The sequence below is a fragment of the Lactuca serriola genome, chromosome 5 (genome assembly GCF_051521515.1).
Source record: "Lactuca serriola cultivar US96UC23 chromosome 5, Lser_US96UC23_V15, whole genome shotgun sequence".
Taxonomy (NCBI): domain Eukaryota; kingdom Viridiplantae; phylum Streptophyta; class Magnoliopsida; order Asterales; family Asteraceae; genus Lactuca; species Lactuca serriola.
The window spans coordinates 277235186-277307274 of record NC_136412.1 but is presented as its reverse complement, the minus strand read 5'-3'; the positions used below and the strand labels follow the sequence as shown (position 1 = coordinate 277307274).

The 72089-nt window shown below is 34.8% G+C and overlaps 3 protein-coding genes across 3 annotated transcripts; 1 reads left to right on the top strand and 2 right to left on the bottom strand.

Annotated features, from left to right (window-relative positions):
• Positions 1 to 7004: 7004 nt before the first annotated feature.
• Positions 7005 to 10036, bottom strand: BRCC36A (Mov34/MPN/PAD-1 family protein). Its single transcript, XM_079002565.1, has 10 exons — positions 9684 to 10036; positions 9000 to 9125; positions 8777 to 8864; positions 8568 to 8653; positions 8243 to 8446; positions 8023 to 8165; positions 7787 to 7945; positions 7624 to 7704; positions 7496 to 7550; positions 7005 to 7427 (listed from the first exon to the last, which is right to left on the bottom strand). Exons 1-10 carry the CDS (start codon positions 9792 to 9794, stop codon positions 7227 to 7229), a joined length of 1254 nt encoding a protein of 417 aa, XP_078858691.1. The 5' UTR covers positions 9795 to 10036; the 3' UTR covers positions 7005 to 7226.
• Positions 10037 to 37875: 27839 nt separating this feature from the next.
• LOC145054396 (uncharacterized) lies at positions 37876 to 40233 on the top strand. The gene is made up of 9 exons (XM_079002564.1): positions 37876 to 38059; positions 38250 to 38435; positions 38715 to 38794; positions 38880 to 38939; positions 39038 to 39322; positions 39415 to 39477; positions 39600 to 39668; positions 39836 to 39881; positions 39968 to 40233. Exons 1-9 carry the CDS (start codon positions 38050 to 38052, stop codon positions 40036 to 40038), a joined length of 870 nt encoding a protein of 289 aa, XP_078858690.1. The 5' UTR covers positions 37876 to 38049; the 3' UTR covers positions 40039 to 40233.
• A 7639-nt stretch (positions 40234 to 47872) lies between these two features.
• On the bottom strand, positions 47873 to 49513 carry LOC145051646 (uncharacterized). The gene is made up of 3 exons (XM_078999515.1): positions 49371 to 49513; positions 48407 to 48638; positions 47873 to 48312 (listed from the first exon to the last, which is right to left on the bottom strand). Exons 1-3 carry the CDS (start codon positions 49463 to 49465, stop codon positions 48031 to 48033), a joined length of 609 nt encoding a protein of 202 aa, XP_078855641.1. The 5' UTR covers positions 49466 to 49513; the 3' UTR covers positions 47873 to 48030.
• Positions 49514 to 72089: the final 22576 nt, after the last annotated feature.

The following is a 72089-nucleotide window of genomic DNA, read 5'->3' as shown; positions in this document are numbered from 1 at the left end:
TTTGGTAAAAATAACACTTTAGGCCCATTAAGACCGAAAGTTTACTTTTAAGGACTTATTTTGTATAAAACGACATTTTTAACCCACTTTTAGAAAAACATTTTTGGCCCAAAAGTTTATTGAAATGACATTTTCAGCCCATTTAACTGAGAATTTACATTTTTGGCTCATGTTTGTTTAAAATAACAATGTAATCCATAAAAAGTCAAATATTTCCTTTTTAGGCCCATGAAACCGTGAGTTTCTAAATAAGACCCATTTTTTGAAAATTGACAAATTTAGCCCATTAAAACCGTGAAGACCCAAAAAGAAGCCCATTTTGTGAAAATTAACACTTTTGGCCCCATTAAAACCATGAATTTCATAAAGATTCATTTTCATCTAAAATGACTCTTTTGGCCCTCTCCAAAGTTGTGTGTGTCATAAGGACCTCACTTTTTTATTTATTTGTCAAAAATGGCCCCTTATACGATTTTATTTAGTTTGCAAACATCCTTAGCATGTTTAATCCTTTTAACTTCATAGTAAGTCACATAAGGTGGTTTAGTTTACAACCATCACCAAGTTTAGTAGATATTTCGTGTTTGGTGAAGATTTAGCATGTTTTCATAACATAATCACAACATATAACATGAAAACACACATATACATGCATACATACATATATCTAACACAAAAGCAACTTGTATTCCTCCCCAAAAACATATTAAAACTAAAAACAAGGGGGTATGAACTCACTTTGGTTGATGGATCGGTTTTGGTGAGAAGATTGAAGGAGATTTCAGCCTAGCAAGTTCCTTTGAGAAGATCTTCGAAAACAAGATGTTTCTAGGAGCATAAACACGAGATCGATGATGTTTTGAGGGAAAATCTTAACATAAGATGGATTTAATCAGCTTAAGTGTGAAGTAACTTACCTAAAGAGATGAACTTTGGTGAGAACTTGTTGAAAATCCAAACCACCTCACGGTTTCTTGAAAAAGAATGGAGGAATTCTTGAAGATTCTAGAGAGGAATTTTTAGTATGGCATGAAGTTTGAATTTTTGGAGAGTGGAGAATGGAGAGAGGCTTGGTCGAGAATTAAGAAGAGAGGAGAGAGATGTGAGAAAAGATGTTGCCTAGAGGTATGAGAGTTTCTAGTTGCATGGTGGTTATAGTGCATGGATTACCAATAAATAATAATGAGGTGTCACCCCATAAATCTCCATCTTTTTTTTGTTTTAAAACCGAGAATGGATGGAGGATGAAAGAAGAGAGTGTATTGGGCTTGAGTTTAAAATGCAACCTAAAACACGTTGGCCCAATAAAGGTTTTTTGGCCCATAAAGGCCCATTAGGGGCTCTCGACCCAAAAGAGGTAAAATCAACGGGTTTTCGATCCATTGAAAACAAATGGGTGGTTTTTGGGCCCAATAAGGCCCATGAGAACGAAGTGAGAAAGTTTAGGCATGATAAGGCCCATGAAGAGTCTTATGGCCCAAAATGCTATAGTTTAATGAATGTGGGTCCAACTAGAGCCCAAATGGGGTTTCCCAAACCAAAATAATCAAGTTGAGGGTTTATAGGCCCATTAGGCCCAACAAGAGGATCATGGTCCAATAAGAATTTGAACCGGGAAATGAGGGTTACAAGCCCAAAGTCGAATGAGTGTGGTGCATGGAATTAGGTTTAGGGCTTCACGAGTGAGTTTTGATTTGAATAGTTGTTTTTGAAATGAATAACATACATAGCATCAATCTTAGAGTTACAAGATACATCAAGAGTTGATCATACATAGATAGAATTTCCTAGCCAAAAATGTTAGGTGTGATATTGAAGATCATTTTATTTATGGAACGAAGATGAAGACACATACACACATCAATTTTTTTCAAGAACACACATTGATTTCTTTTCAAGAACTCATACATGCGTACAAAATCGATATATGGGAAGAAGATATTCAAGAACACGCACATTGATTTTTGGGATGAAGATGTTCAAGAATACATACCAAAATCTTATGTGTGTGTGTTTGAAGAACAAACCCAAAAAAGATGAAGAACACGAATACACTCTCATAAAGTGTTTATGCGTGTTTGTTTTATGGATGAACACAATTTTTGGGTTCATCACAATTTCTGAATTCATCATGATTTCTAATAAAGATAACATGAAACGAGTTTTGTTTTCATCACAATTCTTTGTCTCAGATGCTCTAATAGATTTCAAAAATTCAAATTTGATGTATGTTTGTTCTTAATATGAAAATCAAAATATGAGTGTGATGTGTGTTCTAGATATGAAAATCGAAACCTTGCTTGTGTGTGTGTTGCAAACATTGTTGGCCAGAGAAGATGACCGGAGTCTCGCCAGAGAATATGATCGAAGCCTCGTCGGCGGTGTCAAATACATCGTAAACCGGCTAAACCTCCGATAACATGTCATAAGGATGTTTTTGAACAGTTCAATGAAAAAATATAGACAAAAAAAACTCAATAAATAAATGTATATAAATCAAAAAATTTGTTACACTTTTAAGTCATTATCCGTAAAAAAATAAATCGTTGTCCACTTCAAAACAACAAATACGATATATTTTATACCGGTCGGTAATTATTGTAATCATTTCTAAGGTGTTATATGATTTTAATAGATAAATAATTGCTTAAATAAAAAAAATATAATTATCAATGTTTTTTTACAAAAGAAATTATAATGACATTTAAAGTAGACTGCAAAAAATTATTAAGGGATTTTCATGCAAAAGCCTTTTCTTATTTAAAGTTATAAATTATAATAGACGTATATTTCTTCATTCTATTAATTTTTAATTTTTAATTAGATCACATCTTTGTTAACAGTTTTCAATAGTTTTTTTTAGAAAATTTATTAATTTATCTATATCTATCTAAAAGGTTTTATAAAGTATTCTTTATTTAATTAATCATTTTTTAAGCACACGTCATATTATCAATTTATGTTTTATAAATGAAATGTCGTTCATTATTTGATAAAATTAATATATATATATATATATATATATATATATATATATATATATATATATATATATATATATAATATTTAAAATGGTGACTGAACCGAGAAAAAATCCAAAGTGTAACATATGTGATTTTGAGGGTAGCACGTCATAAAATTTCCCAATATTTTACCCTATGCCGCGAAATTTAAGAGGTAGCATCGGTAATGGGGTATGGGCGTCAACCCACATAACACCAAGCCAACCAACAAACCCAGCCTGGCAGTATAGCCGCGAATACATGAATGGTATCGAGCACATAGGACAAGAATCACCTATCCCCATACACAGCCTATGAAGCATCTCCAGGAAACACAGAAAAGACAAGACTATTCTAATAAAAAAAGGTTTACCCTTACGACCTAAGGACTAACGCAAAACCCAGAAGGGGAAATCACGAACTGGTCCGAACCCCAGTTATAAAAACAGGTTTTCACCTAACTCGAAAGGTAAGGCATAAAAAACCCTCTGCAATTCTATCACACTTGATATCTAAGCCTTGAATATGAATTCTAACTTAGGCATTAGAGAGCAATATGGGGGGTCCGCCCTCGATATGGCTTTCTAACATATATTTGTCACACATCATACAACGTGTTACTTGGACTGCTCATTGGTAGAAGCCCTCAAGGTGGTATCCACTCAGCATCCGAAATATCACATAGCAACAACCGGCCACCCCTAAAGCCCCTTTGGTTATGCCCCTGATTTAAAACTAAAATATAAATCGAGGGGGTAATGAAATATGATTAAAATATGAGGGGTTAGATTTAGAAACATAAAAGTGTATTAATCATGCAATGTATATTGAATAATCAATAAATAAAATAAATAAGCTTTGAGGTTATCGTGGTTACGGCTTGATGGTGCCTTTGGTCATTGATGTTATCATGGTTACGGCTTGGTGGTGCCTTTGGTCATTGATGTTATCATGGTTACGGCTTGGTGGTGGCTTTGGTGTTTCAGAAACAAGTATGTCTTTGACAAAACCACTTCTAAATAGGATAAATTGTTTGATGATATTGTTTCATTTTCTTTTGTTTGATGATATTGTTTCATTTTCTTTTACTTGGATAACTCATAGAAAGCATAACTTTCATCATAACTGGTACAACCAACTTAGAAGTCATCTTTTATTCTTTGAATTTAATTGTTTTGTTTTTGCCTTAGCTCCTTGCTAGTGGCATCTTAATGCATTAAGACATTTTAAAAAACAAATAAGCTTTTGTGCCCTAATAATATTGAATGGTCAATAAAAAAAATTAATAGGAATAAGCTTTGAAAAAATTCTACATTAGAGATGCTTTAAGGGTGCGGTCAACACTTGCTATCAAATCAAATTTATTATTTTCTAATTTAAATACAAACTATTAAATAAAAATAAAAGCATAAGATTAATTAAAATTAAAAATATTTCATTATTTCATAAAAATAAAAATTACATGATACAAAGGGATAATGATTTAAAAGGGTGATATATTTTCTGATTTGTACACATTTAGTCACTGAATTTTTTTTCGTCCACATTTACCCGTTTAACTTGTTAAATTGTACACATTTAGTCCTTATGACTGGCTACTCCAGGTTAGCCGGTAAAAATGACTTAATAGAGTAATATATTTCTCACTGTGTATATATTTAGTCCTTAATATTTTTGTACACATTTAGTCCTTAATATTTTTGTACACATTTAGTCCTTAATATCTTTTTTGTTGCAAAATAAGTCATTTTTGTTTTTGTACTCATTTAACACTTATAAATGATTTCTTTAGGTTTTTCTCACAACATCTTAAGTGGGATAGTCATATGGTGGTGAGATAGGTTGAGGTGGTCCTGCTATATGTTGTAGGCCAATATACCTGGTGCGGATCGGCTGTAAGTTGTAGGTACGGAAGCTCGAGAAGAGCAGTTGGGTTAAGGCGACATGCCGATAAACCCTGGATATTGCAGTCCGATGACTGATTGGACCTGTTGTGTGTTGGAATTCCAGTCAGATGACTGATTGGGCCAATGTATTCCAATCTGATGAGTGTGGGTCCATTATGCATGATAATACGTTTATTGTATCGGGTATTTTGGGTGAAACTCACTAAACTTTATGCTTACCCAGTTATTTATATTTTCAGGTTCTATCGTTGATCGTGGGAAGGAGAAGACATCATTGTACACACCCATCAACAGTATTGAGGATTCCGCGTTTCATATATTACTCTGATTTTCGATAAATTTTGGAATAAACGTTTTTTCTTAATAATGGCTTTATAATTAGGGAGTTTTGCCTTATTTAAAAATGAATTTTTTTTTTTTTGTGAAAATGAGACGTTACACATAAACATCAACAGCCACACACACTTCATCACTGATTGTCTCATGTAAGATGTCGTGAAAAAACCTAAAGAAATCATTTATAAGTACTGAATGAGTACAAAAACAAAATTGACTTATTTTGAAACAAAAAAATATTAAGGACTAAATGTGTACAAAATGAGAAATATATTACCTTATTAAGTTATTTTCCCGGCTAACCTGGAGTAACCGGTCATAAGGACTGAATGTGTACAGTTTAACAAGTTGAAGGGGTAAATATAGACGAAAAAAAATCAGTGACTAAATGGGTACAAATCAAAAAAAAATATTACCCTTTTAAGATACAAATTACAAAATTTTATCTCTAATGGTATCGCTTGGAGGTTGTCGTCTTCCAAACCACACGTATTCATTTTAAGGATCTCTAAATATGTCTTTTGTTTTTGCACCTCACCATTTTCCTTTTATGAAGCATGTGTCCGTCCATTTTTAAGTAGCTACTGAAAAGTTATTGTTTGAAGAATTATTGAAAGAAGTCAATTTAACTCATTTCACCTTATCCCTTTTAATCGGGTCTAGAGGCATTATCGACTTCCAATTAAAGGTTGGCATCTTCGTCGTTAAGGTCGATATGACAACATGTGTCCAATGTTTGTGTGTAATCGTTAGACTCGGATGTATTTGAGATTTTAGAGCCTTCTGTTTCGGCCGAGGTAGAACCCTTGTCCACTTTGTGCAATTTCGTAGTATATACCAACCTTTGTGGTGGGTAAACGGATTCCCAAAACTTTCAATACGGTATTTCTTAAGTGCCATTTGCAAAAAATCCATGTTGTTGTCACATTTTTTTGAACCACTAAGTTGTAAATGTTCTTGAACTTGCTGATCTTTTGTTTCAAGTCATGGCACTTTGAAGATACTAGGTTGAGACTCTGATATTTCCGGCCCATTGATTTGTGGACTTGGGCCAAAATATGTTCCTAAAAAACTTGCGTACTGGTCATGCTATCCTCATAAATCTTACCCAAATACAACACAATGTCTCTTTCTCCTTTTGCATTACATATTTATGTTGTTTGTGATTTTAGTGCTCTTAACTCGTCATGATGATTTAGGTTGTGTTTTAGGTACCGATTTGGGTTGTGGACACCTATTCGAAATGGAAATAGTGTGTATGACGGGAGCTTTGAAAAGATTGCATTTGGACATGAAATTGGAAATAGTGTTAATGCATTTTGCCTCATTTTTTTATATTATTTCGTAAGTGCCGTAGGCTTGATTCTTTAGAGTTGGACTCATTATTCCTTAAGTCTCATACATGTGATACATATACAAAGGTTAGCACTAAAAGGCTGTTTCTTTTTTACTTAATGAGCTTTATAAGTTAAGCATTTAATCTAGATAGTTATACATGACTTAAAAGGCCAAGCCAAAAAACATAGCTTAATACATCAAGACACCAACCATTTACCAAATTGTTCTTATTTTTTCAGTCCAACTCCTTTCACGTTAAAATTAATGAATACTGATAAAATCAATGATATTGTGAAAATTGTTTGATGAAATGTAATAGTAAAATTATCATTTACTCTCACTATTTATTCAAACTTAGAAAAGAAAGAAACAGACCACAACATTTAACCCAAACAGATATCAGCTTCACCCATTCAGCCACTTAACCCAATCACAATCTAAAAGTTGATTTCATATTTTAAAACAAGATGTTTTAACTTCGAGGCCTAACCCTTGATCAAAAAAATATACATAGGTGGCTTGATTGCCATTTACAATCCAATCAACTACCTAACAAAACATGATTCCAATATCATACAATTCCATTCCATTAATGAACCAAAAGCTGAAACATGACATACCCAAAATAAAATTAAAAAAGCAACTAGGAACCTTTTCTACTACGACTACTGGAACCAGAAACAGATCTCACATTATTTGATTCAAAGGGATTGTACAAATCCTTCCCACTTCCTCTGTGTCCATGAGATGAAACATTTCTTGGTGAATTTGAACTTGAATCATTCACATTCACTCTTGTGCTTTCTTTTTCCAAAATTTTCGCTTCATTTGCAAGCATCCGAAGCTGATTCAAATTAAATATAATATTACGATGCTAATTAATATACACAAGACAGAAAATATTATTCATACCCTAATCTCATTTTCTGTCACTCGATCCTGAAGAGCAGTTATAGCAGGGCTTAAGCTGCAAATTAAATTTTATGTCATGAGCCAGAAATATATATATATAAAAAAAAAAGGGGGTTATAATTTCTCACCAATATTCCATTAATTTGCAGATGGAAGCTTGATAAGTGGAAGTATGATGGATGAAAGAAAGCGGATGGGCTTTTCCATCCCTACATCAAATAAATCACTCTATATTCAATAAAAGAACATGTTTATATAATAATAGTAATAATATATTATATTGATATGTACCTCATAATTTGTAATATTGCTTGATGATATGCTGTTCGCTCCTCTTCATATAACACAGATTGTAAATGACTAAATGATGTTAAAGGCGATTCAAGATTCAGAAGTGACAAAGTTGGCAAAACATGAAGAGGAACTTCTTTTCTCACATACTCTGCACCACTGCAACAATTAAATTTTTATTTTTAAATTCTGTTATCCACATGAAATAATAATAAGAAGACATTTTTGGATATTACCTCATTTCCATATTTGAACGATGCATTGCTTCTTGCATGCTTTCAGACATATCCATGGGGTCAATATCAACTATGCCACTTTCTGTGTTCACAGTATCTGCATTTGCAAAGAAACCCTTCAAAGCAGATGGTTTTGCTCCACCCTGTATACCTCAAATTTTGTAAAATTAGAGAAAGAATTCATTCCCTGATTCTATTAATAAGCAAATTAAATATATACCTTTAAAGCTTTTGAATCACCAGTGTCATACTCTAGAGATTCTACACGTGTTGAGCCAGAATGTGTGAGTGAATTCTCTGTGGAACTTAAGGAAGATTCTAGATCTATAATGGAACTTTTATTTATAGGACTGAAATGAGGTTTCAATACATGGTTTTGCTTTCCATCTAATGACTGGAATGCTGTAACTTGTATTCTTCCAACCTGAATCAACACACTTAATAAAATTTCAAAGGTTTGTTTTATCTAATTCCTATACACAGTTATTGTAAAAGAAATTACATTACATATGCAAAGTTGCAAACAGTTTAGTTAAGATTAGAACCTTGTATTGATCTTCATTGAAACACGAAAAAATCAATCCTATAAAACCAGAATCTAGAAGTTGATACATAGCTTGAGTCCGAACATCTGAAAAGGAAATTGACAAAATGATATGTCTTGATTTAGAGTTTTAGAGTAAGAAAAAGAAAGACATTAAACTTTAAAGTACCTTTTTTTAGACATCATATTTCAATGTATATGAAAACTTACCAACATGAGAAGGAAGGACTGTGATATGTGGATGTGAATGATACCAGCCAATCACTCTTGTTGTTCTTCCAGTTTCCAGAGTCATTTTGTGTTGTAGAGTTAATTGAACAAATACAAACATTTTTTAATCAATATGACCTTAAAATAGTTGTAGTGTAAAAAGATAATTATATGTTTATATGTAAAATTGTTATATTAATAGTTTAATACATATAAAGGATATCTCAGCCTGAACTGATGCAGCTGTCAGCTGCTCAGGATTTGTCTCAACGCGATCCTTCTGCCTATCACATCTTGGTTGTGGCAATGCTCCCCAAATTAGGGCAGTTACACTTCCATTTTTGGAGTGCTGAAATTGCAATTTTGTAAGATAAAGAAATTATTCAATCAAAATCTAATAGCTACAGACACCAAATTATAGGCATAACTTGCAACATCTTATTTCAAGAACAAAGACTCAATGAGCAAAAAGAGGTTAAACAGCACTGAACAACAAGCTTCTGCAACAGGTGAACTAGTTTTCATTTCTATATTAGGAAAAAAGATGGAATAGATTCATCTGTAGAATTAACAACTAAACACAGTGATAAATTACTCCGATTTGGTAAGGACATCAAATCAGGTAGATTGTAAGAAACAGAATTCATGTTCCTAATCATATACACACGGAGAAGAACAGTTAACAACGGGTTTAGCAAAGATGAAACTATGCCGCTTGCACATGAATAGTTTCGAAGAAATAGACGGAATTACACAGACGTTGTCGATCAGATTATGATTTTATTCACAGAAAGCAATGGCAAAACCTCTGGAGCGGACAAAATGTATTGATAAGCTAAAAAACCCTAAAAGCAGTTGTAAATAGCTAAAAGTTAAGAAAGAGAAAGACATGATGCAAAGGTATGACCTGAATATCGCCGAGAAGAAGCCCCATAATTTCTTCAGTCTCCGTGGACAATGCATGAGTGAGACATGTTAACCACACATCCTCCGACATCTTTACACTCGTTAGCGACATTCTCTCTCAGCTTTTCTGCGATGAATTCCTCCGTTCACCTCTTTCTCCGTCCGTCGGTATATATCCTGGTAGTCGGAAAAGGTTAGGTCCGATCGGAGCGAGGGCGGTGCTGAAGGGCAACGGTGGAGCTTTCGACGATGACTTTAGGGGAACTGGATTTTGTTGAAGTGATAATTATGCGGTGTAGGAGGTTGTAGATCGTTACTGTGTAGCCATTAATCGATGCCGTTTGTTTCAAAGTTTCCAAAACGCCCGGTCAACGATGATTTAATCCCTTCAACGGTGGATCAAAGCTATATGATACTTGACTACACGATATACCATACCCGGGCAAGCTTGGGGCTGATGTGGTGGGTTATGTGGTATGATTACACAATACACAGTACCACATCCGAGGGTTGAGGATTTAGATACGTGGATTGGATTGGATTAGTCCGTTTTTTGGACTCTCAAACGGGTTCTCGTTTCTAGAATTTGAGCAAAACTAGTTCGGTTTTTTTACCGGCCGGTTCCAGGTAAAAATCGGTTTTAGACCGGCTTATTTAAAAAAATATATATTTTTTGAAATTCTTTAAACAAGGATATCTTGTTCGTTTTAAATCGTATTGACATGCTATTTTTCTAATGTGCAATTTAGAGCTTGTAATGATTTTAGATTATAATTTATTGATTTTGGTGTTATATTCGATGAATTACAATCGATCAATGTTTGAGATATTAATGCTGAAATATTTCAGTTTTCAGCAGGAAATTTACATTTTTGTATTCTGTGAAAATTTTTAAACAAACATATCTCATTTGTTTTAAGTCGGATTGACATGTAGTTTTTTTTCCAACGTGTAATTTAAAGTTTACAGATGATTTTAGACTATAATTTTGTTGTTTTTTGTGGTATATTCTATGAGTTACAATCATTCAAATATGAGATATCAAAGTTGAAATATTTCAGTTTTCAGCAAGAAATTTAATTTTGTATTATGTGAAATTCTTTAAACAGACATATCCCATTTTCTTTAAATTAGATTGACATTTGATTTTTTCCAACATGTAATTTAGAGTTTGTAGATGAACTTAGACTATAATTTTGTTGTTTTTTTGTGTTATATTCAATGGGTTACAATCCTTCGAAGTTAGGATATTAAAGTTGAAATATTTCAGTTTATCAATTATTATTTTTTATTAAATACTAACAAAATTATCATTTTGTGTTTATGTAGAGATTGCATAAGCCTTAAACATGTTAGATTTAGATGACAATGATATGGGGAATAGGCAAACGAAAGATTAGATTATGACGTTTGTTAGTTGGATTTATTTTAAATTTTAAACTATGATTTTTGGTGTTATGGTAATTACTTTTGTATGCTTGTATTAAGATTGTTAACTTTTGTCGGTGGACTAGATTTATATGTTACGTGTTTTTATTTGAAAATTTAATTTTGCAAGTTATAATATTATAGATAAAGTTAGATTAGTTATGCATGAAATATGATAGTCATTAACTTATTTGATTCAAAGTTCAAACAAAATGGTATAAACAATCCAATTTTGACTGGTCCAATGGGTACAAGTGTCACACCCCCAAACCAGAACGGCGGAAACGTTCGGGGATGGTTGACGTCATGCGTAGTATCACAACAGTTGTATCATAGCAAGCATAGTAAACACAACCAAACATTGAATACATGTATGAATAAGGTTTACATTGTCTTAATACATAGTTTTATTCATGACAAAAGTAAAATCGAAATACGTGACCCTAACGCGCCGACTTCTCCAAAAGGCTGGAAGTACCTGTCTACTAAATCCCTAAGAATACAAGCAGTTTTGAAAGAATATCATGTTGGATTAGTGTCTAAGTCCATAACTATTTTGGTATGTATTTCACCCGATGGTGCATGGTCCTTTTGGGTTGCCTTCACCAAAGCAACTTGATTGGAGAGATAACTAGAGAGAGAGGTTATTATGATTTATTAATATGTTATAAGAATAATATATTAAAGGGGAAATAATATTTGTTTAATTAATATTGGTCAATAATTAATTAAGAATTAATTTTGTGATCAAATGTAATTAATTAAACTAGAGGGGCTGAATTGTAATTATGTGATAGTTGCAAAATAGGGCAATGGTTATCCTTGTTAAAGGATGGACGAATTCAAGGATAAGGATATCCTTAAAATCGTCCAAGGTCCAAGAGATAGGGATTTTCAAGGCTTATCTTATGGTTGCTTGATGGGCAAGTAACTAGATAAGGATAAGGACTGAAACCCTAATCTCAACCCTATATAAAGACCCCTAAGGCCTTAGGATTTCGTGCACTTGATCCCTAGAGCATCTAGGGACGAATTCTTATACCTCTCCTCTCTCTTTATACCTTCTCCATTTGCTCTTGGTGTTTGTAAGCCATTAGAGGAGTGACACTTGTGACTCTAAGCCTTCCAAAGTCAATACAAGGAGATTTGGGATTGTTATTGCTACATAACAATCAAGGTAATATTATAAACCTATTCTTATGTTAATATGATTACTTATATGCTAGAATTAGGGTTTCTTTATGTGTTCATATTGTTGTGTATCTAATAGTGAAAACATAGATCCAATTCTAGGGTTGCATGCACACATAGGATTGTTTGTACAAATCTCATCAGTGGTATCAGAGCCTTTGGTTAACTTGTTTTCAATTAGTATTATACAATTGTATGAACTTGACATATTAGGGTTTATAGCCAATAAACCCTAGGAGGCTAGAAATTTCGAGATTAGGGTTTCTATACCCTAATTTGCGAAAATTTGAAAGGGTTTCAAATCCTTTACTCAAGCCTCAAGATTTCGAAATCTAGGGTTTGAAAAACCCCATGATTTTCGAAATTAGCCTCCTCCCCAAGATAAGATCCTAAATTTTAGGGATTTGGATTATCCCATATCTTGTAATTATCCTCTAGTTGTTATATATGGTAATTATAGATTTTGCATTATCCTAACCATAATTTCAAAATCTAGAGAGATAATTAAGGGATTAGGATATCTTAAATGTATAAATGGTAATTATCCTCATGATTTAGATAATCCCTTATGATTTAATAATTAAATTAATAGTCTAATTCAAGATAATTATTAAATCAAGAGTTTTAATATTTAAAATATTAATTTATATGGCATAAATTCGAAAATTTTAAGAGAGATTAAAACTAAATTGTTTTGAAAAGTTTCAAAACTTGCCCTCAAGTTTTGGAATTTAAAAGTTTAATTAGGATGTTAAATTCTAAAACCTTAGTATTGTTTTGAAAAGGTTCAAATTACACCCTTATGGTTTTATTAATTAATTAAGGTGTATAATTAAAAGAAGTTTAATAAATCCATAAAAGTTTTGGTTTACAATTAAAAATATAATTGTTATATTTGACCAACTAGTATTTTAAAGTGTAAAACACACCCTATACTATATATAATATGAAAAGTCTAACATTATATATATGAATGAGTAAAAGTCAGTCTTACCGTTAGTAGGCCTCATTCACGAAGCTGGTCTATAAGGGGTGTTTAAGGAAATTGCCTATAAAATGGCGATTGAATGGGTATCCACTCTTACCCACCGCACTCTTGACTAGTGGAGGGTCGTTAGCCGAACGGGTAGGATAGGACGAAACCTTCCATTATAAGTATAATGAATTATTAAAGTAACTAAATGTTTTCATAAAATTCCCAATCTTAGTTACTTAGGTAAAAGTGAATTGATGCAATTCCATGAAATTACACTTTGTACCCTTGCGAAGACGTTAGTGGAGCGTGTGTGGTTTACCGGCACACTAAATGGTTCTAAGTGAAGGTAGCAAAGGGTGACTCAATGTTTGTCATAGTTCGGTGGAGCGTGTGTAGTTTACCGGCACATCGAATAGATGACTGTAACATGTGAGGGCACCATGTAAGTTTGCATGGTTATTCACACCCGCTTTGTGATCCTCGGCATCCCAGTCACAAACAAGAGGGGCATATCGAGATTTAAACATGCCATTGAAAGTTCAATGAATCTCAAAGGATCTATGAGTTTTCATAGATTTAAAACTTAAATTCTCTTTCGTTTTTCGTGGTGGAAATTAGTGAATCGCCATTCACTTACCTTCAAATATTCTGCAATTCGGGTTACGGCATCCCTCTCCCGAGTTGTAGAATATTGTGTTGGGTCCTAGCCTTAGTAACTCATTTGGGTGATTTACTAAGGACTCAATCAATCAACTAACTTGAATTCATTTTCTCCCGTTTTGTAGATGTCAAAGTTTGACAACTATGGTCTTCCCAAATCCCGTGGAACAAGCTTTCCACATGAAGATGATATTCCACGATTCGATCGAGGAACAAGAGATCATACTTCACTTCCTCCTCCTTCTCCGATTATTCTCCCTAACCCACAAGTTCGAAGGCTTGAAAAGTTCAAGATCACTCAAGCCCTTTTGGCAAGTAAACATAAAGAAGGAAAGTCGGTGTGTGCACACGTCATAGGGATGAAGTCACACATTGATAGGTTAAGAATGTTGGGATCCGTTGTCTGTGAGGAAATGGCTGTTGATTGGGTTCTTCAGTCACTTCCTAACTCGTATAATGAGTTCGTAAGAGAGTACTATATGATGAACCACGACGTGACCCTTATAGATCTCACCTATATGCTTATTGCTGCTGAATCAGCAATGGTTTGGCGCAATAGAAAAGCAAAGTTGATAGGTGAATCTGCCTTCATGGATATAGACAATGGCAACGAAAGACATGCTATGATCGAAAAGTCCGATCATAAGAGAAAGGCAATGTCTGAAGTAGTTCCATGTCATGTTCCAAAAGAGTCAGTTTGTTGTTATTGCCAAGAGAAAGGGCATTGGAGACGAAGCTGCCCCATTTACCTAAGAGATCTAAGAGATGGGAGAGTCAAAACGTATGGCTCTAATATTGGTAAAATCCATTGACTAACTCTTTTAAGCTTCATTCTAGATTCTTAATACATAATGTGATAAGATTACTATTGATGTTTTGTAGAATCGAAGAAAAGAAAGGGAGCTTAAAGGAAGAAGTGAGCAGAATCTAACCGTGAAGGAATGGATTTCGATCGCATTTCTCGAAGATTAGATTCTTGAGCTACTACTTAGAGTTAGAATTAGATTGCTAAGAAACATGTGTTAGCATAGTTTTTCAATGAATTGCATTGTAAGGACAAAAAAATTTCGCAATAAAATAAATTTTGATTTTATATTATTTATTTATCCTTGCAATGACGTATATGAAAAATTGATGTTTGAATGTTTCTATAATGGATTTGGTTCTTATTTATGGAAAGTCGAGAATTTACCAAATAGGGAGAGTTTCTCATCGCCCAAGTTTCAATTGGACAGAAATTTGGAATCACGCAACTTGGTTGCATGATGAATGAGAAATTTCATATTTGGAAATTAGACTAATTTGTTGACAAAGTGTCAAGTGATGGACTAGGAGATCGAGCACACAAAGTTGCGTGTTGATCAAGTCCACCATAAGAGTAACAATGATATTCGTCATGATTTACTAAAGCTTTAGTAAATATGATTATACTTATAAGATTAAGTGTAATTCTGAATTGATTGAAAATGTTTAAATCAATAGCATAACGAATAAGAAGAATCAAGTAGGCAGAAAGATAAAAGTTTCTCCATTCTAAGAAGAACGGAGAGTACCTTTTATGCTTTATGATGGGTCTTAATGATTAAGAACCATATCTCAATTGATCCTCTAAGTGAGTCTTAGTACAATTGTATGTCTAAGAAGAGGAATCAAGAATTGAAGAAATGGTTAAATCAAGAAGTCAATCATACTTCGTTCCAAAAACAAGTCTTAGAGTTAAGATTGTGAAATTGAGTGATAAGTATTAAGAAGGTTTATAACATTCATCAAATGTGGAAAGTTGTGATGTCTTGGATAAGACAAAGACCAACTAGGACCAATTTATGAAGTGTTTGATAAAAGCTACACTAACTCTTGAATATTTGTTTGTCACGAAATGGTTGTTGACAAGAGAATCTTATATGTCAAGGAGTCAGTGGGAGTCTTAATGGTCTTGAAAGGTTTCAAGAACAAATCAAATAAACATTATCGATCATCACTAGCACATGAGTTGAGGTTTACAACCTATCGTGTTGACATTATTTTGTTTCTGTGCCAATCCAATCGAGTTAATTATGCATGTGAATCCTATGAGTTCTCATTTGAATGCATAAAAGGCAAGGACCTTGATCAATGGAAAGTACATTGATAAGAAAAGGTGAGCTGCTTAACGACTTGGAAGACATGGTGGGCAGCTGTGCTACCATAAGACAAGAAATCGAGATTAAGAAAGTTCGATCCATATGAGTTTGAATTTGTCGTAAACTTTGGTTTTGACAAATTCACATGGATATGAACAAATACACCGTTTAAATCTAAGTGTCATAAGATTTCCTCCTTCATGAAAATGATTGTGAGGAAATGCTTTCACTAAGGAAGGTTTTAAGAAGATAGTGATTGTAAAATTGCATTCTCGAATTCGATTATGGTTACGGTATCCCTTTCCATAATTTGAATTGTGAGGTTTTGCAATTAGTCTTAAGTGTTTAGACACACATATGAACTATCGAATGCAAAGGTGTATAAGTTCAAGAAGCCTTGATAAAAGATTATCAAAGCACTAAGTATGAGAAACATGAACTTAAGAAATTCAATAAGCATTGTTTTTCTTAAAGTTAAGCTGTTTCTGAATACATGTCGAAGCTAGTGGGAGCATAAGTGTTATGTTTATAATAATCATCATGATAGTGGGAGCATAAAAGTTATGATTATATGATTATTAAGGCACCTATTGCAAGTTGGCAATATTAATTATAGAAAACAAGAGTTATACTTGGCAAAGTCGTAAGGGTTGTAATGTTGTTTTGCTATAATTAAGGGAGAGAATATTATGCTTCATTTCAAATCTAAAGGATTAGGTTGATAAATGTTAATAAATTTAGTCAAAGGTAAATAGTGTGTTATTAAATTTTCGATTATGATTACGGCATTCCTCTTCACAATTCGAATTTTGAGAACATAGCAAATAAAACATTATGCGTCGTGTCCCATACGCTTCGAGTATAGGATCGATTGCAAATGCTTTAATGTTTGACCATTCTTAAATTTTCCAAATGTCTAGCACATTTAGAGGGAAAAAGGACTAGAATCGGTTTAGACTAAAATAATTAAACAACTATCAAAGGACAATCCAAGTTCGACGAGGATTGGTTGCTTGTGAGTAGTTGGAAGTATAGTATTGGAAGATATGGAAATGTTTTCATATTGGATGGACCATATCGACATTATTAGGAATAGATAAGATTCTATTAAGAATAAGTTGTCATATGGAAAATATGGAAATGTATCCACATTGGGAATTGAATATTGATAATCTATGACTAGATTAGAAACTTTTATGCAAAAGGATGTTCAAAGGAATGTACTTTGAGTGAGAGACATCATATCTAAGGAATTTTCTTGTAACAATTTCCGATAAAAGACTTTGTAATATCATTGACAATAGTCTTTGTGACTTTTGTGCAGTGACATTACGAAAGTATAAGTTGCATAGAATGTTAGAATCTAGCATATTCTATAAGTAGCAAGAATTTGATATTCTTTCACTTATGAAAAGGATTTGGAGTTGTGAAATGAGAATGATTGGAAATGTGTTCAATGTGATCTATTTCACAAAGTAAGAACCATAGGTAAACATTGTGTGCATGCTAGGAGCATGGGACAAGTGTTGTAATTCAAGTAAGAAGTTGATTACCCGAAACGACAAATAATGAGTAATCAATATGGTGATAAATAAAAGGTGTTTTATTTATACTCAAAGGTTTGAGGCCATATGGGATTAGTATTATTCTTGTGTTTCACATTTGCATGTTTTGACTTCCAGAATAATTGAGTTTATTAAGAATAATCGAATTATTCGAACGAGCCACAGTCATTCATATGTTGGAAGTAGATATGAATGAAGACTGTCGTGAATTGGTGTGTGGATTGTCTAAAGAGCATTAGACATAAGCAAAAGTTTGCTGCAACGTTCATGAGTGCTTATGAATATGAATTTGAGCATTGGATTAAACCCACGCTCACTTGGATCACTCCATGAATTGTATCACGAGTGATTGGTGAGATGATAACATCTTATATTTTTGAAACGAGATGTGTGAGTTGTATCTTGCAAATCGGTTGCACATTGATAATATGTAAACGCACTAGTAACTTGGTGTTATAAAACATATTATTGTGTGTGATTTGGTGAGTGAGTGCAAGCGAGCATTGTATCAAAGTTTATCCGTTCCTTTTATCCAAAGAAGGATAAAAGCGATATCTTTGGGCCCCTCGATGATTTTGTGATGACAAACGTAAATGCTCGGCCGGGCTAGGGCTAATTTGATTTGTTCAATTAGTCAGTTGTCATAAATCGAAAATCGAGATATAGTACAAAGAGAATGATTTGAAATCATGTCTCATATGATATCTAGAATGGAGGAATATATGATCCCTTATCTAAGGACATGCGTATCTGATAGGATCAGAGTTGACAGCGGCTTTGGAAAGGTATGATTGCAGATCAGGATCTGAAGTCATACGCATAATAGTTATTAGACTTATCCAAGTGGGAGACTGTTAGATTAGTGTCTAAGTCCATAACTATTTTGGTATGTACTTGACCCGATGGTGCATGGTCCTTTTGGGTTGCCTTCACCAAAGCAACTTGATTGGAGAGATAACTAGAGAGAGAGGTTATTATGATTTATTAATATGTTATAAGAATAATATATTAAAGGAGAAATCATATTTGTTTAATTAATATTGGTCAATAATTAATTAAGAATTAATTTTATGATCAAATGTAATTAATTAAACTAGAGGGGCTGAATTGTAATTATGTGATAGTTGCAAAATAGGGCAATGGTTATCCTTGTTAATGGATGGACGAATTCAAGGATAAGGATATCCTGAAAATCGTCCAAGGTCCAAGAGATAGGGATTTTCAAGGCTTATCTTATGGTTGCTTGATGGGCAAGTAACTAGATAAGGATAAGGACTGAAACCCTAATCTCAACCCTATATAAAGACCCCTAAGGCCTTAGGATTTCGTGCACTTGATCCATAGAGCATCTAGGGACGAATTCTTATACCTCTCCTCTCTTTTTATACCTTCTCCATTTGCTCTTGGTGTTTGTAAGCCATTAGAGGAGCGACACTTGTGACTCTAAGCCTTCCAAAGTCAATACAAGGAGATTTGGGATTGTTATTGCTACATAACAATCAAGATAATATTATAAACCTATTCTTATGTTAATATGATTACTTATATGCTAGAATTAGGGTTTCTTTATGTGTTCATAATGTTGTGTATCTAATAGTGAAAACATAGATCCAATTCTAGGGTTGCATGCACACATAGGATTGTTTGTACAAATCCCATCATATCAGCATAAAGCCGGGGAGTTCATAAGCATTTAGTTTTGATGGAAAATGTTTCCTTGAATCCTTTTGAAAAGTGTTCCTCAAGAAAATCCTATATTTTCTTATGAAAAGCGTGTTTGAAAAACCATTCCTTCCATGACTTACGGATCTATACAAGGTATGTACAATCCAAGGAGTCGTGGAATGAATATGAATATCCGTTAGTTACATGTAAAAACAATCCTTTTATGAATAGCTGAGTTATCCCAGGAAAATCCTATATTTTTCCTAAAAGTTGATGGGTGGTTATCTGTTCTAAACTGAGGTGTACAAGTATCTACCATACTTATATCGGTAAACGTAGTTTTCTTTTAAAAACCCTGGTTACTCCCAGTGAGGTATATTAGCCCTGTTTTATAAATAAAACTAATAAAAGAAAACGTGTTAAACTAAATCCTGAAGGTACTATTAATACCCTCCAGTAATCAAATCGGTTATTACTTTGAGGTTAGTTCACTTGATTCATTATTACAAAAGTAAATTTTTGCTATCTAGGTTGTGAGTTTCATGACCATAACTGACTGGATATGGCCCGCAACTGCCAATATCCTTTATGACTTTGTCACTCGTAGACCTGTCGGTCTGACTGTAGCTAGCAGCAAGGTGCGGGATTATCAGTCCCGTATAGATCTATACACAACAGTCACGCTCTCCCTATAAGAGATTCTGGTCACAAGTGCTAGTCCTACACTCTGTTTCTTGTGGTGAGTGTTACCAAGGATGTGTCTCCAACTTAGACTAACAAATTTACAAGTAATAATATAGAAAATCCTTTTGTCATTAACATGAATCCTTTATAAAACGATACATTTTGCTACATGATTCATAAGTTCATTGCTCTAGTTTAGAAAATTGTTTCTACGAGTTGATTTGTTAATCGTTTGGTAAAACTTTTTTCCGTGTTAAAAGCATACTGAAAATATAATTATCTTAAAGAAAATAATATATTTTGAGCACAAGTTTCCTTGTACTTTTGCTTGTATTCCCCCCTGAAAACACGAAAACTCGGAAAAACGTAGGGGTATGAACTCACCTCGGGTGATTTGAATGAAGGATCCATACAAAATGCGGGATGTTCAAGTGAAACCTTTAACACGATTTGATCCTAATTAACATGTAATGACACATAAAGGAGTAAAATGAAGGTATTTCCCTACTAAATGTGATGGAGAACCACTCTAAGAACTTAGGACTACTTACACTAAGTGCTAGGACCTTAAAGGATTGTATGAGGGAGGTGTATGGCCACCTTAAAGGTGTGTGCGGCCCAATGGGTGTGCGGCCGTACACTCATGGTGGAAGGTGTTTTTGAGATGTTTTCAAGGTCTATACTTGCATCCATGAAGTGTTATAGGTCCATACTAAGTTGTAGTACAAGTTTAGGGTTTTAGAAATGAGTTTGTGGTTCTAGGGTGTGTGTATGGTTGCACACAGGAGTGTGCTGCCGCACAAGGGTGTGTACGGTCGTACACCCTACACGATGATGTCCAAAAAGCCAATTCTAAGGTGTAGCAAAGCTAGGTTTATGTCCAACTCGAATATGGAAGTCCAACTCTCACTTTGGAAGGTCTTTTAGGATTGTAAGGCCACCTTGTGTGGGTGTGCGGTCGCACTCCTTCAAAGAGATGAAGAACATGACGAGACTCAATGATTCTAGGCTTAGATTAAGTGGTTCTTCAAGCACAACAAGCTAGGGGATGGATTACTCACGTTTTTAAAGCCTTGGGAGGGTTTGCGGTTGAAGAGTCTTGAGAGAAAAGGTGTTGTGTGCTGCCAGGATGTTAAAGGAATGAAAGGAAAGGGGTCTACCCTTTATATAAGAGTGGGTGTGCTGCCAAGAGGTGGGTGTACGGCCGGACACCCATGTGTACAGTCGTACACTCCTCCCAAAGGAGGTTATGGCCCTTTTTGGCTACTATACGCCTTGCTGACTCATTCCTAACCTCAACCTTGACTGTACCCAAGCTTAGAACACTTAATTAAACCTTTAAACAGCGCTAGAAATTAACATAGCAAGTTTAACATTGATTGAATTGACTAGATGTACAATGAGAAAGTTCCCAGTTGTTACAACAAGAAACAGAAACGTATTCATTTTTACGAGTTGTATCGTATCAAACCCAAAAGGTATTCATTTTAACGAGTTGTAACATATCAAACCCAACAACATATTCATTTTAACGAGTTGTATCAAACCCAAAAATGCGTTTTAACTACTTGTAGTGTATGCATGTACCGGTCCAACCGTGTCTAATAACAGAAAAAATCGGATTTGGACCTGTACCCAGTAAATCTCATCCGATTCGGTCCACAGTCCACAATATTCTCCGAAACTAGTCTGATCCAAATGCTCACCCCTACCCGAGCAAGCTTTGGGTTGATGTGGAGCACAATGTTACTTAGCACACCACATCTTTGCAAGCTTGGACACCGAGCCAATGTTGCTTAAGTGGTAAGCCATGTCCCTTTCCTCATCTCTCTTGTTCTCTCTATGGTGTGGGTGAAGGGAACACCATACCCTTGAGGTTCATAGATAATGTAACTTGTAAGGTAATGAGGTGGGTATACTAATAAAGAAAAATTATATAATTTTTTTTTTATATTTTCTTCTTACTTATTATTCTATTTATATAAGTATGATATGTGGATACCATTAATTCTTTCTTTTAATCATCTATTTTGATTTTAACATTTATCTTGATCTAATTATTCTGAAGATAAATAGAAAGAAAAAATGAGAAAACATTTGATTTCTCTTAATAAAATACTAAAATATGTGTGGCTTGTATGTTTGATAGTCATACCATATAACAAACATTATTAAATACTTAGCACTTCATATTTTTTTATATATTTTCTATTTTTTTATATATTTAATACAACATTTAAAAAAACACACCATTTCCAAATCAAAATAAAGATTCCATTAACAAAGTTAAAAGAAACTAAGGTAAATTAAAAACTACATTGCTCTAAAAATAAAAATTACATTAATAAAACTAATATAAAATTATTAATCCTCCTATTGGACGTAAATTTTCCGTTCTAGTGGATCCCTATCAAAGTCATCATTGAGGTTAATTCTAAAACCCTCGTCTGACACTGAAGTTCTCGTCTGTGTTTAGGAGTCAATGGATTGCTAAAGAGCTTACAGATTAAGAACCCACTTTGGAGAGTCGCATAATTGGCCACAAATTTTTATGTCCAAATAATTTACCACCGTGGGTTTTCTTATATTGTTGAAGTGTGGTGGTTAAAACACTGAAGTTGTTGGACGTACTGTAACACCCATGATTTTGAAAATCGGACCAAACCGGCCAATTCAACCAGAAATCAGTCAGGTTACTGGTTTTTTAAGGCCCAAAAACCATTTAAAACGAACTGGTAAAAAGCATTGGTCCAACCAAAAATCAACATAGAACCGGTTTGGTTAAATCATAAAAATCGGACCTTTTAGTAAAAAAAAAACAAATCTTTTAGCCTAAATTGCAAAAATGGTCCCTGTGGTTGACAAATTTCTGCAGTTTTGGTCCAGAATGAAATGTTGGTGCACCATTGGTCCAATTTTAGATACCTTGTGTGGTTTTGGTCTCTATGGTTGTATTTTCTTGTGTTTTGGTCCACATCTCACCTAAAATGACTAATATGCCCCTCGAATAATTATATTTTAATTTCTCTTATTTATTTTCTTATTCTTATAATAAAATGAAAAACAAAAACAAAATAAACCCACTACTTACTCACTCACTCACTCTCTCTCTCTCTCTCTCTCACTCTCTATTCTCTTTCTTCTATGTGTCATGCTCCCAACCGGAACCTCCACCACCAAAACAAAATCAAACCCACAACACCACCACCATACCTTCTGCAATACTAGCTTCATCGGCATGACTTCATCAGACCACCCTTTTATGATGGAGGACATTTTCCGGTTCCTACATCTCTGAGACTTCCATCTCATATGCCTTCAAGATGGTGCTGCCCCAAACGAACTTAAATCCCCAAATCAAATCCAAAAACTGAAGTCCCCATTTCAAATTCTCCTCTAAAGTCGAATCTGAAAATCGTTTCCAATCTTGTTTTAGGAACCAAAATTAAAAGTTGGTAGTGGTGTAGAGAACGAGAGGAGAAAGAGGGAGGGGGTTCAGTGGATTTTAGAGGTCTTGAAGCTCGGTGGAGTTTGTTTGGTTGTGGCAGTCGGCTAGTGGTGGGTAAAGAAAAGGTCTTGATGTCTTTGTTGACCCAGTTCATCACTCCTTCCCCAATGTACGAATAGATCGGTGGTGTGTGAAGGTTTCTGGCGGTATCGATGTTGGCGAATGGTGGGGGTTGGTGTTTGCTCATCGTCACAGGGGTAAAGACGGGGTGACAACGGTGGTTCTTGGGAGGTTGATGCCACCTCTGGTGGGGCTATTGTTATTTGAGAAAAGAAAGCAAGGGAGAGAGGGTGGCCGTTTGTGGTGGTTGACGGCGATGGGGGGTCACCGGTGGGTGGCAGCCCTTGGCTATCCCTGTTTCTTTCTTCGTTTCTTTCACCGGTGTGTGTGCTTTTGAGGGGGAATAAATAAATAAAATATAAATTAAATTAATTAAAGTATTTCAACAATTAAAAAAATTAAAATATAAATTATAAGAGCATAATCGTCTTTTTAAGTGTGTAGGGACCAAAAATCATAAAAAGATCCAAAATTGGACCAATGGTGCACCAATGTATCGTTTTGAACCAAAACTGCAGAAATTTGCCAACCACAAGGACCATTTTTGCAATTTTGTCAATCTTTTAATAAAAGACTTCAGTGGGGACCACATTTTTAAATTGTCAGACTTAGCACATGAATTCTTCTTTCTTTTCCTCGTTACTACCTATTACTTTTTACCTTTTCTATTATGTTCTAACAAAATCTAAACAAACATAGGTGTATATATAAATAAATAGAAGTTAAAATACTTAATATTATGTGAATGTTTAGGAATATATATATATATATATATATATATATATATATATATATATATATATATATATAGGTTCAAATGAGAACCAAAAAAGATTAAGAACCATATGAACCACTTATTTTGCAAGAAAACTTTCCAAACTCTCTCAAACTCTCCCAACAACACTTTCATCTTTTATTATATTAGTTTTACACACTACACAAACTTTATCTTCTCTCTCATCTCAAACTTGAAGAGCATATAAACATTGCCACCAGTTGCCACCAGCCACCAACCCCTGCTGTCGCCGCCTCCGACCACCGACGAACCACCGCCATCAGATCCATAAGCTCCGGTTCTCTCCAGATCTACAATTTCAGCTTCAGATCTACAATTTTTAGCTTTAGATCTATAATTTTCATTTTCAGATCTACAACTTTCATCTTTAGATCTACAATTTTCATGTTCAAATGTACGACTTTCTTCTTCAAAACTACAATTTTTGTCTTCAGATCTTCCATTTTCTCCTCCAGATTTATGAGCTCTGGCGAACGCTGATAACCACCACCTTCTATGACAACCCAAAGTTTATTCCGTTATATTACCCCGTTTCCGTTGACGGAATATTCCATTTTATAAAAGTGCCGTTAATAAGACTCGTTTTATTTGACTGTCCGTTAACTTTTGGACTGATTAAATAAATTTGAGACTTTTATAATGACTTTATTAGGGTTGAAACAAATTAGAAACTCCCTCAATTTTTCCCTTGAAAAATTTTAGTTTCAACCAAGTCAAAATACGACCACTAAATCGGGTGCGACCAAAAGCCCCGTTTAACGGCAGTATCGGGTAGATTTCCACTGAGCCTCAACTCAAACCCCTATATAAGGGTGAGTGGAGTCCATTTGAGACTTTTTCACTCTCTCTCCTCTCTCTCTAACCTCTCTCCTCAATCCAAGATCTAGGTCCAAAAATCACATTTTTCAAGCTTCAAATCACTAAGGTAACTTCCCTAACTCATAGATTAGCATCTTAGACCTTCAAATTCGTGGTTAAACAATCATTTGGGACCATTTTCATGTGTTTACGGCCTTGGAACATGCTTGGTCCGTAAACACACATATAAGGGGTTTTTGAGCTGTTAAACCCTTCCAATCGATCTTTGGAGCTTAGATATGGCTATATGACTTAATGTACTGGACTTAGAACACCTTGAAACGAGTTTTTGGAGATTAAACATGAGTTTACTGCCCAAGAATATTCTTGGTCCGTAAACTCACCTTCATGAGGAGTAAACTCATATTTGAGTGTTTAAAAGCCACTTAAACACACCAATAGCCTTGGATTAAATTCTAGAATCAACCACCAACAAGTTAGGGACCTTAAAATCGATTAAAACAACTCCATAAGGATTTCACGGCCGTAAACCCCTCATGAATGGGTTCCTGGGCCGTAAACTCCTATAAAGGGGTTAAATGGTGCCCTAAACTCACCTATTGAATTGTAAAAATGAGTAGAACCATTTATGATTAACCTATGGCCTTCAAAACACATAATGAATGTGTGGATGAGAGTTTACGGCCGTAAACTCATAGTTTACTACCGTAAACTCATCAAATGGTCCAAATGTTTGAATTAGTCCCTTTCTAATGCCCTAGAACAAAACCTAGCATCATCCCTCAATTGGTAAAAGGCCATTTAGCACTCAAGAACCTCATCCATGAGTTTACGGCCGTAAACTAATGGGTATGAGGTGTTTAGGGCCGAAATATCTCCTAAGAGTTTACTCTTGAAGAGTAAACTCCTTAACCAAGCCATACACACCCTTAAATGTTACCCGGGACACCCCTAGCACTTAATCAAAGTGTTTTTCGCACTTTAGGATGCGTATACTTGTTTAATTAGTATTACATGTAATAATTGTATGTAAACATATGTTATCATATGTTAATAGGTCACTAAGTGTGTGCAAGTCTTTACTTGACACCGAGCACCCAACCGACACCTTCGTCGGATCCACTTACATCAGGTGAGTTCATACCCCTGAATTAACCTTTTTAAATGTTTTTACATGTTTTATGGGGGGGGGGGGGGGAATACAAGTTAAACATGCCAGTTATCATATCAATCACATGTGATTGATAACCCGCATGCACAAGGATTTATTACATTGTTAACTGTTTTACCGAGTTCGATACTGTAAATGGTTTTCTAAAATGTCTTTACTTGTCAAATCTTTACTTATATTGTTTTATCAAAGTTATGACCAAAACGTGTTTATGAAAGGTTTTAAAAAGACTTATAAAGGTTTTCAAACTGATTTTACAAAAGAATACCAAGTCATGATTTTCTTACGTATAAAGGTTATCCAAAGTTTTCATCAAAGTTTTCTTCCATGTTTTAATACTCCTCCTTGGTTAGATACTACTGCTTCGTTATACTTTTACTTAGTTAATGCTCCCACTTAGCTAAATGCTATTACTTTATTGACGCTTCTACTTCGAGATACGCTTATGCTTGTTTACGCTTTTACTTTGTGATACGCTTCTACTTCGTGATACGCTTATACTTGTTAAACACTTCTACTTCGGGAAATACAACTACTTCATAAACGCTTCTACTTTATTACCACTTCTACTTCACGAACTGCTTCTACTTTATTAATGCTACTACTTCGTAAACGCTTATACTTTATTGATATTCCTACTTCGAGAACGCTTCTACTTCGTGAAACACTTCTACTTTGTTAACACTTCTACTTCGTTAAATGCTTCCACGTCGTTAAAAACATGCCTATACTTGTATGGTTATATAAATAATGTTTAAAGGACTTAGGAAGGCTAGTCGCCCTATTTCCTTTTCCTCGTTGGGATGTGGTCTGGTGGGATCGGATATCCGTCCGAAGGTCGTTTAATCATTTATTATATATCATATATACATGTATAGACATGAAGGTTTACATCGGTCGGTTCAGTTATGAGTCTCTACTACTAGTCCAACACTTTCATCAGAATTCACTGTTTGGGATACATCTTCAGGACACGGCCTTCTCCGTTGTCTAGTTGGTAACCAAAGTCTCTTGTAGTGAGAGCGGACATTGTGTGTATAGATCTATACGGGATTGACACCCCCGCACCCTGACTGCTAGCTACAGTCCATGGCCTACCAAGCCAAGGGGTGACAAATGTCATATTTACACAGACGCTTGCAGGGCGTCAAGTACTCTAGTGTCGGTTAGTATGGTTACGAGTATCTCCATGTTACCTTATAATTCATGGTCTTAAGGTAACGATATTTAACACTATATGCTGGAAACACACTCTTAGAATTACACTGTTTTAGACCGTGCTAGCTGTATCTTTCATTTGATAATGTCTAGGGTCTGTATTCACTATTTTAGACCGTGCTAGCTGTATCTTTCAATTGATACTGTCTAGGGTCTGTATTCACTGTTTTAGACCGTGCTAGCTGTATCTTTCATTTGATACTGTGTAGGGTCTGTATTCACTGTTTTAGACCGTGCTAGCTGTATCTTTCATTTGATACTGTCTAAGGTCTGTATTCACTGTTTTAGACCTTACTAGCTGTATCTTTCATTTGATACTGTCTAGGGTCTGTATTCACTGTTTTAGACCTTACTAGCTGTATCTTTCATTTGATACCGTTTGGGGTCTGTGTCTCCTTTTGTTAGACTGAGCCAGGCGTGTCGTTCAGTCGATACTCTCCTGGAGTCTATGATTCCTTTTGCCTTAGTCAGCAGTCTTCACTGCTGAGGCATATGTTATTTTCCCTAATATTCTCCTACTTTCTTTAAAATCAAATCCCGTATTTTGATAATGATTGTGTTAAGGGAAAAATTACTTTTTACAACATAACTCTATCCAGTCTTGGTAGAAGACTGCTCTTAATTAGAAAATATAGGATTTTCTGGAAAGGACCCTAATACACTGTAGACTCTAAAACTACTACATTTATAAAGTTATTTGAATAAAAGGACACTAAATACTTATGAACTCACCAGCATTTGTAAAAATGCTGATACTCGCTTTTCAAATAACTTGTATTCTCAGGTCAGCAATAGACAGGTACATCCCCGGAGCTTTTGATGAAGACAGCTTAGTACCAAGCTGCACCTACATTATTACTTGTATTACTTTGATGATGTTTTGTAATGTAAACCATGTAAAACTATTACTATTAATGCAATGGTTGTTGTACTTTGATTACTATACTACATATGTTGTGATACTTGATATGACGTCATCCACCCAAGAACGTTTCCGCCGTTCTGGTTTTGGGGTGTGACACCTTCGTCAATCACTGTCTTCGCCAACGAAAACACGTATCTGACAAGATCTGATGAAAATACTTCCATATCCATCGTTGATCGCCATCTGGTCTAAGATCTGGAGTCATGAAATAGTTCAGCTTCACTTTCCCTCTCTAAAACCTAAAACATCTTAGTCCTGGTGCGATTTGGTCAAAGCTGATACCACCATCATCACTGTCAACTTTGTTTCCACCATCGCAACCACTACTGATGTCACACCACAACCTTCTACTGTCAACATCATGTTCAGATCTAGTCAGATCTGGTGTGTATGGTTCAATTTTTCTAGATCTGGTTTATTTTGTGCTATTTCATGCATATATCTGAAACTATAATAATGGTACCGGTAGCTGATGGTGGTTCCACCACCTTAGATACGTTCCAACACCGTTACCTTCTCCATCTCTTTTTCTCTGACCTCCAGTGAAACACATCAGGTATGTCGATTTTTATTTTTATTTTTTCCTTCTGTTAAACTATGAATTTAATGTTTTAGTATCTCATTTATTGTTTATTTATGTTAATCATAGTCTTTTATGTTGTTAAGTTGTGGATCTATCTTTTTTTTCTTATTTGTTATAACATAAGCATCAAATTTTTATTCATAGTTTATGTTTGATGGTTGTTATACTGTGAATTAAAACTTAAAACATGTATTATTATGTTAATGTTATCTCGAATAATGTGAATTTATTTTTCTAAGCTGTGAATTATGATTTTTAATGTTTCAACTACTGTTCAGTTATGTTAAAGTTCGTTTTAACTGTGAATGAGTGAATTGATATGGTTTTAAGTAGTGAATACCATGAAAGAAAGTCCTAAACTATTTTTTTGTTTGTTTTTTCTGTTAAAGTGTGAATTTGATGTATTAATCTCTCATTTGTCATATGATTTTGTTAATCTTAGTTTTAACTCTTATTAAGCTGTGAATGTATATTTTTTTTGAATTAAACTTTGAATTTATTATACTAGTTTGCGAATTTTGTATATTAAATTGTGTATTAATTGTAATAAGTGTTTTAAGTTGATAATATGGATGTGAATACTACTTTTTGTGTATTAAAATGTGAATTTAGTGTACTAAGTTGTGATTTTTGTGTTTTAAACTGTGAATTGATTGCATTAAGCTTTGAATTTTCTTTTTGAACTACGCATTGACTGCATTAAGCTGTGAATTTTCTGTTTGAAATATAAATTGACTAGATTAAGCTGTGAATTATGCGTATGAAAGTATGAAGTTATTTGTATTAAGCTATGAATTTTGTGTATAAACTTTGAATTGACTACATAAAGAGTGTTAAGTTGAAAATATGGTTGTGGATGAATACTTTTTTTGTATTAAACTTTGAACTTTGTGTACTAAACTGTGATTTTTGTGTTTTAAAGTATGAACTGACTGTATTAAACTGTGAATTTTCTTTTTATACTATGAATTGACTATATTAAACTGTAAATTTTGTGTATTAAATTATGAATTGATTGTATTAAGTTGTGAATGAGTTGACATTAAGCTGTAACTATTTTATAATTTTTTGGTTGCTTTTGAAATAATGTAAATTTTATTCACAACTTAATATATTAAATTCACAATTTAAAATATGAATGATGTATGTATAATTTTTTTTTTTGTTAATTTTCTTCTGAATATATATTTATTTTTTGTGTTGTATAAGTATTTAAGAATATATTAGTTTTAATAATAGTTTTGCATTAAATTAAAAATGAGTTAAATAAATAGTTTTATTAGATTGTGAATGTACCATTTAAGTTATTAATGCATGACTTTATTTACAGATCTGATTTAGAAGAAAATGATAGTTGTGATACTGGTACAGGTGGTTGGTGGTAGCGTATGGTGGTGGTATTAGTAGAGTTTGAATTTTTGATTTCTTTAAGTTTGTGAATTATTGTAAAATGATTTGTATTAAGTTGTGAATGTTGTGACTTAAACTATAAATGAACTGTATAAACTTGTAATTTATATAAGTTTTGTGTTCAAATATGAGAGCATATAAGAATGAAAATATTATACCACAAAATTACAATTTTGCCTTTTTTGTATCAAAAAGAGAAAAAAAAGATTTTCACATGTTTAATAAGAATATCATGTAAAATTTACTAACTAATGGGGGGTTCTTAGAGTTCTTAATCTTTTGTGGTTCTCATTTGAACCACTCCATATATATATATATATATATATATATATATATATATATATATATATATATATATATATATATATATATGATGTCATCTGGTTTTTCCGATTTTTGGGACCGGTCGGACCACTTGAACCATCGACCGGTAGGTCGGTCGGTTCAATGACCGGTTCGGTTTTCAAAACATTGGTAACACCCTATTTCGGGAGGTTTCTTAATTCAAGGTTTGTGAGCCGTAATTCGATCGAGTAAATGCTTTAGACTTTGAGGAAGTAAAGTTTATACCTTATTTATTGGTTATGAGACTTAAGCCCTTGATTTGTGTGTTGGAACCAAAGGGTAAAATGGGAAAAGTTATATGTCAGGCTTCTTGCATGGATTATGGTTTTAGTTTGACATGTGTTAAGCCAAAAGTAACTAGATAAGAATGCGGGGCTCGTCAATATCAACATCCTACACATAAGGACAAGTATTACAGTACAAAGTATAGTGATAAAACTCACATTGCAGTCTAGAAGATAATAGTAGTGATCACATATCTTATAACCAGCTCTACAGGTCACCTATACAACAAAAGATGATCAATCCTCAAACTACATCCCAAAACCCTAAGTTTGACCTAAAGTCAAACTTGGTCAAAAAGTCAACGGCCTGGTCAAAGTCATCACTCTAAAAGTCATCCAGTCGGTCGCCACGTCGTGACCACCCATTGATCATGTCGTGGCATAACGGAGACAAAATAATCGTGGATCAATCTCTCGTCACGTCGTGACGACCCAGAGTGTCACATTGTGACAACGCTCTGGACAGACTCAAGCCTTAAGTGCTTAATCCTTTCATCCATGCAACCAAACCTTCCAAAAGGCCTTCTCTATCACAAAATACCATAAAAATCTTAGCTTTTAGGACATGCATGTCCAATGCATGTGTAAAATCCAAAAATCATAGGTAAAAATTTCATTTTTAATTTAACCCAAACCAACAAATATTCATGTCCAGACATCCAAAAACATAGCATAGTAAAATAGTCATAAGATGTCAGGCCCTTCCATTTTGAACTAGAAGTACCTGAAACCATTAGGGGTGTTCGTTTGGATGGATCAGTTCGATCTGATCCAATTAAGTAAATCCAAATTGATTTCGGTTTTCAAAATATGGATCCGAATTGTCCAAACTAAATTTAAATCTGATCCGATCCAATCCAATTACAATTTGGTTGGATCGATTTTTATAATTCGGTTTTCAAAAGGCATAATATTTTAAAACGATATATAATTATAATATTATCCAATTTTTAGAGAAGAAGCAAAAACAAATTATTTAGGTGTAATTTATATTTGTAAACAACTACTAAGAACTGCTAAGATCATATATTATGATTTAATATTTAATAGATAAAACACTTTTGAGAGAAAATGCATATTAATTTTTTTTATTAGGTGAAACCTTTTGAACTTTTTGAAAAAAAAAATAATTTATAAAATTAATAAATAATTATATATATATATATATATATATATATTAAAAATAAATAAATAATAAATTGTTATTTAGTTATTTTGGACTCTTCGGTTCTTATTTTATAAACAAAAACTAATCCGAAATCCAAAAAAATAATTGGGTTTTGGTGAAATCTAATCCAAAAATCCGAATATTTGAACCAAATAGTCCAATTGGATAATTCGGTTTTATCCAAATAGTGAATAGCCCTAGGAACCATTAACATAAAACTGTAAGCACAAAGCTTAGTGAGATTCTCCAAAATACCCCATACCATAAATACATAACAGTCAAAACATAGTTGGGTCTATTTCACCCCCCTTTGGTTTCCTTCAACCGGTATTGGGTCTATTTCACCCTTACAGCTAAGCATATAATCATATCAGCAATAGTCACAAAGACAGCAAGCACATACAGGCATAACAGTAAGTGTCACAAAGACAATCATCTTACACACATAATCCAGTGGGTCGGCATTGGTGCCTTCAACCCACAAGTACCGTGAAGAGACTGACCTCGATCTGCTGATAAACAAATAACACTTGGGTTGTTAAACCGGAAAGTCCTCGCACTAAATCACAAATAATAAAGTCCTCACACTAGTTTTCATCCAATTCTCTCAAACCAAGACTCTAATACTAACTTGTAACATCCCAAAAATCAAATCAATTTCAAATTTTCAAAAAAAAAAAAACCATTAACCATAAAGTGTTTACAAAAACATTGTTTCAAAAGTATAATCAACATCAGAGTATCCCAAGATATATTGTCATAAAAACAGGAAGATGTGCATGATCATGCCTTTACTTTCCCATGATCCTCTGAAGTACCTGAAACAATAAACTGAAAATCGTAAGCCAAATCTTAATGAGTTCCCCCAAAGTACCACCACACAACATAACAACAATAGCATGAAAAAAATGAACCTTCAGCCCGACTGGATCGCCTCGTAAGGCCTACCACTTATCTGGACCTCTCTACGAGCCTTTGGCCTGACTGGATCGCCTCACAGGGCCTACAACCTATCTAGACCACCCCCGATATCTTGGCCTTCAGCACAAAGCAGGACCGCCTCAACCAAACCACAATATGTTGACATATGCAACAAATAACATAAGCACATATCCAACAAATACATGTAATCATACAAATCTACTAACATATCATATAACTAGCATAACATCATCCTAAATACCAGGATACATAACCTAGTGGGTCGGAATTAGTACATTTGACCCACCAATACAATGAGGAAAACTCACATCTCAGTTCGAACAATAGCTGAATAAATCTATGCTCTGAATATCTGCTCTACCTATCACCTATTAATTAAATCATTGTCAAACTTAACATATAATCAAAATACCCATAGGTCAAGATTGGCCAAACCCTGGTCAAAGTCAAAAGTCAAAAAGTCTACCGAGTCAACTCAACCGAATACGTTGGGCATACTCAGCCAGTTCGCAGGGCGTACTTGGGCATTGACCAAAAGTAGGGGTTTGATTGCATACGTGTAACGTACCACTTGGTACTCCTAGCATACACGTCTATCTCATTTTCCAACTCAATAAGAGCTTAATGGTTAAGTTCTTGTGTCCAAACTACATATCTAGGTCCCAAAAGTTGTCCTTAACCTTGAAGTTTCCAACTTTAGAGTCTTGCGTGACCATTAAGTGCTAAATACCAAAAACCCTAACCTCTCAACCCATTAAGACATCTAAACCCATGCATGGAAGGGAAATAATGACTAAGACCACATTTTATGCTTCTAAACACTTTAAAACATTTGAAAGGACAACTTCAATGGGTTGAAGTAAATCATACTCAAAATACCAAACTAATGGGACCAAAAGAACCCAAACTTCATGACTAAACAAGATCTAATCAACACTTAACCAAGTTCATAGCCTTTTACCTCCAAATGATGCCAAATGCTGATGTAATTTTGTATCCGAAGTGTCCCACTCCTCTAAGATGATCTTCTTTTCTTCCTTCCTCCTTCAAGGACACCAAAAATACACTCAAATGCTCTCAAATGGTTTAGGGCTTGCAAAAGGGTCAAAATGAGGTTGGAGGCTGATGGAAGGGACGAGACTTAGGACTTAAGGATGTTTAAATAGGGTCCAAACCCTAAAATTAAGGTTTGAGGTTCTGGCACGTACGCCCAATGTACGTGAGCCCCGCCCAAAGTTTACAAAAATGCCACTATGGGTCATTTTGCAATACTTCTCATACATAAGGGCTAAAATGCAAATAATATTCGTACTTAGGGTTAAAATTAGAAATACCTCATCATCAGGATGTTACATATTGGTTTCTAAGTCATGTTTAAGCATCTAATATATCCTCGATAGTTTTCTTTATATATGAGTTATATATATATATATATATATATATATATATATATATATATATATAACTAAAAATGTTTGTATTCACAAAGTTTATACAAATCAGGTTTGTTAGATCTACTTAACAATGCTCCTTCATCAGCTAAAGCATGAAAGTCAAGTTGGTGAAATAGGGGCTTGTTGATATAAGTAGATGTATTTGATTGAAATTTAGTATTTGGATATTGGAACAATAAAAACAACATATATTGTAATAAGTTGAGATATTTGATACAAGTCTTTCTTTAAATAGTTGTTTATATTAACATGTTTAATCTTTGAATAACTAGGTTATTCTAAATGTCCATAGTCGTTCATAGTTGTGGGAGCATCTATGATGTAGTACTAATATCATTCTCATGGAGATGAGAATAGGAAGAGTTGCTACCAACTTCGTAGGTACTTGATTTGAAGAATAAGTATTAGATCTGACTCACATCAAAATCACTTTATGGATCTTAGTCATGAGTGATGTTTTGATTAAGGTTGTATCTTTGTATTCTCAGACTTGAGATACATATTTGGGACTTGAAGTGTAGGAATTGTTGTGCTTTGACATGGTTTAATGGTGTTACGTCAAAGGCAGTCATAAGTGCCATTGTTAGGTGTGACATGAACTACATTGATGTGCGTATGTAGTCAAGATGGGATTTGTTCATCTTATTCGTTGAGAGTTAGACATCCAAGGCCTTACTAAAAATTGAACAGTGAATGAGATTGATGGCGATCCATATCTCATGTTCGACATGATGTCCAATACAAAGGAATAATTGATACCACACCTTTAGTAACAATTGTAGCTTAGAGGTCCTGGAATTGGCTATTGATGAGATGACACCTTTCATATGTTGTTAGGGGCAGTAGCCCGTTGCTAAACGTCAGCTACTATTTATGTCATTCAGTAATGAATATTGTGCAAGTGGGAGATTGTTGAATCTATATGCCCAAAAATCATTATTGAGTGACATTGCTAATAATATATGATCCTATAGAGTTACACCTTTATCAAGTTGACACATTTTGTATGTTTATTATTAATATGATCATTAATAAATAATATAAATTCTTGTAATTTAATTAGGGAATAATTATTGTTTTGTGAAAATAATAATTATAAGAGAGTATAACTAATTATTATTTCATATGGTATGAATTAATAAGTCATGCACAACCTTTTGGACTAGTTGAATTTTTTTGTCTTTTACCTAAAGACAAAGTTAATATTTTATAAACTTTGAGTTTATAAAAGTTAAGGAATTCTTCCTCTTTTGAGAGGTATGGCCGAGATCATAAAGAAAACATGGATGTTGCTTGTCAACCTCCATGCTTTGTCTCCCGATGCTTCTAAAGGCTTTAAATATGTTAGCATTATTCACCTTACCTTAGATACGGAAAGCATATCAGACTGTAGAATGGGCTTCCTACAATCGGGGGCGAGTCACCTTCATGCGGGGCTAGAGTATTTTAATGTAAAGTCCTTACCTTGCATGACATATAAAAGGAGACTCTTTGCATGAAAAACTAGCTAAATTTTTGGTCTCTTTTCTTATACTCTTTCTCTCCAAAACTATGGGTTTTATGGCTCAATAACACTCTCCCTTTTGAAGCTTGTTGTTGGTGTTTAAAGCCTTACTTTGTGTATTCATTTAGTGTTTAATTGCTCAAGCACTTAAGGCTTAAAGAACAAAGTATTACAAGAAGGAACTAACATTCCAAGTGCCTTATTCTTGATGGTGGATACACATAGAGAAATAATTTTATTTGATTTTTGCTATCTTTATCAATACCCCAAAACCAAGTGGGTTCAAAGACTTCAAAGGTTGTCATTCTAGAAACTTTTAGTTGTTTTTATTTCATTCTAACCTCTATAAATGGATTATTGATGGTTTGCTTTTGTTATAAACTAAAAATAAACTTGTTATTTTTAACGTTTCCGTTGACCGTTTTTTTTATGAAAAACTAACATATATTTTGTATCAAAACCCATCACAAAAAATGGAGATTAGGGTTTTTGGAAGGTGAAGGGGGCTGAGGGTGGGCAAATCATAGCCCTCACTTCCCTTAAATATAAGACAGCCCCCGAAATTAGGTTTTTGGCTTGCAAGGCTATCACGTTGTGGCTCACATGTGGTCACGTCATGACAACCCAGATAGGATGCGCGTTCATCGGGCACGGTCACGACATGACACACAAGTGCTCACGTTGTGACCAAGGCTAAATCCTTAAAAGTTAATTGATAACTTCAACAAAAATGTTTACCTGAAAATGAGTGTTACAAATAAATCATGCACTATTATCAACAAGAGTCTGTTGCCTAACAACAAGGCGATCCATGTTATTTTCCATTGTGGAGCATACCGAACCACTTAATCTCAAAGGCCGCAAGACATGCATACAATTTTAGAAAACGACAAAAGAATGATATGCAAATTTTATGGTTTTATGTTCTACATAAAGAGGTTTGATGATAATGGTAGGTGGGGTATTAGATGTATCACTAAGAGAATCTGAAAACGCACATAAAACATTTATTTATTTAAAATACGAGTATTCCGTAATCAAAGTGTCTGAATTCGTAGTCAAAATGTCTGAATTCGTGATCAAATATGTCAATCCATGATAATGGTGATATTTAGAGAATTTAAAAATTGAATTTTTTTTCCTACTTTGTTGCTACACAAACATGACTTCTCGACCTTCAAATTCAGAGTGTGATTTGTTTATGAATAATATTGTTACATAAAACACAACGAAAAAAATTCACCTAAAACGAACTTCGTATGAAAGAGTTATGAAGACTCAAAGTTAATATTTTTCACCGATGAACCTACTTTGGATCTAAAAAAAATGATTTTCTAAACAATGAAAAAATCAGCATAAACAATTTTTATACGAAAAAATTATGAAGGTTCAAAGTTTGAAAAAAAAAAAACTAAGTTTTCACAACGCGGCTTACGAATATCTATGTAGATTTTTGCGAATGATATAGATTTATGCATATGTGATTTACCAAAATTATATGACTATTTTAAACATTTTCTATTTTTGGCTATTTTAAGAACAACTTAAAAAAACTATCAATAATCATTTTCTCAAAAAATAATTTCCAGTAATATCCATTCCCATATTAATCATTTTAGATTTTAGATGAACAACTTTTAAAAGTAGGGTATTGGTCAAAAGTCAAAACAACACCATTATAGTATTGTACGGTTGTCACCAGCCCAAAACCAGATGGTTGGGCCTCGAACGTAACGGAAGAAGATTACAGATTACTGCACATACAGTCCAACCACTTCCACCTGTTATAATCTCGTCTTCTTCCTCCCTTCTTCTTTCAACTTCATCTTCACAACCCCACTTTGAATTCGATCACAACTGCACTGCAGCTCCCATAACCTCACCGGCTTCCATGGCTGCCTGTAAGTCCCCCTCTTTATGCTATGGCGTTCACGTTTCAACCCTAAATCGATTGTGCATTTTCACACAAAGTCATGTGTTGGCATTTTGAGTTATTTTCTATGGTTCTATGTTCATAATTGGATTGATTATAAGGCGTGCATTCTGATGTAGCTCGAGATTTTGATCGTGCATTTGAATTTTTGTCACCAGGTAGCTTTGGGGCTTCAAGTTTGAGAATTTATAAGGGTCCTGCTATTATCGAATCAACTAATTCACAAAAGAATTCACATGTTGTAAGGCTCTCAAATTCGCCCAAGTTTGATGGTTTAGTGTTATCACAACGTTCAACCAAGGCATCCAATCGGTGCCTATGTTTGCCTACCAAGAACGCCCAATGTAAGAAATTTCGCTTGTATCGTTTCTTTATATATAATTGCTCTAAAGTTACAAATTCCCTAGGGTTTAATTGATTTAAATCATACAAAAACTGATATTTTCACCAAATTGTACATTAATAAGATCGATCTTTGACATTCATGATCCACAAAGCTTCTCAAAACATGCACACTTTAGAATACCATAATAGATAGTCAATTATATACAATAAGATAAGTTCATTGATAGAATTCTGTTTCAAACTCAAAATCCATATTCAAAAATCATAAAATATTACAGCTGATACAGACTTGGAAGCTTGTTCAAAGGTGGAAAAATCATCCGAATCAACAAGTCAACTCACTCCAAATGCTTCACATGTAAGTAATTCATAAATACATATATGCAACCTTTTAACATGTACACAATTCATTCATCCATTTATCTTTTACACAATATTTACAGGTGGAGTCTCTTCTAACACAAATCTGTGATACAACCTCAATTGCAGAGTTTGAACTGAAAGTAAGTAGTAACAAATTTTGTAACAATAAACAACCCTTTTTATCTATGTATCAACTTGAAATTCTTATATTCTTTTTGTTGTTGATGACTATTATCAGCTTGGTGGATTCCGGTTATATGTACTGAGGGATTTGACCGGAAAAAGTTTGATTCCTCCACCACCACCTCCGGTCAACGGTGTAACTGTGGAGTCAACTGAACAAAATGGGTCAGCATCATCATCATCATCATCAAAATCATCATCATCATCATCATCATCATCATCATCATCATCATCATCAACCTCTCTAGCCATTACTAAAGCTGCACCTAGTTCTGGTGGGATTCAGAGCTTTCTTGATACAGCTGCAGATGATGGATTGGTTATAATTCAGTCTCCCAGGGTGAGTAAAACAATATATATTTTTATAATTTATAACGGGTAAGTCTTTTTTTTTTTTTATAAAATTTGAAACTTGATTAAAAAAAAAAATAGGTTGGGTACTTCAAAAGATCACGCACCATTAAGGGGAAGCAAGCACCTCCATCATGCAAAGAGGTAATATACTTTTGTGTGTTTCTTCACCCATAAAATAATCATATTTTATTTGAGAATTTTTAAAGTTTTAAATATCATTTGTTGTATTTAATTTAATAATATTTGCGTCATTATTCTAACAGAAGCAAATTGTAAAGGAAGGGCAAGTTATTTGTTATGTTGAGCAGCTTGGTGGAGAGCTTCCTATTGAGGTTTATATATTTTCTTTCTCAATTTATTATCTCATCTTTATAATATTTATTGGCAATTATTTCTTTTTTGGACTGAATGAATGGTTTGACCATGAAAAAATGACCATTTTACCCTTCTGTTTAGAAGTGACATTGAATAGTAATTGCCTGACTCTTTTTTTTTTCAGTCTGATGTTGGTGGAGAAGTTATTAAGATACTTCGTGATGATGGTGGTATGTATACTTTATTATTATTAAATACAACTAATATTAGTTATTGTATATTTTAATTTTATAAATATATTATTTTTTATGAACAGAACCCGTGGGATATGGTGATGCTTTGATTGCAATCCTTCCTTCATTTCCTGGAATCAAGAAGCTTCAGTAGTTGTAATGTCAGTAGTTCTGTTTTTTCTTCATTTGTTGAGATTGGATGATTGAAGTACTCATACATGCATATAATTAAATCCATCAAAAGCAAGAGAATCTTTGAACTATCATTTTTAGGAAGATTTTTTTTTTAAATATATATTTATGGCCTGTATGACTGAGCTCACATCTAATAAAGGTGTAAATTGAGACCTTTTTTGGAGTTTCATTTTCAAATTTCAAGATTTTGCATAGTCTCACAGTCAATATGAGAAGGTAAATGGTAAATGACAGTGTCCTATAGCTACCAAACATGTCATCACCTATATGGCTATATCTATATAAATTACTATATTTTTAACTTTTAAGTGTTGTGGATAAATTATGTTTAAAAAATATTAGAGAAAATAACACATGGGAAACTTAAACTTGGAATAAAAATATAAATGAGGGAAAAGTTGTAAAATTGTAGGTTGTAGTTTTTATCAAGTAAAAAGGAGATAAGAATTTAATTTTGAATGTGCGTTGTGGAAATTATTATGTGACATTGAATAGTTATAATCTAACTGTAATAACAATGTAAGAATGTGGTGGTGTTTATTTATTTATTTATTTATTTTAAATAAATATTTCAAACCCATTGATCTCCGACAATTCGAACGGGTCACACCAAACAACCTCAAGCTAATGATGTTTCGCAGATGGAACTTACAATTAAAGTATCTCCAATGTGGACTTATTTTAGAGCTTTTTTATTGATCCATCACTTATTTTCATTTAATACCATTGGAGTTGATTGCTTTTTGTGTATTTATATTGACTACTCAATATATAATGAGTGGTCAATATAGTATAAAGCTTTAAGCATCTAACATCTTCTATTTTTAACATATTTTATTTTTACCCTCTTAATTATATTGTAGTTTTAAATGTTTTTCATTTATTTAACTATTTAATTATTTCTATCATAGTTTTTAATTTTGTTAAATGTTTATATACTAATTTTTAGTGATAATCTTAATTTAAAATATTTCCTATTCAATTATAATATGTTTAAAGACTATTAATTAAATAAGGAAGTTGTATGAACATTTTAGATATATAAGGATCAAAGTTAAATTTATAAAAAAAGCTATGGAAAAAGCTTAACCATTGGAGAACCCATTTAATTAGAGGTCAAAAGTATTAGATTAATGATGTGGCAAAATATTAAGTGATAAAGTAAGTTAACCATTGGAGATGCTCTTAGTTTAAAACCTGACACTGGGTTGACAAACGCCCATTTGTTTTTGAAAAAATTACAAATTTAATCTAATACGATAACGTTTTAAAAAATAGTCAAAAATATGGTTTTTTCCAAAATAGCCATTGAAACCACATGTGGCTATGCTCACCTGCAATTTGGTACCTTCTAGCTGTTATCTAACTGTGATTTCCTTACGAAATTTGAGTTTATCTATATACTAGTTTATAACCCGTGGGAACCACGGTTACAAAATTAATCAAATTTTTATAATAAAAACTCAAAATTATTAATTAATTATTTTAAATAAGTTATTAATTAAGAGTTTTTTAGTTATATAAATTTTAATCATTGATTTGAATAAATATGTGAAATTATATCATTTGTATTATTTTTATTTTAATTTTTATTCTAATGTTATTAATTAATGTAATTAAAGTGGAAATCTTAAAATTTGAAATGAAGTTGACAAGTGACATACATTAATTAGAAGACATAATAAGGTGACACATGACAAAAGGAGAATAAAATATACATTAATTAGGAGGACTAATAGGATGACACATGTCAAAAGGAGAATAAAACTATTCTTTTATTAGAATATATATATATATATATATATATATATATATATATATATATATATATATATATCCCAATAGTAAGAATATGGCAAAAAAATCATTTTTTTGCCACAATAATGATAAAAATGATTTTAGAAGTGACATATGGTAAGAATATGTCAAAATATATAAAAAATGAGAAGATTTTGGCAAAAAAAAACATAGGTATACATACCTATACATAGCTGATGCTAGAGGTGTACAAACCGGTTATTTTTCCGAACCGGTTCGGTTCAAGTCAACAAAGTCAACACCGGTTCACCCTTAAACCGGTTCGGTTTCAAACTGGTTCACCATCAAATTTATCCGATCCTATACAAACCGGATCATCTTAAACCGGTTCAAAACCGGTTCTTCGAACATGTTAAAAAAAACCAGCAGAAATTGTATATTTTTTTGATTGTTTGTTTTATTTTTTGGGATATTATAGGTTACATAAAAAAACATCTTCAAACATCTTGAAAAACCGGTTCATAACCGGTCCAAAAACCAGTTCATAATTGGTTCAAAAACTGGTTCATAATCGGTCCAAAACCGGTTCGGAAGTCCGGTTCATTGTAAACCGGTTCGAAACCGGTCTCGTCGTTCAGAAATACGAATTGGTTCAAACCGCCGGTTCGGTTCGGCATCAGATCGGTTCTAGCTTGGACCGGTTCAGAGGTGAACTGGTTTTCGGTTCGGACACCGGTTCGGATCGTAAACCGGGTTTTTTGTGCACCACTACCTGATGCACAAGTGATATATCCAAAATTTGAGGTTTTTATACTTTTAGCCCATGGGTTTAAATTGGGGTAAAATCACAGCCCAAATAGAGAAAATAACAGCTAGAGGGTACGAAATCACAGCTATTGCTAATGAAAAACACTATTTTTTGTTGTTTAAACAAAAATAATGAAAAAAATTAACTATATTTGTAATTTTCTTTTTATTTTTTAGTTAACCCAAAAAATGTCATTTCAAAGCCAATTAAGAATTGTATCTTAAAAAACCCCATAATTTCTTAAATAAATCCATACAAGTCATTTCATTCGTATCAATCTCATATTATTTTTATTTTATTTTTATTTTTGTTTTTTTTTTGTTCGGAACTTTTCAAACCAAATTCAAAGAAAGATTTACATAGATGTTGCGGGTAAACGAACAATAAGCTGTGCCGCAACCCCTTTTTGGATGATAAAACTAATTCTTTTAAAAGCAAAATCTATAGATCTTGGAGTCATAACATTACTATGCATGACCCGTTGGACTCTATTGAGTAGCTCCAAAGCTTCTGGCGCAAGGAAACCGAAAGTATCAAATGCAAATGGTATAAACGTGTGTTGATTTTCCATGCATGTTTTCTCATGTTTTTCCACTTTGCTTGATGCAGCTTTTAAAGCAACTTGCCCCACAGTGAAAACTCTACTCCCTAAGCCCACAAGAGGGGAAACCCCAGTTAGATCTACGCATGCATGTTTTCCTCCAACCCATCCAAATACTAAAACATCAGCTGGTCTAAGTGTTGATCTTCCTTCCAATAGGTCAGTCAGAAAGTTCATAGGGGCCTCTTTCTTGGCAGAAATCCTAGCGCGCCTAAATATGTCGAAAAGAACATCCCTAACCAGATTGTGTCGGTACTTGAAACCCGATAGCTTTTTACAATGAACTGCATGCTCCCCAAAAGAGTCCAAACATGTCTTGCGACAAATAGGGCAAGTCTGGTCAAATGGAAATAAAGGGATCATAAGGCGATACTTAAGAATGACACAATACTCCATTGGCGACATATGTTGGCCAAGACCGTCAATAGGAATAACTATAAGAAAATCCTGAGCATGTGGGGCCCTTAGACACTCAAAAATTGCTTTCTGTCTAATCGTCATGTCGAAGTGAACTTTCATGTCTTGGACAACTTTACTAAAAAGGGAACTCTCCAATGAATGTTGGGTTTTTAGAGGGACAATGTCCTTATTAGTGAAACCGCTGAAGTCAAAGCCCGAAATCGTATCATGAAGACAGGCCAAAGCACAAACATAATCTGAATCCATACCATATATGCCACTATTTCGTAAGATGTGGTCTTGTAACACTCACGATTGAGCTCGTGAGACCACAAAAGCATAGGAGGAAGCCTTTACTGTCAAGTACAACCCCAAACCACCAAACCTAATTGGTAACGAAGCCAGCCTCCATTGAAGGTCCCCAAAGAACGGACCCCCGCAAACTACAATGTCTTCAATCGACCCACGTAACCTTTTATCAAAACACAAAGCAACCTCTTCCATGTGAACAGGTTGGCACGTTCTCAGGCCAAAGAAAAGTTTGGCGATGTCCATGCAAGATCGAAGAAAAACGAGCTCACTCTGGGGGTCAGGTAACTGTGGTAGAACCGTAGAAGGCGTATCAGGTCAACAACCTTAGCAACCCTCTTTATGGCTAACCCACTAATAAAACTCGCATCTCTATTAGTAGCTCCCCCAAGAAGCTTCACCCCCGCTGACGGTCACCCAATGTCAGCAGGGAATAAACCTGAACGAAGCTTCCTACCATCGCATGAAGGCCAAAATAGCTCTGTTTTCTTGATATTCAGCTCAAGCCCCAATCCTGGGCCTGCCACCCTAATGATGTCCAATACTCTGGCCACCTCATCTGAATCTCCACTGACAGTCCCATCATCAAGGTACCAAGCATGAAGAAGAAGCTTACAATTGTCTCTAATTTGATGTATAAGTGGGTACAGTACAAGAGCAAAAAGAAGTGGTCCCAAAGGGTCGCCTTGCTGGACCCAAATAGTGGACCAAAGATGCTTATCTCCCAAATACAACCTTGTTGCATGTCTATATAAGAATTCGACCCATAAGGAAATGGAAGGGCACCTCATCCTGACCTCGTGAAGTAAGACATATCTATCCACTAACTTGAAGGCATTTGAGAAATCCACAGTAAGCATTGCAAGAGATCCATCATCATGAAGTGCATTCAACACCCTATTGACACTATGAAGTATAACTTCAGCACCACCTGACACACCTACTCCAAATTGAAAGTCACTAAGGTATTGTGCCATTTCTTTACCAACTCCTTTCATAGCAACCTTTGAGACCAAATGCCTCTATATAATGCCCACAACAATGGGGCGGATTCCATTGTCAGGTTTTAGGAGCGGAGTAAGAGGTGCAGACGCTACAAATTCTGCCAAACATGACGGACATCTTCCCCCTAGCCACAGGTTAACCACTGTAGTGATGACATGTAAGAGATCTATGGCTATAGCAGACCCCTCCCCGCATAGAGCATCCAAAATGTGTTGAGCTCTCAAGCCGTCTCTCCCACACGAAGTTCTTTTAGGAAACAATTTAATACAACCAAGGACATTGTCAATATCTACTATAAAGGGAGGCTCGGAATAAATGGTAATCGACATAGATGAGGTGGCTTGTATGGATGCTTAGCCTCTAAAGCTTTGATAGTGTCACTGTCATGTGAAGCAACACCCGAGGAGCACAACACTTTCACAGCTGCTGTAACATGTCCATCAGCCACCTTACGGAGACATTGTCTGACATTGATACTGCCCTTTGTTCTGCCATCCTGAAAGTGATCAACACTTTGGCCCAATGAGCCAAGACATGCATTTTCGAACATATTTTCAATTAATGTGACAATACCGTTCTCTTTCCCCCACGTAGCCAAAGAATTTAATATACAACAATTTTGCGACGATTTCCTGTTCCCAGACCTACGTTCTTGTCTGTTCTTAGGCCTGAACACCTGCAAAGTACATCGGGGGAGCAACAATAGCCTAACCCATGATTCAACAGACTCGGGGTGAGCGACCACCTTGTTAAGAGTTGTTTGCAACGCTTGAGAGAATGCCATACGACAACTATGATGGATACTTTTGACGGTCATGATAGGTGCCTTGAAAACACGATCGAGCAGGACAGCTTCCAAAGCCATCCCTTTAAGTACTACGGTTTCATGCCCTATGGAAGCTGGCTTTGAAATGCCAAAAATGTATCCACTCATGTCGTCGACCCCATCAGTAAATTGTACAAGGCCATTAGAGTGGTGGCAATAGCGATTCAATGCACGAATATTCATACAATTAGCACATATCCATGGTCCCCAGAAACAGCCTTCCACAACACATTTTTACGTTCATCGGTAGCAAGGTGTAACCTCTTAATATGAGATATCAAATGAGAACACCCCTTATTGTTTTATAATAAATTAGTTTTTATAAAATTTAATTTTCTTTTATTATTATTAAACATATATTTAGTAATTATCAATTATTTTTCTAATAACTTAGTTATTGTATGTACAAGTTTATTATTTTCCAAAAAACTTGGTTATGTATTCATGTTTTGCAACAATACTCTTTATGTTTTATTACTTTTATAGTTTGTCAGATATACACTATTTTAACTACTTTTATATTGATATATTTTTCAAATATTTTTTTTTAAATAAAGGTTAACATTTTATCTTTTGGAACTCATCAAATATATACGAAGTACTTATAGATTATGTATTAAATTAGAAACATTTAAAAATTACAATATAAAGTTCCAAACCACTAATTTTTATTACCGTAGTCTCTTATTTCTTCAACTAAATAGAATTGTTATGAACAAAACCAAATTAAATATACAACACTCTAAATACAACTGATTTGATATTTTTCAATGTTAAGACTAATAAAATACTTATTTGACTCGTACATTTCGACGTTTAAGGGGGTGTTTGAGGTATACTTTTAGAGGACAAAAAAACTTTTGAGAAAAGTTACAAAAAGCCAGATTTTCCTGATTTTTCCAAAAAGTCAGTTTTTTTTGAAAAATCCAAAAGGAGCTTTTACCAAATATCTTTTCTCTGTTATCCTTATCTAAAAGGACTTTTAGCATCTCAAAAGATAAGTCAAACACCCCCTAAGTTTTTTTTTTGTTCATAAACTTGTTTTCTTTTACAGACGGAAAGTAACAAGTATCTTATGGTTATTTAAATTTAATTAAAAATATAAATATTACTAATTAAATATTAGGCTTTAATTGATTACAATTTTTTTTAAATAAAATAGTTTGAAGATTTTTGAAGATAAAACTATTTTCTTGTTTTTTTGAATGTTTTATATAGTTCGTAAAAATAATATTGATCAATAATAATAGTGAAAAAATGTCTTTCTTCTTAGACGTGAGGTAAATACATACACACTTTTTAAATTTTGAGAAGATGACTAAAATAGAAAAATTAATAAAATCGAACCATAACCATTACAATTAATTAATGTATTTCGATAATAATTGGCCAACGGTTAATACTGGTTTTGGTTAGTGGCTTTAGTCGGTTAATGGTTCATATTGGTTAACCAAAATGGTCCAAGATGATATAAAAATAAAAATATTTTTCTATAAAAATTGAAAAACACATAGTCTATCGTTATAAAAAGTGAATTATTATGTATATATAATTGTATTGATAAAATATTATTTATCATATCTAACTCCAAATAACTACCCTTTAAATTTTCAATTCCCATTATAATTACATACCATATATTTAATGTTAAATTATATTAAAATATTATTAATATTATTGGTTTGGTTCGGTTTATAATGGTTCGGTTTTTGATGAAAATTATAATCGAACCATATGTATTCGGTTAATAAAAAATTAGAAACCGAACCATATATCTTAGTAATAGTTCGGTTAAAATGGTTCCGTTATCCACATAGAATTTATGTTTCGTTGATTTCTGCAATTGCATTAAAAAGACATTCTCTCTCATTTCATTAATCACGATTGATACAGTTTGATTTTTTATTTTTATTGTTTTTTTTGCCAAAAAAGGGTTGGTACGAAGAGTTGCACATGTTCAAAATGGCCCACTTAAACACGCTAAAAGTCATTATGGATGATAAATTAAATAGAATAATGCAAATAATTTCAACTCATTCATCCGAAGCATAGTTAATGCAAGTTTTATTTATTGACCACATCTCAAACATATAACATAAAAAATGTAATTAGAAAGGAAACATATAAGCATATTCCATGAACCATCAATGAGAAATAAATTCTAACATATGAACCAATTTGGACTACAAAAACTACATCTTTGACAATAAAAAAAAAGAAGAAAATACATGATTTTTCGAAAGCTTCATTTGTATTTTGACTTTGAAAAACTCCACTTGAAACAAGAAACAATCTTCCTAACATCATTTCTTATAGAAAGGAACGCAGAAACGACCGTGATAGACATAGGCGGGTAGTAAACCGAAATGGCATTTTTGTAATTTTTGAAAACTTCATGTCTTTTGTTGAAATGGGGTTCTTTAGAAAGTCCCCAAATTAACAAAATCATCCCAAAAAATCCCAACCTCCTTGATCTATACAGCCCTATCATCGCACCAGCAATCGCCAAATAACTCCCTGCTAAAACCTTAAAAAAATGGATTTCTTATCAATTTATACTCATTTTTTTAAAATTTATTATTAACAAATTATGACATAAATTGATAAAAAAATAAACAAACCTCGATATGTTGAAGATCAGTAACTGAAGGGTTTTGTTTGAGATTTTTTAACTTGTATGAGTCTAATAAGGCATTGTATTTTGGAATAGGTTTATCATTGAAAAGAGCTTTTGCAATGGCACCTGGGTAAAGGACAGCTGTCACTACCCCTGAAGGAATTACTTCACTCGCAAGTAAATGAGAAGATGTTAGCTCCATTGGTGTCATGCATGTTCCAATTCTACATGGAAATCTGCATAAACATATGTATCAATAACTGTTTCTTGAAAAATCCCAAATTTCCTTCATCTTTCTTTACACATTGCCATTGAATCACTTAATTGTAGAAAAAAAAACGTAATTTCTGATATAAGGAACAGGAACTGATTTTCCACAGAAACTGTAAAGTGAAGTAATTTAAAACAGATTGGTGCATGATGTAACGTAATGATGACTAGGTCAAATTTAGGAAGTAAATGCAGATGTAAACTGTTAATACATAAATCTGTAAGCATTGCTGTTAAATCATTTCGTTGTAGAAAAAGTGGGAAGATCAACGAGGAAGAATTGATTTTCCGCAGAAACTGTAAATGAAGCAACTAAAAACAGATTGCGGATAAGATAATAATAATTAGGACAAATTTAATCTCTCAATTAACGATTTGCGAATGTAAACTGTGATCATAACAGCGTGAACAGATTTTTCTTTCCGCATTGCCATTAAATTACTTGAATGTAGGAAAAAAAAAACATAATGGAGAGAACCGCTTTTCGTCAGAAATCGTACAAAAGGTAATTAAAAATCAGACTGCTGCATGAATGTGAAAAACTGAAAATGCAAAAGCTTCTGATGTCGAAGCACGAATGTCGAATGCAAAAAGATAATTAGGTCAAAATTAACGTCTCAATCAACGATTTTCGTTGAATAAGTTGCAGATTAAAATGTCAGCACATGGATTTAACAAAGAAGCGATAAAATTGATACCTGAAAAGAGGAATTTGGAAGAAGATGAAGAAAAAGAATATTCTGGAAGCAGTGAAAGAAATGATTGTTGCCCATTTCCTCGCTTTTGAAGCCATGGCGGATGGATGGATGTCGTAGGATTGTGCCTTTTTTATATTTATAGTTTTCTTCTTTTCAACGGGGTCCGGGATATGCTGCCGTACGGACCCACGATAACATCGTTGGTCCACTGTCTTCGTGAGAAAATCGCCTCTTTCTTCATAAAACCGTTTTTGGAAAGTAACATTCACGTTTACATTGATTTAAGGGGTGTTTAAAAAAAAGTAGATAAGATATAAAAATAAATACAACTCATTTGAATACACAATGAATTACTTACGTTAAACATGTTAGAGAATTTATTTCCTAACGAGTATACCTTTTTTTTTCTTTTAAAAAGACAACTAATCTATACCCAATAACAATCTATGTTTATAGAGAGCTTGAACTAGGGTCGCCCCGAGACTATGGAGACCCTATACAGTTTAATAAAAATAAACCTAAAACTTATAATTTATAAAATAATAAAAAAATAAGTTACTTTCTCATTTCATCTCATAATATACTTTCAAGACACAATTACACAAAAAAGTATATACTTGCTTCATGGTTTTTAATTCCAGAAGGCATGCTAACTGATAAATTCTGAATTTAAAATGAACTCTGCTCTTAAGTCTTGAGCAACGAGAATCTCAATGTAAAAATCTGAATTAGAGAGACATACTTTAGAAATTAGTCCATTAGAATCTAGATGCATTGAATCAAAAACAAAAGATAGAAAGTTAGAATAGAAACATACATAATTTAGTAATTTTAAAAGACTGTCAAGTTGAATTTTAATCAAGATTCACAAAGATTAGAAGAGTCGATGATTGTAACTTTTGGAGGTCGAAGGGTGAAGATCAGTGGCGGACGCAGACTGTTTTAGTAGGGGTGTCCCTCGTACTTCAAGCGGGTGCACCTAATAGAAAAAACCAAAAAAAAAAGAAAAAAAAATTTACACTGCGTGCCGGAAATTGAGCAGTGGCCCGGGACCCCAAATGCCATACATAGGTCCGCCACTGGTGAAGATACAGTGTTGCAGAAATCGACCTTGGCGACCGATTAATCGCTTGACGGCCTTGAACTGATTACGATTAGGGTGCTTGACGGAAATTGGTCAAAATCGGCCTTGGCGGTCCTTGGTGGTCTCGCGGTCATAGGCGGGATTTTTTAAAAAAATTCAAAATTTTTTAATTTTCAAATATTACACCAAAATTTTAAGCTTTCAAATTTTAAAATATTAAACTAAAATTTTTAAAATTTTAAATTTTCAAATACTTAGTTTTTTAGGGAATATTAACTTTTTAAAATAATTTTATTAATAATTAAGGGTCCCCGATTAATCTCTGATTAATCCCCGCCTAGTCCGATTAATCGCTTATCATCAGTCGACCGCCGCCGAGCTACCGCCGAACGATTTTTACAACCTTGTGAAGATAAGAATCAAGAACATGGTTTCTAAATTTTCTATCGCAACTATGAATTCTAGATTGCGATTGTGATTCTTAAATACGAATGAATATATGTGACATTGAGACTGAGACTGTTACCACTTAGTCACTCACCAAGGATACAGACAATTCCTATTAATTTCATACTTATCACCAATTGACAATTGATCATCAAGAAACTCAAACCAAATTCAAGCTTTCCACTTTCCGAATATGTAAAGTCGCGAACATTGATTAATCTAACAAGACGCCTTTGAAGTGGATAAAAATTTTGGGCCCTTAGGGAAGAATGGCATGTTCATAGGCACCTTCTTAACTTCCTTTGGGTCCGCCCTAACTTTTAGATAGTCACTTCTTAGTTCTTACTGCCAAATGCATTTTTTTTCTTCTTCTTCTGAAGAGTATACTATACTCTCTCGTTAACTATGAGTATTTAATAAATCATTATAGAGAAAACAACCATTATATATATATATATATATATATATATATATATATATATATATATATATAGGGGATAGGAATATACATTACAACCCCACCTAAACTTAGGTACTAAACCTCTAAAATATGTCGTTTTAACATGCTAAATATACCCGGTTTGGTTTCACTTGGTAAATATATCATTCTCCATAACATTTCTTTCTTTCATTATCATTTTATCATCTCCGTTTGCTTTCCTCAATTATCGTTTATTACTTCATCCAAGTGATCATTACTAAACCCTAAACCTAAACCTAAACCCTAAACTTAAACCCTAAACATTAAAGCTAAACCCTAAACCCTAAATCTAAACACTAAACCCTAAACCCTAAACCCTAAACCCTAAACTCTAAACCCTAAACCCTATTGTGTCGATCTTGAAGTATTAATCGTGAATCCATTAACCGTAATCTTTATATAGTAAAACAATGTATTTTCAAGAGGTTTAGTACCTAAGCTTAGGTGAGGCTGTAATGTATATTCCCTTTTCCCATATATATATATATATATATATATATATATATATATATATATATATATATATATATATATATATATATATATATATATATATAATTTCATTCAAAATACAACAAAAACCTCGAAAAAAAATGATCATAATAAAAATAATTTTCGCAAGCCATCGTGCTAAGGTTGCCGGAGACTTATTTATTTATTTTAGATTTTAGCAAGTCACCACCACTTACAAAAATGCAAGAGGCTTGCGATTTAAAAAAAAATATTTTTTGCATTTCAACACCTATGAAAATCTATTTGACCTACGATTTTATTTATTTATTTATTTTTTTACTTTTGCAAGTTACACTTGTGATTGGAAGAACCCAAGATTACATTTGAAAGTAATATGTCATTTCAAACCTGTTTGTAGGAAAATGGTAACGATTATAAGACCCAAACCGATCCGATACAAGATCCGACCTGATTCAGTTTGTGGTCCCCTTACTCTATAAATTCCTTTTCGGAGTTCAATTTTAGGTTCACTTATTTCGGAGACCGTTTAGAACTACTACAACCTACATTCTAGAGACGTTTCAAACCCATTAAATCACAAATTTCTTCTTGTGACGCTGAAGAGATTCACTTTTTATATGTAGGTTTATAATTATATATCTTTACTGCAGATTGTATGTTAACAACTATATAAGTTATGCAATTATATAGGTTTTATTTGTTTTTCTATGATTTTTTTAGTTTAAAGACAATTATATGATTACATTTACTTATATATGTATGTCACATCAAAAATTCTTACAAATATACTCATTTTCACTTGTCCGGAACAAATCCAGAATCCGTAAAACACCTTCGGAATACTAAGAACTCATCCGGAATATGACGAACAGTTCCGGAATATGGATCCAAATTGTTATTATCTAGAATTGTGATCCGAAATCCATTTCCAAAAAAGGATTCCGGAAGAGTGGTCCAGAATTTGATCTGAAAAAGTGGTCTCGTATACTGTATTCCAAATTTTCCTCCATAACATACATGCTAAATTCCCTAATTAATGATTCTTTGATTGTGTCATGACAGAACATACAAAGTGGTTTTGACTACAACATGCATGCCTAAACTTGGGCGGGAAATCATGACTCATTTACAAAACATAGGAGTTTGTGCGGCCATGTTTAGGCAGTCTTGTTTTGGTGATTATGTGAACATGCCGATGGGTGTGGAATGTCACCCTTTACTCTGATACTATCTTATGTAAAGTAGTATACTGCAAATGATCCAGTTGACGTCCAAGATCTTTTATTTCCGATACACGACTATCGGGTTTGCTTCGACAGGAAAACATTATGCATGATTACCAGGTTGCGGTTTGGGGACTATTCCCCCTCCCCCTTATTCTAATTTTGCTCAGTTAAGACAATGTGTATTTCCATTTGTCTGGCCTTCATGTAAGGTGAGAATGGATAACCTTATGCACATGTTCAATGACTTACTTCATAAATTAGGTGATGCAGACGCAATGAGAGTCTTCCTATTGTATATGCTAGAGTAGATATTTTTGGGGAAATACCCTTGGCAGCCGGTTAGTAATGAACTTATTGGAATCCTCTCTAATTTAGTCAAGTTTAACATGTATAAAGCTATTTACATAAATTATATGAAATGATACATATACTTATTAAGTGCAATTGCTGACACATGTGTTGGATTTTGAGCATTCTAACACTCCTATGGTGTACATGCAACCCTATAAACCTTGGATCTATGTTTTTCTCTATTATACATGTAAATAAGAACTTTACAAGGCTTTAATCCTAACTAGCATAATATGAGGCAACTATACTACAAAGACTAGTTAGATGGCATACCTTTTGGTGTAGCTTGATGTCTTCAAGCTTTAAGAGCTTAGCCCCAATAGTGTGGAAGCCTCAAGTGGAATCACAAATCACCAAAACACCTTAGAAGACTTTGAGAATAAGAACACTTTGGTTCTCTCTAGTGAAATCGGCTAGCCCTCTTAGTGTACCCACTCTAGTGCCAATTCCACCAACCAAGGACATCTTTATATAGTATGGAGACTAGGGTTAAACCCATGACCTTTCATTTCATATGATCCATGGGTTAAACACTCCATGGACTATCCATGAAAGCTTAGCCCACCCTAAATGAACTTGGCCCATCACACACATATATCTAAGAGTCCATATTTAATTAGTTCATTTTGATCACTTAATTAATTCTAAATTAATTCTTGATCAATACTAATTAAATAATATGATTTCATGTTATATATTAGAACTTATAATATTAATATAAATCATAAATATACTATTCTCAAAAGACTATCCATATAAATTGTGTCGGTGAAGTGCAACCTAAATGGACCATGCTGGGTCGGGTCAAGTACATAGCAAATATAGTTATGGACTTAGACATTAATACAACAGTCTCCCACTTGGATAAGTCTAAAACTATTATTGAGTACGACTTCAAAACCTAACTGGCAATCGTAGCTCTTAAAGCCGCTGTCGAACTCTGACCTTGTAAATGACTTGTCCATTAGATAAGGGATCATATATTCCTCCATTCTAGATATCTTATGGACTGAGACATGGATTATAATCATTCTCTCTGTCCATTTGTTGTTTCTCGATTTCCGATTCATGACGACTGACTGATTGAACAAATCAAACCAGTCCTGGCTTGGCCAAGCACTCACATGTGTCATCATTAAATCATCGAGGGGCCCACAAATATTGCTTTTATCCTGAAGGTAAAAGGAATGGATAAACTTCGACTCATATGGCTTGTTCTACTACTTGTTGAATCATACACAAAGGCACGTTTTATAACATCGAGTTACCAATGCGTTTTCGTGCAATCAATGTATAACCAACCCATAGTAACAACTCATATCTCTAGGTTTGAAGAATATAAGATATTATCGTCTCATGATCACTCGTGATAAAATCCATGAAGTGATTCAAATGAGCGCGGGTTGAATCCAATACTCAAAACTTATGAGCACTCATGAGTGTTGTAGCACAACTTTGTCCACCAACTAGGACCTCTACAAGCCAACTCATGACAGTCTTGATTCATATCTACTTCCAACATATGACCGACTGTGGATGGTTTGAATAACTTAGTCATTCTGGAAGAATAACCTAGTTATTATGGAAGTCAAAACATGCAAAGTGAAACACAAGAATAAATGAATCAAATATGGTATCAAACCCTATGAATATAAATAGACCACTTTTATTTATCACCATACTAATTACTCATTATTCATTGTTTCGGTTTTATCAACTTTATACCTGAATTAAAAACACTAGTTGTCCCATGCTCCAAGCATTTACACTATGTTTTTCTAAACAATAGATTTACTATACACCAAGTATGCACCCTATGTTTATCTATGATCCTTACTTTGTGAACTAGATCGATTGAACATAATTTCAATGATTCTCTTTTCACACTTCCAAATCCTTGTCATAAATGTAAGAATTCCTGACATTTATCGAAATCTGTTTAGATTTTAAACTTATATGCACTGTTCCTCTTGTAATGATTATGCACAAAGCCACAAGGCTTGGAAACAATCATTATAGAGTATTCCAATGGAGATAAATTCCATTGAAACGACATCTCAAATTCAAAGCGCATTGCTTTGAGCATGCTTCTTGCATTAAGTTTCTTTAACCTTACACAGATTACTTCAACCTATGGAGACAACTCCATATTCCCACTTTGACTATCACTTCTGAACAAGAGTTGCCTCTTTTTGGAATATGTCAATATGGTCCTTCCGATATTAACAATATACTTCCAACTGTCCTTGAGCAACCAATCTTTGGTAAACATTAGATTGTCATCGACAATTGCTTAATCCTTTTAGTGAAATCCAATTCTAGACCTTTTCCCTTCTTAATGCCCCAGGCATTTGGAAAGTTTTAGAAATGATGAATATTATAACACATGTAATCGATCTTGTACCCAAAGTAAATGGGGCATGATTCATGATGTTTCACATAAAGACATGGTTCTAGACCAGTCTTTTGCCATAACAATTTTTTGTTTGCCATATTCTCAAAATTTGACTATGAAAAGGGATGCCGTAATCATAATCGAATTTTGAGAACGCAATATATAGAATTTTCTTAAGTTGAACCAATCCAACATGAAATTCATATATATATATTCTTGACTAAAGGTGATTAAAACCTCAATATAAGCTCTTTAGAATGATTATAAACTCAATCTAAGCTTTTCATAATTGAAATGAATTATAATTTCCTCTCCCTTAATTATAGCAAAACAACTTTTTCAACCCCCACAACCTCACGAATTGAAACTTTTGTTTTCTATAATTAACATTGATAACTTGCAATACTTACCATAATTATCATGCTCCCACTAACATGATGATTATTAACATAACACTTATGCTCCCACTAGCTTTAACATGTACCCAGAAATCAACTGGACTTCTAGAAATCAATACTTTATTGACTTTCTTACCAAACTTCAGTTTTCTGATACTAGATTGCCTTGATAAGACTTTATCAAAATCATACACCTCTCTTAGATAGCTCACAGGTGTGTCTAAACAATTACGAAGAGGGATGCCATAATCATAATGTTTAGACCTTTTGTCATTCCCACAATTTCTATCTACTCAAAATCTACTTAGTGAAAGAGTTTCCCTACCATCATTTTCATGAATCGAAGAGAAACCTTATGACACTTAGATTTTATGGTGTAAGTGTTCCTATCCATGTGAATTTGTCAAAACCAAAATCACAAGACTAGGTTAGTGACAAATCCTAACTCATATGGATTGAACTTATGCAATCTTAACTTCTTGCCACCTGGCAGCTCAAGGACCTGCCGTTGCTTGCAAGTAGCTATGCAAATAATTGAGAACATGTAGAACTCAAATGTATAGCCAACTTAACTAGAATGGGCACATAAATGTCAACACAATAGGTTATAAACCTCTAGTTGTGTTCTAGTGATGAAATACAAGTTTTTATTCTTGATTACTTCTTGAAACCCTTTTAGGATCTTTTAGACTCGCACTGTCTCCTTGACCTATAAGACTTTCTTGCCAAATATTCAAGAGATAGTGTGAATTCTAATCAAGACAAACACTTAACACAATTGGCCTTATTTGGTCTTTGTTTTATCCAAAACATCACAACATACCAATTTCAAATGTACAAGAGTAGAAAACTTTTACTCTTACATTTGACAAGTGTTTTAAACCTTCTTTAAGACCTGTCACTCAAGTTACAATCTTAGAGTATAACTCTAAGAATTGTTTTTGGAACGAAGTATGAATCATCGTCTTGATTTAACCACCTCAACAATTCATAACTTCTCTTCTTAACTATCATAATGCACTTAGAGGATGAATTGTGATAAGGTCTCAAAATCATTAAGTCGATTTTAAAACATGATAGTAAAGTACTCTCCCATCTTTTCATATTTGAGAAACTTTTATCCTTCTGCCAAATTTGATTCTTCTCATTCGTTCTGCCATACACTGAAATTTTTTCAATGCTTCAGAATTATACTTAAGCCTGTAAGTATAACCATATATACTAAACTTTAGTAAATCATGACGAATAGTCTTATCGTTCTTTTGTGGTGGACTTGACCAGTGCACAGTAATGTGTACTCGATCCCTTAGTCCTTCACTTGACTCACATATACATGTGAACAAGGAGCGAGTCTTGATTTTCCAAAGCTGAAAGTTCTCATTCATCATACAACTTGCATGATTCCAAGTTTCTATCCAATTGAAACTTGGGTGATGAGAATCTTTCCTTGTTTGGTAAATTTAGAAACTATCATAAATGAAAGAGTCAAATCCACTTTCCAATATTGCTATCAATGGAATCATATAAACAACAATTTTTCACAAATGTCAATGTAAGGATACTTAAAATAAATAAAATCAAAAATTTCCTTTTATTTTAAAACTTTGTGGAAATACTTATCCTTACAATCCATATGAAAACCTTGTTGTTATCTATTCCTAAGCAATGTGTCATAACTCCTAAGTAACAACTTCAAAATTCTGATGCGATCGAAATCCATCTTCGCAATCAGAAGCAGCATAAACTTCCTTTAAGCTTTCTCTCTTTTCTTTGATTCTTATAACATCACCATGTGACTTAGTCACATTATGTAATAAGAATCTCCAAATGGGAACTTAACAGAGTTAGACAATGGACTTTACCTGAAGTAGAGTCAAACTTATTGACTTTAACATCCTTAGGTAAATTTGGCAGCTTAGCAACCAATGCCCTTTCCTTTTGGCACTTTAACATACGAACCCTTTGGTAATGGTACATGGTACTATCACAAACTTAGTATTTCTCTTTACCATTTGGTCAACCAAGTTGACTATGGCCGATCCCTTTCCATTGGGAAGAGAATGCTTTTCCTGGATTTCCAGTGTCACCATTGTCAATGTCCATAAAGTTTTGGGAAGTCGATCTTCTAATCAAATTTGCTTTACTAGCCTTCCAAATAATTGCTAATTCAACAGCACCAAGAAAATAGATAAGATCATTAAGGGTCTTGTCATAGTCTGTTTCATAGGAGTCCTAAAGGAACTCACTATGTGACTTAGAAAGTGATTGAACCACCAAATTTCTCAAGACTTTAACACCCAACTCTCCCATTATTGTCAATATGTGACTTCATCTCCAAGATGTGGTCACACCTAGACCTTGCCCGCCAATAGGGCTTGAGTGACCTTGAACTTGTGGGATAGGGAGAATAATTGGAGGAGGTGGAGGAAGTGAAGTTCCAAGAGATTTGGGTAGATCATAGATGTCTGAACTAGACATCTTTTTGAGAGATATTCAAGATAGTTGATTTAAAGTCCTTAATATAACACCCAATATGAAATATTAAGGCTAGGACCCAACACAATATTTTATAACTTGGAAGAGGGATGCCATAATACAAGCTATAGAATATTTGAAGGTAGGTGAATGACGATTCACCAATTTCCACCATGAAAACGAAATAATTTAATTAGGTTTTACTTGGATTTGAAACTCCTAGATCTTTTGAGATTCATTGAACTGTTCAATGGCATGTTTCAATCTCGAGTGTGCCCTTCAGGTTTTGTGATTAGGATGCCGAGGATCACAAAACAAGGTGTGAAGTAACCATGCAAATTACTTGGTACCCTTAAGTGTTTACCCCTCAATTGATGTGCCGGTTAACCACACACGCTCCATCAATACTATGATAAACATTAAGTTACGCTTTGCCTACCTTGTTAAATACGAGTTATTGTGCCGGTTAACCACACACGCTCCACTAACCAACTTAAACAAAGTGCAAAGTATAATTTCATGGATTAGCACCTTATTCACATTTTCCTAAGTAACTAAGATTGGGTATTTATAAAAGGTTTAGTTACTTAGTATTTATCATTAATACTTTTAATGAAGGGAGAATTTATAGTCTTTGTCTTACCCGTTCGGCTAGCGACCCTCCACTAGTCAAGGAAGTGGTGGGTGAGAGTGGATACCCATTAAACTGCCATTTTATAGGCATTAACCTTATACCCCCCCCCCCCCCCCCTTATAGACCGACTTCGTGAATGAGGCCTACTAATGGTAAGACTGACTTGCTCTTATACATATACATATATATATATATATATATATATATATATATATATATATATATATATATATATAATTAACTTATAATATTATAAAGTATAAGTGTTGAATTTTAACTTTTAAAATTCTAAGGGCTAAACTTGGAATTAAAGTATTCATAAGAGAAAACTTTTCAAATTCCAAAACTTGAGGGCAAGTTTTGAAAATATTCAAAACTAATTAATTCCATAACTTATGTGTATAAAGTAGTTTTAATTAAAAAATTCTTCAAGTTCCATAACTTGAGGACAAGTTATGGAAGACTTTAAACTAATTAAGAAAGTGACTCTTCATAATTCATAACTTATGGAAGCTTTATGAGTTTAACTAAGGTTACACATATTTTATTTAATGAAGAGACTCTTGAACCTCCACAACTTGAGGACAAGTTATGGAGTCATAAAACCATTTAATGAGAACAGGACTCTTCATTTTGTAACCTATGACAATTTTTATGAGTTTTAAGAAACTTAAATGTGACTTTTCATGTAACTTGAGGACAAGTTACACAAACAAATTTTAGAATCAACTTTTAGATTAAAATGGATTGAAAACAACTATTCAATTAAGTTTTTCTATTAATCTAAGCAACTCATATGAACAAGATAATTGGAATCAAACTTTTTCATGTAATTAGCATAACACTTAAACTAATACAAAACATGAATCTATTGACAATTATCTTTGAAATTGGATTAGCATGAACATTACCACATCAAAAACAAGTTTATAAGTCCAAAAACATCTTAGGGTAATGTTCCTAGTCCAATTCCAGCCAAAATAATCGAATATATGCTGTCTGGGGGTCCAACTCCTCGAGTGCACGAACCAACTCGGCAAGTTGGATGCTTTTGTCCTTGGACTCGGCGAGTCCATCAGTGGACTCGGCAAGTCTGCTATGCAGACAACACCAAAATTCGATTTTTAAGCCAATTTTGCAAGTATAACAAGAAAACAAGCCTAGGCTCTGAAACCACTGTTGGATTTTGAGCATTCAAACGCTCCTATGGTATACATGCAACCCTATAAACCTTGGATCTATATTTTCCTCTAGTATACATGCAAATAAGAACTTTCCAAGGGTTTAATCCTAACTAGCATAATATGAGGCAACTATACTACAAAGACTAGTTAGATGACATACCTTTTGGTGTAGCTTGATGTCTTCAAGCTTTAAGAGCTTAGCCCCAATAGTTTGGAAGCCTCAAATGGAATTACAAATCACCAAAACACCTTGAAAGACTTTGAGAATAAGAATACTTTGGTTCTCGCTAGTGAAATCGGCTAGCCCTCTTAGTGTACCCACTCTAATGCCAATTTCACCAACCAAGGACATCTTTATATAGTGTGGAGACTAGGGTTAAACCCATGAACTTTCATTTCATATGATCCATGTGTTAAACACTCCATGGACTATCCATGAAAGATTAGCCCACCCTATAATGAACTTGGCCCATCACACACATATATCTAAGAGTCCATATTTAATTAGTTTATTTTGATCACTTAATTAATTATGAATTAATTCTTGATCCATACAAATTAAATAATATGATTCCATATTAATATATTAGAACTTATAATATTAATATAAATCATAACTATACTATTCTCAAAAGACTATCCATATAAATTGTGTCAGTGAAGTGCAACCCAAATGGACCATGCCGGGTCGAGTCAAGTACATACCAAATATAGTTATGGACTTAGACATTAATCCAACAACATGTACCCATGGGGTAAAGTGATATGAGATTTCACTTACGAACAACTACGCACTGTCTTTGATAAGTGTAACATCCAGATCCTCGAGGTATGAGATTTTTAAGTAAAATATGTGTTTTGGGTGGGTTACGACGTGAGGGAAGCATCATCACGTCGTGACATGGCCGCATGAGACGAGAAGTATCATTTAAGTGTCACGATGTGACACTTGATTTGAAGCAAACACTAATTTCCGGACTTGAACCCTATTTAAAGGAAGTGAGGAGCTAGGCTTTCCTTTACCCTCAACCTTCATCACCTCCTATGTAATATCCTAAAATTTAAGACCAAGCTTTTAAATTAATAAAGTAAATAAATGAAAATGATTTATATAATTAAATCATTTAAATGATAATCATATTATTAGTTGATATGAAGCTTGCAAAGTTAAAGGTTGAGATGTTAACATTTCAAAGTTAAGGGACCTAAACTGTTAATTTGGAAAAGTATGTTTGACCAAGGGTTGACTCACCAAGGTTAAATGGATGAGGAATGTTAAGAATGGAATGGTCAAGGACTCATTATGTCAACCTTTTAAGCAAATGTGAAAATAAATGAAGAAATGGTAAATTTGGCAAAATATGTAAACTAGAAGGACCAAATATGACAAATCCGAAAATAAGAATGTTTCCTCTTCATTTCAGCCAAACAAGAACGATGGGAGGAGAAAAAGGAGGTTGGATGGCGATTCAAGCTCAATAGAAACCCAAGGGGCCGATCTCAATCCTTTTTGGTTCATTTGGTGCAAGTTGTGAAGAAATCAAGTGGTTCAAGGTATAATTTCTTCTCATTTTCACCTAGAATTCGGATCTGTGAAGTAGGTTTGACCTCAATTTCGAATTTAGCTTCTTTTATGGGTTAAGGTTTTGGTTTCTAACCTCCATTGAGTTGTTTTGATGATCCCAATGTCAATACAATCACCCTATTGATGGATTTGAGGATTTTGGTGAAACCCTTATGAACCCTAAAAACCCAAATTGGGGATTTTGCAATTGATGATAAAATTTGATTTTATTCTATAACCTAGATGTTGTTTGATGACAATGAATCCAATTAGAATGCTCAAACATGTCGATGATGGTAGAATCATGTATAAGTTAGGGTTGAAATGGTTTTGGGGACAATATGATGAAACCAGTGGAGTCCTTTGTAGTTGAGAGATTTATGGGTAAAGGAAGTTCATAATTATGAATGGATACTCTTGGAATGATTTGAAATCAAAACATAAGGTGTTGCTTGATTCCTAGATTGATATATGGAATAATTGGTCATAAGGGTATTTTGGGAAATGAAGGGATATCATATGTTGATTGACATATAAGAAGTGAATGACATTCATGAACATGAAGTAACACTCTAGAGATGATATTCAAACATAAACATGAAGGATCTTTTGATCTATAAGCGGTTCTAGTGATTGTATGGCTATAAGGGAAATTTGGGAAACATGGAATGGAATTGAGGATTCCATTGTTAGTTTATATACTTACAATGAGATTAATGTGGTTTGATGTACTTGAAAACTTTCATATGAGTGTTCAATGAGTTAGGAACAAACTATGTGAACGAATGTATAATGTGAAATTGGACTAGTTAAACTTTCAATTGAACTTAAGGATCATCATATCCTTAATGGTTTCAATGAGCACTTAATGGATTATGCAGGGTGCGTTTGTATGATAAAACACCTCCTAATCATGTGTGAGGACCTAAATAAATGGTACAAAGTGACTTGGAAAAGGTTCTTCAATAACTATGCAAAGTATAGTGTTATTTTGAGAAAAACCGAGTTTTGTGTGTGTGCATACATGAAAACACGACCCGTTTAAATGCATGCTTTAATTTACACGGCCCGCGTAATTCCCTGATTTGGAGATTTTCTTGTTTTTTTCATAACTTTTGCATATGGACTCGGATTTACAAACGGTTTCACCTACGTTCATAGTTTTTCATGAGGAATAGTATGACGCAATAAAATTTAGTATTTAGACCTTTGAGGGGTATTTTGGTCATTTTAATGACTTATGTCCATATATTGTGTTGGTAGTGTTTGAAGAGGATTGCTATAGGGAAAGGAACTAGAAGAGCACTAGCTAACCTATGTGTGATTGAGGTGAGTACGTGTTGGAATTTTCCCCACTTTGGGGTACATGGCAAAATGATTTTTATGATAAAGAGATATTAGTTATTTGATATACTAAATGTTTTTGAAATGAAAGTATTAAATGATTTTGAAAAGAATGTTTTGAAAGAATATCTTGAAGGCAAGAATGTTTTTAAAAGTAAAGAATGTTTTGGAAAATTGAATGTTTTGAAAAAGTTTTTGAAATGTTTTGAAATATAGATAGTTTACTTTTGAAACGAGTTTATCATACTAATGTATGAAATGTGTAAAGCATGGAAAGTAATGACAAGAAATGTAAAGTAATGAAAAGGAATGGAAAGTAATGAAAGGAATTGGAAAGTAATGAAATGAAAAGTGCCCGGGCCATGATACCTCGTAAGAGGCACTAGAGGAATCTATCAGGGCGACACCTCCCCTTTACGAGATAGATGTCCTAATGGAAATGATGCCTTGGTGGATTGATTTGTTCTTTCCACCTTAGTCTCGACTTGGGAGTGGTTCCTTTATTGGATGCATACCCTAAGTATATAAATGGCAACGACTTAATACCGGAATTAGCCTTTAATGATAAAAGAAAATGAAATATGGAAATATTGATTTTGAAATGAAATGAAATGATATTTATGACATGTATGAAATAAGTTTTCCTTGAAAATGCTTGGAAATGTTTTATGGTCTAAAACTATGTTTTGCAAAGATCAAATGTTTTTGGTAACAATTTGATAAATGTTTTGGGTCACAAACCCACATAGGCCACGAGACATTATTGTTTTACGTATCTCTTTTTAATGCAATGTATCTCAGGTTACCTTTAAGGAGAGAGGATGATAGATGGAAGTTAGAAGTCAAGTTATAGAGAATGGAGTGCAAGTTGATAAGTTCCTTATTATTTTGTATTGATGTAATTCCTATTTTTTTGCTATGGATTTAATGACGCTTAATGGTAACACCCAATGTTTTAATTTATAAAGGTTTTTTGTGGGACCGATTTTCGTTAAATGTGGGTTACGACCCGAATGTCTTTAAAACCATAGCATTTGAAAAAGTTTTGAAAAATTTAGGGTGTTACATCCTAAGCCCCTTGATGAAACCCTAATGTAACACCCATTTCAGGTAATCATTTTGTTAAGTATTTAAATTAGTTTTAGGGATCAAACCTAGATGAGCCCTTGTTGGTGACATGCCATCTAAAAAATGTGTATCACCTTTGATACTCATGACGTGAGCCCTTATTAGTCACGAAGTGAGATTTGGCTGTAGGGAAAACCTTAATTTTCGGGGGTTTTCTCGTATTTAAAGGAAGTGAGGGCTAGGGTTAGCCCACCCTCAGCCTTCACCACCTCCTAATACTCCCCCCCTGAAATCCTAGCACCCCGTAGTTGATTTTGAGCTCATTTGTGGTGATTTCTAGAAAATATGTAACATCCCAAAAATACAGGCCAAAAATTTCATTTTTAATTACGTTATTATAAACCAATAGTATAATAAATCATCCATAATATCATGTCATGTCAAAACCAAAGTAAAAGTAATCAAAACATGTTATCATAAAACAATATCAGAGTGTAATCCCAAAGATCTCACGTGCGGAAAACCATAGTGTGATGCGCTGCGATCAAGCCGACTCCTTTCCTTTAAAAATGAGTACCTGAAACCAAAAATGAAAACCGTAAGCATGAAGCTTAGTGAGTTCCCCCATCATACGACATACCACATAATGCCTATCTCTCGGTATCTCTCAACCGGTATCTGTCTGGCATAACTGGGAGTTGGACTCCCCTTCGGTATCTTTCAACCGGTACTTGGGAGCTAACCTCCCCTCCGATATCTTTCAACCGGTAACCGGGAGCTAACCTGCCCTCGGTATCTTTCAACCGGTATCCGGGGACTATTTCACCCCTATCACTATCACATAATAACCTGTCATAAACATTTTGGTTCCATGATAACATAACGTAAACATATTGGATCACATAATGGCATATCGTAATCATACTGGTCACATAATAACATATCTTAAACATACTGCTCACATAATGGCATATCATAACCACACTGGTCACATAGTAACATATCTTAAACATACTGCTCACATAATGGCATATCATAACCATATTGGTCACATAATAACATATCATAAACATACTGCTAGGCATACATGGGTTCTGTCCACCCCTTCGGTATCTTTCAACCGATAACCGTCTTCGGTATCTTTCAACCGATAACTGGGGACTATTGCACCCCTACTACTACTAACACATATCTCATAGTATCCCAGCACAATAAGCATATCAAATAATGGCAACCAGATAATTATCACAAAGACAATCATCTCAAACATAGTCACCTACTGGTGGGCCGACATTGGTGCCTTAGACCCACTCCTACTGGAAGGTAACTTACCTCACACTGCTGTAGACATATCTCCTGTAGACATATTCCCCAGCTACTGGATGACAGATTCCCGATCTGTCAACATCAAAACATCACCCAATTAATAATTGGGTTCCAACACATAAATACATACTTGGGGTTAAATACTACTTTACCCTAACTTAGCTTTATTCAAGCCCAAGGCCCAATCCAAAGGACCAAAAGTAAACTATGAGTCAAAGCCAGACACATGACCCAAATTTCCAAATTGGGCCCAAAACTTTATAAGGTCTTACCATAAGGCCCAACCATTTCGTACAGTCCAACATTCAACATTCTAATGGCCCAATATCACATACTCACAAAGGCCCAAACTATGGCCCATCTATGGCCCAATTTTCCAAATTGGGCCCAACTCATTAGATGGTTATTACCTCAAAGCCCATTAATTATCCAATCATCAAGGCCCAATAATAAACCCAAGTGAAATTAGGGTTTTCAAACAAAATGACGATTAGGGTTAAGTGTTTCTCACTTAACCCATTAAGGACTTAATCCATTAAGTCCATCATTCTTCTAAATAAATCATATGGTATGATCGGGCTTAATACACAATTCCATTCTAATGGCCCACAAGTGGGTCCCGATAAGTCCAAGCCCATAAACCCAATATTAGGGTTTTCTAAATCCTAATTAGGGTTTCCAACCCCATCTTAGACTAATAGGCCCAAAACCAAGTCCTTAATCCCATTAGGGTTTTCCTTAGGTCAATTAGGGTTTATTACACCGATTAGTCACATGTTTGGGCTTTTGGGTCCATTAGGGCTTCATTGGGCCCATTAGGGTTTAATTGGCCAATTAGGGTTTTAGTCCTTTGTCCAAACATCCAAAAAGCAATCCAACACAACTAAGCATACCGCCACCCGACACGGCGGCCGCTGGTTTCGAGTTTCTTTCATATTCTTTTCGCTTTTACAATTTACAATGAACTCCCAAAATAATCACACACACTACACTAAAATAAACACACACACACACACACACGCAACCACCCTTGTGGTGGCTGGGGGTGGCACGTGGCGGCAGCCACCACCTCATGGTGGTGGTGGTGGCGGTTCTTGGTTTTCCAGACAACCAACTAATACACATAACATCACACTCATCAAAAACACTCATACACAAACTAAAACACACCTACACAACTCACAGCTACCAGATGTCACATGGAGGTAACGACAAAAGTAGAACTAGTGGCAGGTAGTGGTGACTTGCGATGTAACAGTAGAGCAAGGCGGCAGGAGCGATATTCACATCACAGCGGTGGCACCAATGACCGGGAAAGAGCGCCAACCACCACAAAATAATGCCCGACGACGAGATGATCTCCAACGAGAACAGAAGCTGCGCGACGTCGGAAGGTGGGACATTGTCGTTGTATCTCGATGGCGAAGGAGCGGTGCTAGCGGGCTCTAACGGCTGCAACTCGCTTCCCTTCGCCACTGAATGAACAACAACATCACACGATGGTCTCCGTTTTCAGCAGCGACAGAAAGACGCCATGGAGGCTCGGTGGTCGGAGAAACAAGGGGGATAGGGTAGTAGCCGGCGGTAGGAGGCATAAGGGGGGGGGGGAAGAAAGTGGCGGTTGTAGATCATTGAGTAGGGTTAGGGTTTAGATGGAGTTATATATCCCATAACTTTGAAACTTCACCCCATAATGGCAAGTCTAGTCCCTCTATATACAATTCTTTTCAATTATGATCCAAAATTTACCATTTGAACCATGCCTCCTGAATCCTTTACAATTGAAGTCCGAATTTTACCTTTTTAACCCCAGCCAACCACAAACCCTTCAACTTAAGTCCTCAAAATTACCATGCAACCCCTCCTTCTACGATTATTTTCAAATGAGTTCCATAATTAATTCTTTAGCCTCTGTTCTCATAAATCCTTTCAAAATAAATCTCGAATTTATACTTTGACCCTCGAATAATCCAACTTATGGCAATTGGCTTCCCAAAACCAATACCTTGCTATATAATTATAAATTTTAGGGCTACTATTCATTCATTAATTTGCTTATTTATTTATTAAATAAACGGGGTGTTACAAAATAAGAAGATGAGGCAGAACATCTACTTCATCATCTCAACATTCACGCCTCACCATCATTCATCTTTACACCTTCTGGACCTTTGTGAGTTTTCATGTTCAATGCTTTATGAGTCTATAAGCTTAGATTTAGGTTTTTATGCATTATCTTTCAACTATAGGATGATATAGTGTTTGAGATCCATAAAGTTGCCAACTTTATGGATCTCCAGTGTCCCTTTGATGAAATAAATGTTGGATCTGAAGTATGGTTAGGTTTTGAGAATCTTGCATGAGCTTCTAATGCCATTTCTTCCTTTTGTGCCCTACTTTGTGTTTGGGACATGTGTAATATCTGGATTTCCAGGTATATTATATTATTCATTTATTTTGAGTTTGGGGATGAACTCGATGAGTTGATGCTTAAACTCGCCGAGTAGGACCGCGGGTTCTTATCCAGATTGTTGACCGGACTCGACGAGTCGACTCGTGGACTCGGCGAGTCCACGCTGTTAAGTGAAACCCTAATTTCTCGGGTTTGGGATCTATTTAAAGGCTCTTATAGCCTTCAGTTGCGGCTACCAGACCCTAGAGAGAAACCCTAAGAGATCTAGAGCGTTTGTCAGGAAGGAGATGCCATTTTCGATCCTTGTGTTGTTACTCTTGCAAGAAGAAGGTGACCAAGGAAAGAGGGAGCTGAAAAGGGTGCTATTCTGAAGATTTCAGAGCCAAGGACTTCATATTTGAGGAATAGATTCGATCTTTCTTCAGTTTTGGTGTTAACCTTTGGAGTTAGGATTTTCTAGACCCTTTAGAGGCTTGATTTGATGAGCATTTGGTCCCTTCTCGTTTTAAGGCTTTGGATCTAGATCAAAAGAGGTCCAGAGAGCTTCACCCCTTGGACCTTTATGATTGATATTGGGAGTCATGATCTTAGGATGTCATATTTGAGGTTATTTCTTCAAATAAAGTCTTTTGGCCTTTGCATGAGCATCAAGTTCTAAACTTTACGTGATTATCATGCTTGGGAAGGTCAAATCTATGGATTAGAGGAATAGATCTGACCTCAGGAGGTCATTTGAGTTTGAGCATGGCATGAACTCGCCGAGTCCAAGAACAGACTCGACGAGTAGGATTAGGTTCCCCGGGAATCACTCAGTTGGTGACTCGCTGAGTTGGGGAAATGACTCGGTGAGTCAGAGGGGATTTAGAGGACTTGAGTTCATGACTGAACTCGCCGAGTCAAGTGCCGGACTCGACGAGTTGGGACGGGTTGTCCTGCGATTCATGATCAGTGATGATTTGAAGAGTGGAGGGTTGACTCAGTAAGTCAAGTGAGGACCAGGAGTGTGAAGGACACACATGGACTCGTTGACTCAATAAGTCAAGTAAGGACCAGGAGTGTGAAGGACACACATGGACTCGCCGAGTTACATTTGTGCACTCGACGAGTCTGGTCAAGGTTTGACCGTTGACTTTTGTTGACTCTTTGGGATTGGTCAACAATTGGACTTGTGGACTGTTTGAAGGGTAAAATGGTCTTTTAGCGTTCTTAAAGGACATGTCAGAATCTAGTCTAGCCTGGAGAGCCATTATTGATTGAGATGATTGTTTATGTGTTTAGGCAGAGGCTAGATCAGTGTTTACGCGAGCGAGATATTACCGAGACATCCGAGGCGAGTCTTCTCACTATACTTTACCTTGAGTGGTAATTAGAGTTACGTGACAGAGTTATTGTATGCTATTTATGTGATGTGTTGCATTGCATTATTTCTATGTGATTTATGCCGTTTGTATATCAGAGTATATCAGAGTTAGAACCGGAAGGTTCACAGAGTTAGGACCGGAAGGTCCACAGAGTTATGGCCCAAGGGCCCACAGAGTTATAGCCCGGAGTGGCTAGTATGTGTTATGTGTGGTATTTTGGGGAACTCACTAAGCTTCGTGCTTACAGTGTTTTGTGTTATGTGTTTCAGGTACTAGTGAGGATCGCGGGAAGGCACCGACATGATCAGTACATACATGCGGAGTTTTATTTACATGAGATAATCTTGGGATTTTGACTTATGGTCGAATATATGAAACAATGAGTTTTATAATATTGTGAAATAAAGTGTTTTTAAAATGTGCAAATTTGTTTGAAATTTTACGGTGTTACAAGTTGGTATCAAAGCCTTGGTTTGAGGGATTCGGGTACACCTTCGGGCGTATCTGAACTCAAACTGAGGATTTGAGAGATATTTTTCAAAAGTAAAACAAAGTTTTCTAAAAGAGTAAAAGGTTTTGAAAAGAGCAGAGCAGAGCCGTGTGTACGATCAGCCATCGCCCGAACGGTGATTTCCCAGAATACCCTTATGTTATATATGTTTATGAGATGATATGATATGTTTTGCATGCTAGAGCAGGCTAAGTATTCCTATTAGGACTAGAGTGGCCTGATTTGTGATGCCTTAGCCTAGGGGTTGCTACTAGGAGATGATTGAGAGTGAGTAGATAGCAGCGAGGGCTTATGAGAGATTTACTGGAGAGTAGACTATACATAGTGAGAGTAGAGTACTTGGAATTTGGGATCCTAGGAGGAGGACTTGGGGTGTATACTGATGTGGTGTGGACATTAGTATTGGGCCCATACTACTGAAGACACCGGAGCGGTGCACAGTCCAAGTAAGAATCCTTGGGGAACCATTGATCAAGTAGGGTAGAGTTATCGAGTGCGAGTATACTCGAGCGAGTCCCTGATATTTTTCTTATGTTGTATTTCAGAGACATCATGGTCAGGACACGCCTTACACCAGAGAGAAGCAGTGCTAGCAATGAGGAGATCCGTAGGATGATCCATGAGGAGGTGGTTGTTGCCATCAGAGCAGAGATACCGGAGATGTTTGGGTCTATCAAGACCACTCTGATTGAGACTTTTGATGAGTGATATGTTGCTCTTTCCGATGCTGCTGTCCCTGCGGCCACTGCAGCCATCGCCGCTGCCATACCGCAGGGGGGTGACTCGTTGCTGTACCGGGAGTTCAACAACACAAAGCCACCAGAGTTCGATGGGACACAGGATCCTATTGCAGCGATGAGGTGGATTTCAGACATCGAGGGGTGTTTCTACACATGTTCATGTCCAGAGCACTTGAGGTTTAGGTTCGCGTTGAACCAGCTTCGCTTGGTAGCGAAGGACTGGTGGAAGTTTTTGACGGCGCACGTTTCATCTGCTGAGCTTGCTGTGGTGACCTGGGAGAGGTTCACCGCTATGTTTCGTGATGAGTACATTCCCCCAGCGGAGAGGGAACGTTTGGCATAGGATTTTCTGACCCTCAAGCAGGGTACTGAGTCTGTTACAGTGATCACCAGAATGTTCCATGAGAGGGCGATGTTCTGCCCGAAGCACGTGTCTTCCGAGCAGGCACGTATGCGTCGGTATCTGAGTATTTTGAGGAGGGATATACGGGAGTTCGTGGCGAACTCCTTGTACCAGACATTTGCCGAGCTTCAGGAAAATGCTCAGAAGTGGGAGATAGAGCTGGAGACTCAGGCCAGGGAGGAGGCGGAGTCTCAAGGGAGGGATCGGCGACCGACACAGTCCCAGCCGGCAGCCAAGCGGGCCAAGCCCGCCGATTCCAGACCAGGGAGCCAGAAGGGCCGCACTTGTGGCAAGTGCGGCAAGGGTCACAATGGGGTTTGCAGAGCAGGGGCTTGCTACAAGTGTGGCAAGGAGGGGCATATAGCCAAGGATTGCCCCAAGGGGTTCGCAGTCTGCTTCCACTGCAACCAGACCGGACACCGGAAGGCAGAGTGTCCGCAGCTACGGGGATCAGCGCAGGGAGCATCTCAGGGATCTACCCCTACTATTGTCAGAGCTACAGAGAGCCGGCCGGTGAACGCCGAGGCACCGAAGGCACGAGGGAGAGCCATCCAGTTGACCGCGGAGGAGGTCCGCGCAGAACCCGATGTTGTGGCTGGTATGTATACTTTCATGTATTTATTTTAATGTTTGAGAGATTGTGCTTATATTATGATATGCGTAGGTACTTTTCTTGTGAATTATGTACCTGCCTTGGTGTTATTTGACTCAGGTGCGAGTCGGTCTTTTGTATCTTTAGCTTTTAGTCAGCACATTAGTATTAGTCGAGAGGCGTTGAGTTGACCTCTGAGAGTTTCCATATATAGCTGACGAGAGAGCAGTGTATGCCACTGAGGTGAT

Excerpts from the sequence above, each read along its gene's own strand:
- BRCC36A (XM_079002565.1), bottom strand. The coding sequence starts at position 9,794 with ATGTCGCTAACGAGTGTAAAGATGTCGGAGGATGTGTGGTTAACATGT. Across the intron at positions 9,126-9,683 it reads TTCTTCTCGGCGATATTCAG|CACTCCAAAAATGGAAGTGT; the intron begins GTCATACCTTTG and ends TTGCAATTTCAG. Across the intron at positions 7,946-8,022 it reads CGTTCAAATATGGAAATGAG|TGGTGCAGAGTATGTGAGAA; the intron begins GTAATATCCAAA and ends TAATTGTTGCAG.
- LOC145054396 (XM_079002564.1), top strand. Across the intron at positions 39,323-39,414 it reads TTATAATTCAGTCTCCCAGG|GTTGGGTACTTCAAAAGATC; the intron begins GTGAGTAAAACA and ends AAAAAAAAATAG. Across the intron at positions 39,669-39,835 it reads GTGGAGAGCTTCCTATTGAG|TCTGATGTTGGTGGAGAAGT; the intron begins GTTTATATATTT and ends TTTTTTTTTCAG.
- LOC145051646 (XM_078999515.1), bottom strand. The coding sequence starts at position 49,465 with ATGGCTTCAAAAGCGAGGAAATGGGCAACAATCATTTCTTTCACTGCT. Across the intron at positions 48,639-49,370 it reads TTCCAAATTCCTCTTTTCAG|ATTTCCATGTAGAATTGGAA; the intron begins GTATCAATTTTA and ends ATGTTTATGCAG. Across the intron at positions 48,313-48,406 it reads CTGATCTTCAACATATCGAG|GTTTTAGCAGGGAGTTATTT; the intron begins GTTTGTTTATTT and ends CATTTTTTTAAG.